Source organism: Phyllostomus hastatus, unplaced genomic scaffold, assembly GCF_019186645.2.
Source record: "Phyllostomus hastatus isolate PE091 unplaced genomic scaffold, TTU_PhHast_1.1 phas_scaffold_21, whole genome shotgun sequence".
Classification (NCBI taxonomy): domain Eukaryota; kingdom Metazoa; phylum Chordata; class Mammalia; order Chiroptera; family Phyllostomidae; genus Phyllostomus; species Phyllostomus hastatus.
The window spans coordinates 37122139-37194227 of record NW_025334017.1 but is presented as its reverse complement, the minus strand read 5'-3'; the positions used below and the strand labels follow the sequence as shown (position 1 = coordinate 37194227).

General features: G+C 42.1%; 1 protein-coding gene across 1 annotated transcript; it reads left to right on the top strand.

Moving 5' to 3' along the window:
• The first annotated feature begins 45397 nt into the window (after positions 1–45397).
• On the top strand, positions 45398–45717 carry LOC123833351 (NADH dehydrogenase [ubiquinone] 1 alpha subcomplex subunit 3-like). The gene has a single exon (XM_045861527.1). It carries the CDS (start codon positions 45407–45409, stop codon positions 45650–45652), a length of 246 nt encoding a protein of 81 aa, XP_045717483.1. The 5' UTR covers positions 45398–45406; the 3' UTR covers positions 45653–45717.
• Positions 45718–72089: the final 26372 nt, after the last annotated feature.

Genomic DNA, 72089 nt, shown 5'->3' with positions numbered 1-72089 from the left:
CTCCTTGAGTGATTTTTTTTAAACCTTCACCTGAGGATATGTTTATTGATTTGACAGAGAGGTGACGGGAGAGAGAGAGGAACATCAATGTGAGACAAATACCAATCATTGCTTCCTGTATGCCCCCCAGCCGAGAATGGAACCCAAAACCTAGATATGTGCCCTGACCGAGAATCAGCCCTGCAGTCTTTCCGTGCAAGGGACGATGCTCCAACCAATGGAGCCACCTGGCCAGGGCTCCTTGGGTGATTTTATATATTCCTTTGATTTCAATCATGTTTATGTTCCTAAGTATTTGCTTATAGCTCAGATATCTGTCCTAAGCATCAGACTTTTATATTTGATTTCATATAAGATACCTCTATTTGGATATCTGATAAAAATATCATATTTCATATTCCTAAAACTAAACTCATATTTTTACCCCCCACAAAATGCATTTTCATCTGTGTTTTGGATTTCAATGATTGCCATTCATCCATCTTTCAGTTGATTAAGCCATAACCCTCACAGTTGTCATTCCTGCCTTTTTCTCCTTTCTCTAGTGCTTACAATCAATTATGATGTCCTCATGGTTAGGTCTTCTAAATACTTTTTAAGTCTATTCATGATTTGTACTACCTCCATGGTTTAGAACGCAGTCATCTCTTGCTTGGGTTATTACAAAGGAATACCAACTGGACTTTCTGTATCCAATCTATTTTTCTCCAACTCATTCTTTACACTGATTTAAAATTATAATATGGTTATCTCATGCCCTTCCCTCTCCCTTATATTCCCAGCATTTTGTTCTTTGACCAGGGGTACAACAGGAGTTCATTAATATTTGATTAACAATTGAAAGAAAGGGAGGGAGGGAGGGAGGAAGAGAAGAAAAAATGGCAATTAGAGAAGTCATGTTTAAAAAATATTTTTAGAAAAGTAACCTATGTTGTTTCATCCTGAAAGTGCCAATAACAGAAAACAGTTGTTTCTGAAAAGCGTAAACATGAAGTTGGGCAAAGATAAACCACATGTATGGGATGCCCAACAGTAGGGAGCGAAAGAGGAAGGTGGGGCTGTTAAGACAGAGAAAACAAATCCATCCTCCATGAATTCCAGGCCCGCCCACTCACTCCCCTTTTCCCTGTGCGCCAGATCCCATTACCTACGGTGGTACTGAACATTTCAGCGCAGGCAGAAACCTTTCAAGTGTTGTTTTACCATAGGAAAAGGGTGATTATTACTCAAAAAAATCATGAAAATTAAAAAAAAATCCTAAACCTTAACTAATCCAATAATTTGATATAAAACTGCTTCTCTGGGCCTTTTATTTTTCTTTATTTTTAAAAGTTAGCTGGTAAACTGTGGCATTTCAGCTGCAAGAAATGTGCCTAGTTCACAGGAATCTTCAAAAACACTGAGATGAAGCTGGTTAATCGAGTGAGTTCACTGTTCACCAGGATGACATACCACCCAAAGCCTCTGGGTCCCGCCACGGAGGGAGGGCTGGCCGAACCAGCAGTGCAATGATGCAATGCTGCGTTGCCATGGGTGGAGAAACGTGGTTTGCAATTTCTTTTTTTCAAACATGTAAGCATGAAAGAACAAAAAGTAACTTGAGGTTTGATTGCAAAGCAATGCCCATTCTCTTTGAATGGCTTTCTTTCCCCGCTGCACTTCTTGTCCCCGCACAGAAAGAGGAGATGCGCAGTGACTCACAACTGCACAGCGACCACTCTTCCTTATCTGGAAATGCGACGCACGTCTCAGAGACACGTTTTCAGTTGAAAACTGACACGTTTTCAGTTTGATCCATTGAAAACCACACTGCTTAAAAATAGCATCTTTCTTCTTAAGATGCTATTTCCCCTTTGACTTTATGTGTCTCAAATTAAAAGGTTTTTTGTTTGTTTGTTTGTTTGTTTGTTTAGCAGTTATGCAATCAATGAACAAAAAGAATCATTTCAATTCTGGAAAAATCAGACCAACTTCCTCCAATCTTTTCTTTGCCTTTAAGTCCTTAGTTTTTTCTATCAAGTCTCTCTAAATATATATCAGGATATTTTCTAGATGAGCATGAAGTTTCTTTTAAAAATTACTTTCATTTTCCCGATTATAAACTCTCTGAAGATCATTCAAGAAATGCTCAAATAGGCCCTGGCTGGTGTCGCTCAGTGGACTGAGTGCCGGCCTGCGAACCAAAGGGTGGTTGGTTGGATTCCCAGTCAGGGCACAGGCCTGGGTTGCCAGCCAGGTCCCCAGTAGGGGGTGTGAGAGGCAACCACACACTGATGTTTCTTTCCCTCTCTTTCTCCCTTCCTTCCCCTCTCTCTAAAAAAAAATAAACTCTTTAAAAACAACAAAAAAAACCACTCAAATAAAAATGACTCATAATCCCATTAGCTAGAAATAACTTTATCCTGGGATATTTCCTTCACGTGTTTTAATATAGTTAAAATCATGAAGGTCTACATATCATGTTCACCCCTATTATATTACCTTAAATGACTTACATATTATAAAAATCTCTTCAAAAACATTTTTATTTCTAATTTTGGATTTGTAGGTAGTTTTCAATATTTGTACTCACAAATTTTGCAGTAATGAGTTTCTGTATATTTCTCAAGCACAGAGTCACAGGTGAGAAATTACTGCATCAAAAATATATATTATATATTTTAGGGCATTTGATTCCTATTTCTAAATAACCTTTAAAAAGATTATAAAAGTTTACTTTCTCATATGTAATATTTCAGAACAACCCCTCTCACTGCAATAGGAAGGACATCAGGCATTATTTGTTTTACCTTTCAAATTTCATGAGCAGAATAGATAGTTCTTATTATTTAATTTGGCATTTTTGCTTGCCAGGGTTATAGAAATTTTATGTGTGTACTACACACACATATTCATATTTCTCAATTCACCAACTTGCATATGTAGTGGGTGTGTCCCTTATATGGTAATTTTACTTATTTTTATGGGCTTGCCCCTAAGATATATATTTATTTCTTTTACTTTTTAAAGACTTTATTTGTTTGTTTTTAGAGAGCAGGAAAGGGAGAGAGAGAAACATCAAAGTGTGGTTGCCTCTTGCGTGTCCCCTACTGGAGACCGGGCCCCCAGTCATGTGCCCTAGACTGGGAATCGAACCATGACCTTTTGGTTCCTAGGCCTACACTCAGTCCATTGAGCTACACCGGCCAGGGCCTAAGATATACATTTCTATGAATGTAATCACATGTATGATGTGGTCCACCCAGGGTCTGAACTTAGGCTCACATATTTCAGAAAAACGCTTTACCAAGAATCAGATTTCCAGACACCACTCATAGAACCAAATCTATTTAGCCTTCTCTGCTCATAGGGAGGAGCAACATTGATTCTGAACGTGTCAGGAAACACTAACCCTGGATTTTATGGAGCCATTGAGAGGATAGACCGAGTTTGTTCAGTAATTTTCCCCCAAGGAGGTGGCAGCCAGTGCCAAGGGAGAGGATGAAATCAATCTCATAGCATAGATAAGGGAACTGGAGCATCTGAGAGACTTTATTTTATAACTGTATGTCCCCATGTTTATCACTAAGTATGAGATGAGAAGACATATGGACTGACTTGGAAATGATGTTTTAAGGAAGTATTAAGATAATTCATAGAATACATAATGGATAAATAAATACAAAGACATGAAAACTGGGATCACTCATGATTTGATAATGTTTTGGACAGAGCTACAGTTAAGAGTGTATATTGAGTAGGGCAGAGGAGAGTAATGGGGGGGAAATGGGGACAACTGAAATTGAACAATAAAAAAATTTTTAAAAAAGAGTGCACATTGAGGTGCCACTGAAGAAGCAAAAAGTGTTTTAAAATAGCAAAAGGCATGGTAACAGCAAATAAACAAAGCGCAACGACAAAACTCACCAGCTGTCAACACATCCTTCCAAAGACCCAATCATTCTAATTTAATACCAATACACAAGAAGGAATAATTATTAGCATTGCCACCTCCCATCAGTGCTAGTCTAACACTTCTTCCTTATGATTGTTACACCTCGTAATCCAGAGCTGGCACTGTCTAACCCACTTCCTGCCGCAGGAACCATGGTGGGCCCTCCTCTTCGAGAAAAAACTCTCACATTTCACCCCCTCTGCTTTAGGAGCAAGAGATTAAAACACAACAGGCACTCTTTTCAAAAACACTCTTTAGCTCTGTATTCTGAATTATTCTTTGACCTCCACCTTGACTTGCCAAACCATTCTCAATGATAAGTTGATAGCAGATGATAATCATGTAAATACCCATCATTTATTTTCATTCTATAACTATAATAACTACCAGTAATTAACATGTAATCTGCTGAGCAATATGGTAAATACTTTTCAAAAAGTATAAATATATTCTCATCACTTGTAAAGTAGATTCTACTACTATTAGAATTATTATTACTAGCTACCATTTTTTGCATGCCAATTTTGTTTTAGACACTGAGTTGAAAGTGTTATAATAAATATTTATAATCTCCTCAACAACTCTACATGAGAGGTATTCATATCACTTTATAAATAATGAAACAGACTCAAAGAGGTGAATTTAATTATCTATGAAGTACATACTACAATGGTTGACATCTAGAAAATGCACATTAATATTACCTATTTTATTATTAGCATATATGTTTTGTTACTAACATTTATTTTGATGTCATGGGACATGTTCCTTGGATGGAGATTAGGCTTGGGAAGGCATGCCATACACACACAAAATTAATTTTTGTAACTTCATGCTCCATTTTCCTAGTATTAGTATTAATATTAATAATATTAAATAATAAGAAATAATAGTAATAATCCCAATATTATTGTTATGTATATGCAATGTATTCAACATATTATATAGTAAATGCATTAATTCTATATTAATACTATATGTTGTAATAAAAATGACACTACTGTTAATACCATTATATGCTATAATAATTCTAATATTAATAATAATGAAGTATACTGTATGTTAAACTTTGGATTAAGATCTTGTTAGAATGTGCCTTATTTTAACCTTAAAAAATTCTGTGCAACAAATTTTTATGTTACTTCCTGACTTCCAGATGAAGAAATAAAGGACAAGAGAAACGCATTAGCTTGCCTAAAGCAGCACAGCTCCCATGAAGAGGGTCAGGATCCGAATTCAGGCCATCTGAGTTAGAAGCTCTAGTTCTTAATCATTGTGCTTCTGAGAACTAGGAGGAATCTTATAAATCATTTTTGCATTTAACTCCTTATTTTACATATGAAAAAATGGAGACGGAAATAAATTGCCCATAATACCCAGCATTTATGGGCAGAGCTGAAATTTGGTTGTAACAGTCTTACCATTTGCTTACAATGCACAGTCACGGTACACATTATCTTATGTAAAGTCTCAGTATGTGTGTAAGATAGGTTTCCATATCATCCCCTGTTTACCATAGAGGAAACCGAAATTCAGAGAGGTTAAGCGAGTTGTCCAACACAGCCCAGGAGAAGTGGGGCTTTGGACACGGGCAGCCCGGCTCTTGAACCTCCGCCCCTCACCACTGTTCCGCTCCGGGGTGAGCCATCGCTCAACCCAGCTCCTGCCCCAGGTCGCCACAGTGGCCTCCTTTTCTTCCCCGCGGGCAGCAGTATGCTGGAGCCATATCAGACCACGTGCACAAGCCAACTTAAAAATTTTCAGTACTGTGAGCCAGTGGTCACACTCAATATTAAACATTAAATTTTACACACTGCCAATAAAATAAATTATATAGAAAATAAAGGTAAATCTTTTTTGTACCTTTGTGACTCATTTTATTTGTAATGCTAGTAATATTAATGGTAAGATCATTAATAATAAAGTTAATAAATAATATGAATAATACAATACCATTAATATCATTACTGTTAATACTATATACTTTACTATATAATATGTCACGTTGTCTCATTTTCAAACCCTAATGATTTCACTATGTCTCACTGTTACCTAGGCTCTTGAGATTATGTCTAACGGGCAAAGGTTACAAATCACAGCATTTATTCCCACACACACCAATACCACTGCCGAGGGTCATCATCCTAAAATCTGAAATCACCTAGTTTTTTCTGAAATAATTTAGTCTATATCAGGAAATCTTAAGTTTATGTTATACTCATCCAAAAGATATGTTTAAAAAAAATTAACCACCTGGGTGACACTACCGACACCTTGTGAGTACCAACACTTCAAAGTAACATTTCCTAGAGAATTTCAGCTGGTGTTTAAGCTAAAAAGCCTTTTAAACATCTCCATGAAATCTCTCTGCCTCTCTACCTCCTGTAAACGACTTAGCATAAGACAAAGGGTGGAAGGAAGAGAACAGATTCTAAATTCCTATAATATACTACACAGTGGACCATCAGATCAACATTACTGTTTCCAGTGGTCGTTTCTACCCTTAAGATGGACAAAATACGAAAGGTGGTGCTAAACCCACAGGCCAGAGAAAATATTGAGTCAAATGTGAGCAGGACATAGCCTAAGAGATGCAAAGCAGTCCAGGCGATCCCAGACTGCCTGGCCTGGTTATGTGAAGCTTGGTAATCTCACCTCGTGGGTCAGCGGTTCAACCTGGCTGCCGCTGAGAGGGGATGAAAGCTGCTGGCAGCAAAAGGGGATTTAATGCTCCGAGTGAAATAGAACAGTTATCTCAGTTCAGTCCTGCACGGAGCCCTGTTTCTCCCATAACGGTTCACAGCCACGAACACCCTTGTTGACAGTGTCTGCAGAAAAGCCAAGATCATAGTATGCCCAGGGATTAAAATCACGTCTCACCTTGGTGGTCTCTCCAGCACAGAGCTGGAAAGGTAAGCGATCTTGTTCTGCCCCTTCGTCCCATTGGAGAACTTTAATTTCCAGCAATAGGTTTCTTTCTCAAGAATCCTGAAGTTAAAAGTTCAAAGGAGCACTAGAAGGAAATTAAAAAAAAAATACTTGTAAAGTCTTTTTTGCCCTGTCATTTCCCTTTTGATTTTAGATAAGAAAATGCAACAATTTCTGAGGCCACAGCTTTAAATCAAATTTTTTTTAGGGGACATTTTCAGTAGGGGAAATTTTTGAACAGCTGAATTCTGTTTGAATTTGTAGGAATTTTTTGAAACCACCGAATTGGAAAAACAATAAATTATAGTGTGGAATTTTAGAGGACCTTATACCAGGGAAAAAGTATAACTGAGCGAAGTGACCTCTCTAAGCTATTTGAAATATTTAGATATCTGGAAAGACCAGGTGGTGTCATAGAAACAGAGACCGGAACAAAACAAAACAAACAAAAACACAATAGTGTAAGGGGCTATGAGGCTTGACCTTAGTCCCACATCTACCATGTAAGAGCATCGTGACCTTCAGATAGAACTAGGACTTCTGTCTCAGACACCTTGGAAATAGCCCCCAGCAGATACCAAGATTGACTGTAGTTAAATTTTTGAAGAGTCAGAAGTTTTATGTGGATTTTTGAATGCCCAGAGGTCAGTGTCCCTGGCCCCCATGTTCAAGGGTCAACTGTATATGGTTTTCTTTGTTTGTATGTGGAGTTCCGTCCTTTGTGATCATTATAAGCTTTTAAGTAAGTGAACCCCACAGGTATTTTAAATATTGAAATTGTGAATCCTAGTGACTTGCAGGATCAAAAAACGAGCAGAACCTGTAGGAGATCGTTCTGCATGGCGTGGGCCCAGTCCCACTGGGAGATGCACAGGACCCACGCCCACAGATAGGTTCTCCTGTGGGGAATCAGGCCTGCAGTGTACCTAGGCCACTATGAGTCTTGCTTTTTGCTAAAACTCCCTCACCCTGAATTGAGGATATTTACTGCAAAGTAACTTCCTAAAATCCATGCTAAACCTTCCAAGGATGAGTGTAACCAGTTCAACCACTTTTGCCTTTTCATTTGCAAATATCCCTCTTCTGGGATGTGATTAGCGGCATTGGCTCCTTTGTTTTCTATAAAAGGTAACCACCTAAAGCGAAGCTGTGCATAGTAAATGAGGACCATCAGGTAATGCTCAGAGAAACCTAATAAAGGCCTATCAAGGTGGAGGCTGAGGCTTTTGCTCCCCTTGAGAGAAAAGCCATGCTGTCCCTTTTCGTCCACCAGACTCAGTAGTCCGTGTGAATGTCTCATTTCATCCATGATGATTCGGACACTGCGGGCTGGTGTCTGCCTCAGAACCAGTCAAGGAAACTACTTGAAATTTTTCTTTCTTTCCCGGGCATATTACATGTTATACTTGGCCAAGGTACGTAACATTTTAGACACTTCATCTCTATAGTGGGAAACTCAGTCTATAAGATATCTGAAGATACTTGGATCTAGATTTATATACTATTTGAGATTTTTACACAAATGCAGCAATGGTGTGGATTGCATGCTGTGGGAGGCTATCAGGTAAACTACCTCATGATTACCTCATGTCAGGAAGTTCCCTACCTGATACAGATTCTACAAAGTGTAAAACTGTAAGAATCAATGAGGGTTTAAGTCCTGTTTCTTGATGAAGTTTGCTTTTTTGCATATAAAAAGAATACACATTTTTCTTTTAATTTCAGACATTAGAATTTTTTAATTATAAAAGTAATACATGAATGAGGGAATATAAAGCACCTAAATTCAAATGATTATTCCCCACAGAAACAAGCCCACACTCCTGAGAGCCATTTCTAAGAATTTTCTATCATTTCATTGATTTTTTCCTTACTTATTTAAATACATATGTATATCAATAGAGTCATTTTTTTACAAATATGAAATTGCACTAAATATCTTATAATGCCCTATACTTATTATACTTGACATCCTTCTTATATGTATATGTGTATTGACTTTTAATCAGATATTTTTTAAAGATTTCATTTATTTATTTTTAGACAGAGGTGAAGGGAAGGAGAATGAGAGGGAGAGAAACATCAATGTGTGGTTGACTCTTATGTGCCCCCTACTGGGGACCTGACCCGCAACCCAGGCACGTGCCCTGACTGGGAATCAAACCAGTGACCCTTTGGTTTGCAGGCTGGCACTCAATCCACTCACTGAGCCACACCAGCCGGGGCATTGATTTCTATATACATTTGGTCTACCTCATTCTTTTGATAACTGCATAGTATTGTACAATTTGGGTGATCTAAATTTATTCTGTAATTTAGAAACACTAAATATTTCAACCATATTCTTACTTTGAACCTTGGGATAAAGGGAAGCTTAGGAAAGAAGATGAAAACACAAAGACATAAAGGGAAAAATAAAACACAAATGAAATTACAAAACAACAAAACAAAAAACTTTAAAATGGGAAAAGACAACTTAAATTTAAAGAACAATGACAGACTGGGAGAAAATATTTGCTATTCACACAAAAAAGAGATTAATACTCTTAATATATAAATAGTTCTTCATATTAATGGGAACAAGGTAGAACACAGTGAAAATTGACATTTGGGGAAAGAAAATAAAAGCAATGATAAAATAAAACTTTTGGCCTTTGAGATAGACGAAAGTGTAGAATCATGTTAAGGCCCAGTGCTCATAAGATTTCAAGGAAAACGACACCCTCATACATTGTTTATCAAGAGCAGTGATGAGTCTGGAAATATCTATAAATTTTGGAAAAGGAATCTGGCTATATTATTTTATTTATTTTTTAAAGATTTTATTCATTTTATTTTTAAAGAAGGGTTGGGAAGGGAGAAAGACAGGGAAAGAAACATCGATCTGTGGTTGCCTCTCATGGGACCTGGCCCACAACCCAGGCATGCGCCCTGACTGGGGATCCCTTTGGTTCTCTAGGCCTGTACTCAATCTCCTGAGCCACACCAGCCAGGGCTGGCTATATTTTAAACTGTAAATGTATATGTCATTTGATCTAGCATCCCACTTATAGGAACTCATTTTTCAGAAAATAGTCACAAGTATGTGATACTCTTTTTAGACAGGACTTTTGCTCATTATCTCCTGAATAAAATACATAAGCATCCAGAAAACTAGGGGTCAGTGTGGGTCAGTGTGGGTTCTGGAACATAAATATGCTTTCTTTTTGATACTCCTGCTTCTGTGTACCAGAAAGCCATAGGAGAAAAAAAAATGTCACCAAAGCAGAGCCTTTGCCCTGACCAGTGTGGCTCAGTCAGCTGGGCATCGACCTGCAAAGTGAAAGGTCACCAGTTTGATTCCCAGTCAGGGCACATTTGTGGGTTCCAGCCCCTGTAGGGAAGCGTACAAAAGGCAGCTGATCGATATTTCTCTCTCACATCAATGTTTCTCTCTTTCTCCATCCCCTCCCCTCTCTCTAAAAATAAATAAATAAAATAAATAAAATCTAAAAAAAAGAAGAAGAAGAAAGCAGAGCCTTTGCACTCTCCGCACAATTTCCATTGCCGCTAAGCAAAGACAAATGGAATTGGGAGGGAGTCAGACAGGAAGCTAAGGTTTTGCTATTCGACAAGGACTGGCGGAGCCAGGTATTGAAAACAGAACAAATGAGTAAAATAATGCCGCCCCCACCATTCTGCAACCGCACGGGGAAGGGAAGACGAGTGCGCACCTTAGACAAGGCACTGACAAAATGTTACAACGAGTTGGTGGACACGCAGTCACGGTGCAAGTATAACCCAATTTCAGGGTCAAAGCCTAAGCAGTCTAATCCTCAGTAAACTCTTTTGAGCTATATAACAGAAAGCCCATCTGAGTTTTGGCCTCACTCTGTATAACTAGAAAAGGAAAGTCACCATGATAAACTGCACAGCCGTTCAGGGATCCCATGTCTTAATTCAATCTACACTGAGCTGAAGGGAAAAAGCTAATTAAACACACAAACATGCCTCAGGAAACAAAATGCCTAATAATCATGGAACAGAGAAATAGCACTAAATGTATTGTACTATTTAAATGAAGTCGATTGAATATTTATTGAGCGACAGCTGTTTCCATACATTTTGGCTAGGCATCCAGAGAGAAAGATGAGCGATGTGGCTCATTTTGTCAACAGTGAATCAACATCCCTTATCATGAGAAAATCACATCAAACCGATTCATAGAGCAAATGTGCTCACATCTGACAAAGGAGACATGGGAAGCTGGGACTCAGAGTCATTAAGAAAAATTATTCCGGTAAATCTGCCCCCTGATTACCGTATTGCGTCTGAGTCAGCATGCCTGCCCCCTAGACACGAGGCAAGGCCCCTTTCTTTGTCAAAGGCCTGTTTTCTACACGTCTCCCCCATGTTTTACATATTTTACTGGTCACAGGGAATGGGAACAAAACATCTGCTCTTTATTGAGTGTTTACTAGGTGTCAGAGACTGTGCCAAGCATTTTATGTATGCGGCCTTCCCTAGTTTTCACAACAACCCTGTGCAGTTTGTATTTTCTGTGTTTTATGGATTAGAGAGACCTAGGAGCTCAAAACTAGTAAGGTGGTTAGCATCTTACCACGGTCACGTGGCGGAGATGGTCCTCAGGCACACGGGGATTTAGCCCTAAAACTTGTGTGCTTACACACATGGTTATTCTGCTGTGTGATGACAGAGGATTTGGAAATATGGATCACTATTATTTTTTTCCTTTTGCATATTTTTTTTAGGCTGCAATCCCCAATAGGATCACTATGATTTTACTGCCGTGCTCACTTTTCTGCTTCACAGAATCTTGGCTTTTATTTTCTTCCATGTGACCAGGTCTGTAGATGAGGGTTAATTTGCATGACTACGTAACATAGGTGTTAAAGTTAATATTCTCTATTGCTTTTGGCTCTCAGAAAAACCTAACGTTCAAAAATCATTTTAGAGGTGCTGGAAGGGAAAATGAAAGGGCAAACATTTAGAAGCTGGTAAATGCAGGTTCTCGGTTAAGGGGAGTCAGTTGCCTTTGTCTCTGTTTCTGCCGAAGAAAGATTAAAGGTACACAATGCTCAGGCTGGTTTTGATGTCCGTTAGATGGATTTCTCCTAAGAACCTTAGATAATCTCTGATATTTATATAGTGGCAATCACATCCCTAGCACTTAGGAATGGTCAGAGAGAGATTAGATAAAAGACCTTTAAGAGATTAGTGTAATATGACCCAGACTTTGATGCATCTGGTCTCTGTTGGCCTTTAAGTCAGGCCTCATATGCCATTTTCACAGTAAATCCAAGGGGCATGTTTAAGATTCTATACTATTATTCTCTTTTCTATTCAGCCGAATGTAATACTAATTTCTTGGTGACCGGATCCTCCTTGGCATGAAAGTTGTAAACACTCAGTTTTCTTCTCTTTTGTAGATTCAGTATCATAACATGAAGGCTCATTAATCATATACCAACCCATGATTGGTAGTGAGATGGAAGTCTATCTTAATCATGTTTTTAAAGGGGAAAAATGATTAATTAATCTCACCTCCTAGTCCTCACACTGCATCCACATTTTCCCAGAACACTCCATTTCTGCACAGCCCACTCTGGTTCTCTTCAAGACACAGACATCGAGGCCAAAGGGATGCTTGGTGATTGGCTGAAAGTGTGGGGATAAAAAGCAAGCCTTTCTATATCCCTTTGATTATTTTTACAGATTGCCCAATGCTCCTTTTTACAGACTGTTACATTTCTTAAAAGCCCCAGAGTGAATGCTTATACTAATCCCAGTGTATATCTAAGAATATTGGCCTCTTGGCCTAGTTTCTCTGTTGGAAATTGAATGCACATTGAGCCCTACCACGTTCCCTTCTTTCTCCCGCACTCCCTCGCACACCCAGTAACACACATACAGATTTTTTTTTTTGCAGTTAGAATATGTTAGCTAAGGTTCAAAGCATCCCATTAAAATACCCACACACATTTCTAAACCACTACCACCCTTCCAGGTGTCAAAAGGCATGTACTTCTTTCATAGGCTTTTCTTAAAGAAATATTATATACATATAGTATATATAGTATACTATACTATACATATATACTATATACATATAGTATATATATACATATATACATATATACTATATGTATATGTTGTATTCAAGTTGCGAGTGAAAGAAATCTTCGAACACTGAGATCAGTTTGATGTCAAATTTATTGGCCAAGTTTTACCTGCGCAGGGGCGAGCTTCCCAAATGAGACCGTAGTCTCGCGACTACGCAGAGCCGCCGAAATGGAAGTCGCGCCTGGCTTACAGACTACTGGGGGTTTTATAGAAGCTAGCAAGCAAGCGCGGGCTACAGAAGCAGATGTGGCTGTTAGCTATTGGCTTGTTTACACAAAGCAGAAACCTCTGATTGGTAGAGGTTGTTGTTGGCGGGCAGATCTTGGCGGGTAGTCTCTAGGGCAAAAAAATAACTCTCAACTAGGAGCGGTTAGTTGTTTATCTAATCTTTGCCCACCACATTCTGGTGCACTCTGTACTTTTCCATTTCCTTGTTTCCCTTAACCTTCCCTGTGGTTTATAGGCAATTTCGATGGATCCCACATTCCCTCCTTCTCTTCTTCATTCGTCAAACCCTTGACTCATGTTCTTCTTGCGGAAGGATTGTATAGGGCTGAGACAAAACCATGAGTTTCACTGTTTCAACTCTATCTTTAATAAAAGCTAGAAGCCTATTCAAAATTATTGGTCCTATAGTCAGAGCCAATAGAAGGAGAATTAGAGGTCCGGCTAAGGCTGATATCAGTGTGGTCAGCCAGGGTGAGGTCTTATACAGGGAAGAATACCAGGAGGATGACTCACTTTCTTGCTCTCTGTCTTTGAGTCGCTTGGTGAGCACCTTTATGCTTTCTCTGATTATTCCTGAGTGGTTGGCATAGAAACAACAATCTTCTCCTAGAGCTGCACATACCCCTCCTTGTTGTAAGAAAATCAGGTCTAGCCCCCTTCGATTCTGGAGCGCTACTTCTGCCAGGGAGTCTACTTGACGTTCCAAATATTCTACTTGCTCCTGGAGCAAGGAGAGGTCTTTAGAGAAAGTTTGTGATAATGTTCTAAGACTATTTTCTCCATGAATTAATGCTCCGGCCCCTACCGTGGCTGACCCTATGACTCCGATGGTGGCCACGATAGGAATCAACAATGGGACTCGCTTGACCCGGGAGGGGACTTGTATCAGAAAATCTGGGTTTCCTCCATATAGGTATACTTGGGGAATGATGTAAGCACTAACACAAAGCTCAGGGTTAATAGGTATTAGGCACTTAAAGATACCTTGAGTGCAGACAAACCATACTCCTTCTGGAGCTACTGTGATAGTCAAATTGCTAGGATCTGCCGGCAGATACACCTGGTTGAGGCAATAATCGCTGTAGTTCGAGGCCAGGGTATAGTTCGCTAGCAAGTAACAAGTGCCTCGCCCATGGAACTCAGCTAATGTAAGGGTACTTTCAAATTCACACTGTTGCAAGCCGCTTACCGGGCCGCTCGTGGGAAGGGGTTCTGCTCTGGGCAGTTCGCTGGTGATATTGACCCCTAAACCTACATAGAATGGGGGGTCGAGGGCTAAGGCAAAGCCAGCAAGACTCAGTTATGTTAGGCTGGGTGCTGTTAAAGTAAGGAAATACCTGCTCTAACAGGCTTAATGCTGACTCTCCCTTATGGTGCGGTTTCTTAGCATAGGGGTCTCGATCTCCCAGGGGAGGTCTTGAGTCATCTAATTGTGATAGTCCCTTGGTCTCACTCTGGCTGGTACTAACCTCTGCGGGTGCTGGGGCCGCTGAGGGGACCCCTCCTCCTGGGCTAGGGGCTGGCCTTGGTGGTCGTGGTGGTAATCTCCCTGCACCTCCCCTCAATAGCGGCCTCCCTGGCGGCAGCGTCAGCCAGACTGTTTCCTCTTACTATGGGAGATTCTCCTTTCTGATGGCCCCTACAATGGATAATGGCAACTTTCTTAGGTAACCAGATGGCCTCTAGGAGAGAGAGAATCTCCTCACGGTTTTTAACGTCCTTTCCTCCTGCGGTTAGGAGGCCTCTCTCTCTATAGATGGCTCCATGGACATGGGCTGTGGCAAAAGCATAGCGGCTGTCAGTGTAAATGTTGGCAACTTTTCCCTCAGCTATCTCTAGGGCCTTGGTCAGCCCTATCAGTTCCGCCCCTTTGCGCAGAGGTCCCAGCAGGCAGTGCCCTTTGCCACAGGACCTTATCTCCTGTGGTCACTGCTGCCCCTGCATACCGCTGTCCATCCTTGATAAAACTGCTCCCATCAGTAAAGAGGGTCAGGTCTACCTTTTCATACGCCTGATCCCTTAAGTCTGGGCGGGAGCCAGTTACTGTGTCGAGGACTTGCTTACAACTGTGGACCACAGTGGAGTCTGGTACTGGCAGCAGGGTGGCGGGGTTCAGGGCAGTAGTCTTGAGGAATTGTACCGCCGGAGGGTTCAGCAGCTGTGCCTGATACTGTGTCAGCCGCGCATTAGACAGCCACCGGTCCGGAGGGGACCGTAGGACCTGTTCGATGTAATGCTCTCCTATGACCTGGATGTCCTGCCCCAGGGTCAACTTGCCTGCTTCCTTAACTAGTAGGGACGTGGCTGCAATAGCCCTTAAGCAGGCCGGCCATCCTGACGCCACAGGATCCAGTTTCTTTGACAAGTAGGCTACAGGCCTTTTCCATGGGCCTAGAGTCTGACTCAGTACACCTAGGGCTGTACCCTCCTTCTCAGCGACATATAGTTGGAAGGGCTTGGTTAGATCAGGCAGGGCTAGGGCTGGAGCTGATACTAAGGCCTCCTTCAAGGCCAGGAAGGCTTGTCTTCCTTCCTCTGTCCATGTAAAGGAGTCCTCCCTACCTCTGGTTAGGTCATGCAGGGGTCTTGCTATGTTTGCAAAACCCAATATCCACAACCTGCAATAGCCTACAGCCCCCCAGGAATTCTCGTACTTGCCTTTTGGTGGTTGGTTCCGGGATCTGCAGGACCGTCTGGATCCGTTGGTCTGACAAGGCCCTCAGTCCTTTTCTCAAGTCATATCCCAGGTAACTCACGGTTTGGGTTGCAATTTGGGCCTTCTTGGCTGACACCCGGTAGCCCATCCTCTCGAGGTCCTGGAGCAGGTCCAGTGTGGCGGTTTCACACTCCTCTTGTGTCTGAGCCGCCACCAGGATGTCGTCCCACGTACTGGAGGAGGACTATCGCCGGGTGGGTCCTCCGAAACTCTTGGAGATCTTTACCCAGGGCCTCATTGAAAATGGTTGGTGAATTCTTGAACCCTTGGGGGCAACCGGGTCCAGGTAAACTGTCCTATTAGTCCATTGTCGGGGTCATTCCATTCGAAAGCAAATATTTCCTGACTCTGGGGGGGGCTAAGGGTATGCAGAAGAAGGCATCTTTCAAGTCCAAAACAGAATAGTGGGTATGTGTTGGGGGCAACGAGCTCAGGAGGGTATATGGGTTTGGCACAGTGGGGTGTATTGTTTCAACCCGGGTGTTTACTTCTCGTAGGTCCTGGACCGGTCGGTAGTCTTGGGTCCCAGGCTTTTGGACAGGGAGAAGGGGGGTGTTCCATGCCGACTGGCACTTTCTCAATATACCTGCTTCTAGTAGCCGTCGCAGGTGCCCCGCAATCCCCTGTCTGGCCTTTGCTGGGACGGGATACTGTCTAATTCGGACCGGCTGGGCTGCACTGGTCAGCTGAACCAGTACCGGCGGTTGGTGAGCAGCCAACCCGGGCGGGTTTGTCTCTGCCCATACCCCCTGGTACCTGCGTCCGCAGTTTCTCGAGGGCCTCATTCCCCTTCCTCACGCCATCCGGAAGCACCGCCAGCAGATATTCTTCGGATAGGGGAACCGTCACCTTCATGCGGGTCTCCTCCGATGTTCCTTCTGGCTCGAAGCTTATAGTGGCGTGGAGCTTCTGCAGCAAATCTCTCCCGAGCAACGGGAACGGACATTCTGGAATGACTAGGAAGGAGTGAGTGATGGTCCCTTGCCCCAGATCGGTGATTCTGGCCGCCGTCCAGGGGTATGCCTCACCCTTACCCGTTGCCCCTATAATTTTTTGTGGTGGCCTTCTGAATTTGCCCCTGTGGTTGTTTCAAGACAGAAAAGGTGGCTCCCGTGTCGACCAGGAAGTTTACTGGCTTCCCTTCGACATTTAAGGTGACCATGGGCTCCTGGGAGCCGACGAGTATGGAGCCCCGGCCCCGTCAGTCTAAGGTTTGAAGCAGCACTGCAGGGCTGGCCTCTTTGCCCTCAGCTTAGGACAATTTTTTCTTCCAGTGCCCTTTTTTCTTTGCAGAACGCACATTGGTCCTTGTCTACTCTGGGCCGCTGGCCTTTTCGGCTTTCTTTTCCTCTCTTCTTTCTGTGGGCCTGCCTGGGCCGCGATCAGGATTTTTGCTACTTCTTTTGCCCTTCCTACTTCTGGGTCGTCTCTGTTCACGTACACCTTCTGAGCAATTTCTACGAGCTTGCTAATATTCTCTCCTTCAAATCCTTCAATCTTTTGTAATTTCTTTCTAATATCAGGAGCTGCCTGGGTCACAAAGGCAATGTTCAGAAGCCGCCTGTTCTCAGGGGCCTGTGGGTCTAATGGGGTGTACACCCGGTAGGCTTCTATCAGCCTCTCTAGAAAACTAGCCGGGATTCTTCTCTCCCTTGAATTACCTCACTAACTTTACTAAAATTTGTTGGTTTCTTGGCTGCTGCCTTCAATCCCCTTAACAGAGCCCGGCGGTATTGGAGGAGCGCATCCCTTCCCCCACTCGTGTTGGGATCCCAATGCGGGGGTTGCTCAGGCAGTATATCCTGCACCTCCCTCCTCCCTACTGCGGTTTCTCCTTCCTCTCCCATAACTGCTTTGACAGCTTCCCTCATTATTCTATCTCTTTCTTCCGAGGTGAACAGAGTTTGCAATATTTGCTGACAATCATCCCACGTTGGCTGGTGGGTTCTAAATATGGTCTCTAGCAGGGAAATTAATCCCTGCGGCTTCTCAGAAAACGGGGGATTCTGCAGCTTCCAATTGTATAAATCACTAGTAGAGAAGGGGACATAAACCAGCCGCGGTGGTGCATGTAACGGGGCGTCCGGAGCTGGTGGCACCTCCCTAAGTGGCAAAATGGCGGCGCCACCTGGGTGTGGTGCTGAACCTAAAATGGCGGCGCTATCCGATTTTGGCGCCAAACCTGTGCCCCCATACTGTGCGCCACCGCGGGTATGAGGTGGACTCTGTACTCCCTCTCTCCCTCCGCCCGAGGAGTCTGGCAGGGGCTGGCGATACGGGGGAGGAGCGGAGGGAGCTAACAGCGGGTCTTCTGGTACTTCGGGCAGAACAGGATATAACTTCCTCCCTCCCCCGTTCCCCTGTCTCTGCTGAGGCCGGCACCCCTTCCCGATCTGGGAGTGAAGAGTCTGCCTGGGCGCCGTTGCCACACAGAGAGCCCTTTTCTTTCCCCGCCCATTAGATTGGCACCGGCGGATGTACCCAGGACGATCAGTGGCTATGTCTATCCACACATCTATGTAGACCATCTGATCTGGGTGGGGGGTCGCATACACCACCCGCCGAACCGCGAACAGGAGGGGCAACTCAAAAGTCCCCTCCGTGGGCCACCCCCACGTCGAAGGTCGGCCACTCAAGTTCACTGAAGGTTCGCAGGGTCTCTGGGTCGGGTGGAGGACCTCCGTAGCCCCGAGCGCGATTCTGAAAGTCAGAAAAGTTGTTTAGCAAACACTCCAGGGCCGTACTCGCGGTGGAGCCTCCTTGTCCCATCTTGAGCTGGTTTGGGGCTTGTAAGATTAAAGCAGTAATTACAAAGATAAACCACGCAACGAAGGCAAGACCAAAAAGAATCTGAACACAACAAGGGTCTCTCACTCTTAACTAACAATTCACTCTTTCCACTCACGCACAATCAGGCCGCGGCACACCTCTGTCTCTCCACACACAGACTTCGCTGGCGCGTTTAGTCGCGGCGCGAACCGAAATCAATTTACCAAATGCGACCTAGTCGCGGGAGCAAAAGCTCCGGTCCTCGAGAGCGTCCTCTCCTTGAGAACCCCGCGGGTGGACTACCGGCGACGTCTCGCCTACCACCTCGCGGCTCTAATGAGTCTAGACTCCCAAACCAAAGTCCGCGGCAAACTTACCCGGGTTTTACTTTCTCAGCCTCCGAAGGATTCTCTTTCGATCTCGCTGGGGCCTCCAAAAATGTTGTATTCAAGTTGCGAGTGAAAGAAATCTTCGAACACTGAGATCAGTTTGATGTCAAATTTATTGGCCAAGTTTTACCTGCGCAGGGGCGAGCTTCCCAAATGAGACCGTAGTCTCGCGGCTACGCAGAGCCGCCGAAATGGAAGTCGCGCCTGGCTTACAGACTACTGGGGTTTTATAGAAGCTAGCAAGCAAGCGCGGGCTACAGAAGCAGATGTGGCTGTTAGCTATTGGCTTGTTTACACAAAGCAGAAACCTCTGATTGGTAGAGGTTGTTGTTGGCGGGCAGATCTTGGCGGGTAGTCTCTAGGGCAAAAAAAATAACTCTCAACTAGGAGCGGTTAGTTGTTTATCTAATCTTTGCCCACCACATTCTGGTGCACTCTGTACTTTTCCATTTCCTTGTTTCCCTTAACCTTCCCTGTGGTTTATAGGCAATTTCGATGGATCCCACATATATAGTATACTATATATACTATATATACATATATAGATATATAGATATATAGATAGATATATATATCAGTTTATTAGACAGTGTGTGTGTGTGTGTGTGTGTGTGTGTGTGTGTGTGTATCGGTTTATTAGCCAGTTTCTCCTTTACAGTAATTTCTGTTTTATGTCCAGTTCATTATAATCTCAACTCATCTAGCACTTTCTATCTGAAACAATGTCTTTGATACATTTCTCTCTAGACATACAGACAGGCACAGAATCTTAGCATTTTCTTCTGAAAACTGAAAGCTGACGGGATACTAGAATTATCCATTTTTTTATTGTCTTAAAGTGCAATTCAGTGATTGACTTGAACTGCCTTTCTACTTCAAAGCTGTGTTAATTATGTACATGGGGTTTTCTAGCGTGGAGATGCAGAACAAGAAGGTAAACTAATTGTTTTGCCTTTAAATCAGCAGCTCTCTGAGTTGTCATCTGCAGGTATTAGTTCCATGTTGTCAGTGACGTTTACTCTGGTGTGTCCTTTCGAGAGTTCTTTATTTTAGGTTGATTTGGCAGTAAGTTGTCCTAGCAAAGTCCGTGTTGTTCAGAGGGCAGATAAGACATTCTTTTATTTGCTGAAAGAAAAAAATATACAGGCCCACAACATTGTACAGAACGTATCCCTGCTTCTAATACGATAAATAAAGCACTAAAGAAGTCCAGGAATGGATCACAGAGAAGAAAAAGAGGGTCAATATGGAAACATGACCGAGGATGGCCTCTCTACCAGGCAAAATGATGATACTGTGTTTATGTGCTTATTTATTCTGGAGAATAATTGATCTAGGAAACCGCTGGGTTAAGGATGGAAATCACACCATCACACAATCAGGTATTTTTGTTGTTTGTTGGAGGACCTTCACCAAACTGATTGGTCACTTTACTCACATTTTGTCTACTGACCTAGAGCGTAAGCTCCTGTAGGTCAGGAATTACAGTCATTTTTTCTGCACGTCCCTTTTAGGGGGTGCTCCGAAGATGCTGTCTGCCTCACAGACCTGTAAAAGGGCTCAGCCCAAATCTCTCCTAGTCAAGTCCCTAGGCACACTTCTGACTGGGGCAGAGGGCAAATTGGACATCAAAGAGTCGCCAAAGGCTTTTTTTCTGCAGTGGAAGGCTGAGGATGATTCTTTGATCTCTGCTTCCTCCCCTGACCCTCCCCCCACACAAACCTCCCAGGCCGGCTTCCAGCAGGCCCCACCCCGGGCCTGCCCTCCTCACCCTCCCTCACAGAAGACCCCTGACAGGCTGGTCTACATTAAGGAACAAAACGAAACGAGAGTGCAAACAATCGACCTTCTAATCCAGACAAGCTGCTATCATAGCCTTTGGCTTCCTTATCTGAATAGAGAAAACATTTGGGGAAACCTTTTAAATCTCAGTAAAAAAAAAAAAAATCAACAGCAATTTTTCTTTCTCTTCTTCTCTCTCTTTATTTAATGTGGAATCAAGATTCCTTTGCTAATGCTATTGTTGGCTCACCTGCTAAAGTACCGAGAGGAAATTTCTAGGGAACCGAATGTGAAGTTTATATCCATCTAGCTATGTAATTCTTGAAAAGCAAATTTTAAAAAATTCAAGTTTCAGTCTACTGTAACCGAATGTGTCCTGAAAATGCAGAATTTTTTAACTGTGCTGTGAAACTAGATGATTGTTTCTTTTGAGAACAAATTGATAGGGTGCTAGTCAAAAAGCACCTAAATGTTTAGATTCTCTTACGTACTCCAACACCACAGTAGGAATAATTAGAAACCAACTTCAATTCCATCAACAGAGGTGTGGTTCAGTATTGTCTTGAATGTACAAGATGTTTCAGAAGCTACTTTAATGGGACAGACTAGATAATCGCTGGCTTTGATGTTTTCCATTTGGAATGCCTGGAGGAAGGGAACTAAACCTCGTGACCTGCTGGGGACCCTGCTCTGTGTGGGAAGGTCATTCCGGTCGGTCTCGAATCAGCAGATGGCTTCCGCACTGGACTGATCCCCGAAGTCAAAGCTGGCAAATAGCATCACTCAGTTCTGTTCTGTTAAGTCATAGTTTCATAGCCTTGTCATGAATACACTCCCCAGAAGATCAGGCATTGATCAGCTTAATTTTAATTGAACCAACAGGCACTGAGAACTTTCTACCAAATTCTATGATCAGTATACTCACAAGTTTAAGGAATAATAGAACCAATTTGAAAAATTCATTTTAAGTTGCATTTACAATTGAAGTTTTCTCCTCTGGCTTTTTACATTATTATCTGAGAATTTAAAAGTTTGTCAAAGGTTTGTGTACGGCAACCAGTTCTTCCTCCTAAACTTAAGGAGAAACTGGAAAGTTTTGAATGGAGCTTCGAATACCTGGGCCTGATTTCTAAGCAGGTAGATGTTTTAAATCAAATTTTTTAAGTCAGATTTTTATAAGCAGATTTTTAAAAGCATTTACCAGCTTATCTCTGAATGAGTATAAAGCTTTTTCCTTTGTTTCTTCATAACTGTTCTTGTACTTTCCAGCCATTAAATGTAGATGTGCCCAAGTCCTACCCTCAGCCTTGAGACAGAGGAGACAGACCTGTTTTTCTGTCCACCCGCCCTCCATTTGCTTCACCGTGAAGCACATAAATTTGAGTATGTCTGTCCCTTATCTCCTTTTTTTCTCAAATATTCTTTCCATCAACCTAATGCCTAAAATGTTTGAAATGTCAACTTTTCCTGCCCTTACACCCCAAGTTCCATCACCATGATCTGTTTTCTCATAACACATAAAATTCCAATTTACTAAATGATTAATTGAATTATTGTTTATTGTTCCGATTCTGTCAACTTTCTACCTATTATAGAATGTAAGCTCAAAAAGAACAGGGGTTTGGTCTGTTTTGTATCTGCTGTTTAGCGAGTATCTTAGAAAAATTCCCGGGACACAGTAGTCCCTCAAAAATATTATTTGAACACACGAACAAATCGACTCCAACTCCTGAACCAGCTGTTTCAGGCAAGTGTCTTATTTTCTCATTCGGTTCGAAGTTTGAGTTCCGTATCTGATTCCTGTTTTCACCAGTTTCCCGGTGGCCGATGGGTCAACAACGGTTGACCATGCTGCATTAATGATGACTCACATCCTACCTTCCTCTTCCATTCCCAGTGGCAGGAGCCTAGCTGAAATTTCCAGTTTTTCCTTGACTGATTAAACACAATAGCTTCCTCACTGGCTTTCTTTCCTCTGATCTTTCCCTTTTATGAACTCAGTTGACACAACTGCCGCCTTCCTAAAGCATAGCTTTGACTACATGATGGGAGTTGATTGATTCCTTCATCAAGTATTTATCTTGTTTAAATCTTGTTATTTTTTTTAAGTGGTCTTGGACAAGCTTCTTAACCTTTCCGGGCCTCACATGTCTTCGTGCAGATAATGGAATGATACTGCTTACATTACAGAATAGATGTTATGATTTGAGTAGATGAGACATGTAACTATTTCACACAGTGTCTGAAACCCAATAGACACTTCATGAATAGCAGTTGTGGTCATCACTGTTATCACTATTACCAGTTAATTAATGTCTAGATAAACTGGCATGAAGAAGAGATTAATCCCTGAAGCCACAAATTCTATCTTTACTGAAAACCAGTGAACTTGCTGTATGCTATTTATAAAGTTTCCTGAGACATGTATTTGTATAATTCCCCCTTATTTTTTTCAATAAATCCATGAAGTTTTAAATTTATTTTGTAATGAGAATAAAAGCAAAAATTGAAAAAAGAAGAAATTTGTCATCTGTGTCTGATCTTAATTTAAAAATCATGTTGTCAAACTGAAAATTTCATTTCCAGCCATTTTTTTTCTTATAAAAAAGGTGCAGTAAATCTGTCTGAAAAGTGAAACTTTTTAAATGAGCATTTCCAGAAACATCCTAAAGGTCATTATTGCTTTAGAACTTTTTTGTTATGTTGACTGAGAACCTTTGAGATGGAACTTAGAGACTTTTTAATGCCCAGATCTTATGTAGAATAATAGTAGCATCTTAGCTTCTAGAATGCCACATTGTTGGTTTTCCACTGTTGCACTGAATGAAGGCTAAGAGGATGTCTACGTGCTTGTAGGTCTGAAGCAGACCAAACAGGCTATGGAAGAAAGAAACTGGTGTGTTTGATTTTCAAATCTTGGCTCACTCAAAACGCAGTGATAAATATGCTCTGTTCGAAAATTCTGAAGTTCACTCTCACACCCACAGCTGCTTCATCACAGAAAGTACGAGAAATGATTGCAGGCCTGGAAAACCAGAGAGACCAGTTCAAACATCACCCGGTAAGAAGCCCGCGACTCCCAACTTTTAGACAATAAGACCTAGAAAGTGATAGGCAAACAGGGATATCTCAGTTGACAAGGTATCTTGAGATACCCTAAGGTATCTCAATTGACAAGTGTAAATGTTAGCGTGGCTTGAAATACATATTTTTTATAACTCAGGTCATATTTCCATTCACGTTACTTCATTGGTCACAAACTTTCAGTCTCCCATTAAGTGCTAATTTTATAATTCTTCCATAACTCTCCTCCAAGAAATGACTTGGATTCTTTTACATATCAGATAACTAGGTAAAATGTTACCAGAATACCTCTACAGTTATAAATTGCAGTTACAAGAAGATCTTGAATGGAAATCCATCTCTATTGCCTACCAGGTATATTATCAGGATCAATTTATTTGCCTTCCTTGGGTTCTATGATCCTTATTTGTTGGTCAGCCATCCGGTCTATAACATTACCAGGCAGTGTTAGGGTGTGTGTTCAATTGTTGGGAACCGCCCTGACTGGTATCAGAAAACTGAAACCCCCGCCTAGGCTAGGCTAAGGGAACGCCCTTGGAACCGTGAGCCGGCAAGGAGACAAAAGGCTTATCTCCCTGGCAGTAATGCTGTTTTTGCTGCTGAACCCCCAAAAAAGCTTGGTCGGTTAGCCAAAGACGGGTAAGATTCCCCACGGGGGGAACAACCCAAGCCAGGCACGATCACTTTTGGGAGGCCCCCCAAAAGAAGGACTTGGGGGGGCTGCAGCAAAAGGGGGTGATGGACCCTCACTCCTCGGCTTTGACAAAGTCTGAGTTCTCAGCGTCCGGAAGAAAATCTCCTTATCTCTCGGTGGCTTTAGTTCCCGCGCTCCACCTAAGCCTGAAACAATGACGGGGTAGTACAGCTCGGTACTGGGAAGTGCGGATTTCCCGGGGTGATCAGGCCTAAGAAAGAACATGTAAATTACTGTGAAACCTTCTTTGTCCAAGAATGCTCTTAGTTGAATGAGGAGGGTCTTAGGAGGAAGCTAGTTTGTTCCTCAGCCTTACAGCTCTTTGACCCCCAACTCAATAGACCGGCAGAGTTCTTTGTTTTATATGTTCCTTACTTCCCTAATGAGTATTGTACGTTACCTGAGTTATTATGCAAAATGAGCCTAATAAAAGCAGGTATGGACGGTAAATCGGCGCGCTCCCCCACTAGGGGGGTGGCCATTCTGTCCCTACTTCCCCACAGAAACTGGTTTGTCTCTGTGCATGTGTGTTTTTTCTCGCGTATTGTCGAGCCATCCACAGTGTGCCGTGGTCACTGCTAGCCGGTGACCCACGCGCAACATTCAATGAGCAATCTAAGAGTATAAGATTTTAGGCAAAAGAGGGAATTCTGGTATCTAGTGCATTCTGGGAAGATTTCACAAGGAGCGAATGATAATGAGTTGGGCTTGGGGAGATATAAATATAACTGGTCATCGTTAATGAGAAGGCATGGCTTTCCTATCAGGACTGATAGGAAAGTTACATTTATACAGTCCTAAAATTATTTTGGCCCTTTGAAGGCAACCACCAGGCTGATGTGGCCCCTGGTGAAAATGAGTTTTGACACCCCTGCTTCAAAGGAAATCATTTCATTAAAGTCCCTTATTCTGTTTACTACTGGGACCGTGAAAGTACACTGGATATGTGTTAATTCCATTGTCACTGTTCTAACAACAATGGAAGGCACCAGGACATGGATGTAACATGATAGGAGCCATGTTTTAGGAGCTGTAAGGCTGGTATGATATACTCTAAGGAGGAGAAAAGAGGGAGACCAAAAATGGTTTTAATATAAAAACTAAAATTCTGGCTAATCATTTCCAAGAGTTCTGACTCTTGGAAAGGTGTTATAATATTGTGATTTATAAGGAATATGTATATATGTGGTCATTCAGATGACCAAAATGTACATCTCATATATATTTGGCCTTCACCCATGGTTTCTGGCTCACAGCCCCTAAAACACTTAGAATGTCCTGAGCAGCAATGCAATGGTGCCATCTTTGGCTATAGTATTTTGATGCCATGCTCCTCAGTTCCTGAAAACACTTCAGAGCCACCAAGGCAAAATGGGTGTTTGTTATGAATAACAAGTCCCTTTTCACCAAAACTGGGTTTATGTAAAGGAGGTCACTTTAAAAAAAATTTTTTTTAAAAATATTTTATTCATTTATTTTTAGGCAGAGGGGAAGGGAGGAAGAAAGAGAGGGAGAGAAACATCAATGTGTTGTTGCCTTTCACATGTCCCCCTACTGGGGACCTGGCCTGCAACCCAAACATGTGCCCCGACTGGGAATCGAACTGGCGATCCTTTGGCTCACAGGCTGGCACCCAATCCACTGAGGCACATCAGTCAGTCAGGGCAGGAGGTGACTTTTGGAAGGCACCTAAGGATAGGGGTTGGTGACAAGCATAACCAACCTTGAATAGAAGAAGGTCAGAACTTTCAGTCCTGCGCACTGATTTCCAGGGATGGAGAAGGGCTACAGGGGGACTCCATCACTGACGGCCAGTGAGTTCACCAATCATCCCTGTGCAATGAAACCTCCATAAAGCAGGGTATGGCGGGGGTGGGGGGGTGTAGTTCATAAAGCTTCCAGGTTGGGGAACCAGAACTCTTCCATGTGCTGCCAGGCCAGGTCCCAAACTCCACAGGGACAGAAGTTCCTTTGTTCTGGACCTCACCCTAAGTATTTCTTCATCTGGCTGTTGATTTGTATCTTTTAATATCCTTTGGAATAAACTGGTAATGGAATGAATCAAACCCAAGGAGACGGTTGTGGAAACCTCTGATTTGTAGCCGGTCAGTCAGAAGTACAGGTCACAACCTGGGCATGTGACTGGCCTCTGAGGTGCAGGGCAGTCTTGTGGGACTGTGGGATCGGATGCCACTTCCAGGCAGGTGGTGTCAGACTGCAGCTCAACCCTTAGACACCTTGACGGTGTCCGAAAATTGCCTACCGGCGTGGGGAAGCCTGACAAACACAGACGCACACATACACACTCTGGAACTGGGTTCAGGAACCCAAAGTAGATGAAAATCACAAAAATGTAGACTAAGTGATGAGTCATCTTACTTCTTCATGACAGATCATCGTTACCAAATATGGCAAGCGAAGAGAAGGAAGAACCAGCAATGAATTCAAAGATGAGCTATAGGTATTAAGCATCTTTTACCTAGTGTTTGATTTTTATTCAGATATTTACCAATTAAATAAAAACTAAAGAGTTCTCAACTACTCATTAGAATTTCAATTTGTGCCAGAAGTGAGAAGGTCATAATTTTCACTGACTTTCATTACTTGAGTGGGTCCCAGAGAGAAAGAAAAGAACTGAAAAAGTAAGAACAGTCTGGTAAACTAAGAGAATATCCAGTTATCATGAGGCTAACTAATAATCTGAGGTGTGATTCCAAGACCTAGCATCTAAATACCTAGTAAATTCTCATTGTCATATTAGCAGTTTTAAGAAGTATGTTGTCTATTTACATAGGTACTTAAACCTTCAAAATGATCCTAGAATTTGTATTTTTTTCAAAACTGTTAAAATGAAGAAATTAAGGATATGAAAGTTAAGGCATATATGTGTATACATGTGTGTGGTCTGTTATTTCATAATATATGGATATATATTCCTATTTTTTTCTGGTTATAAAAGCTCTGCTGAAAGCAGAATATTATTTAAAACCACAGAAAAGCATAAAGAAGAAAAATTAAAATTAGCCATTACCCCACTAAGAAGAGTTTGGTAAATTTGTCTCTGTTTTTGTATCTAGAGAAATATATAACCTCCATTATATATATGTGTGTGTATATATATATTTTTGCATAGTGTATATACGCATATTTTTATATTTTACATATATATGTATATTCATAGTTAAAATACTGTAATAAAAATTTTGAAGTCCTTCCCTTACTATTAGTTCTCATAATACCCCAAGTTAGTCTTTCTATGTTTTATCTATACATTTTATTCCATGCCAGGCACTGGCTTAGGAACTGACTTGGTGTTGAAGCACACAAGTCCAGAAATGGCAGCTCTAAGCACTGGAAGTGTACTTATGATCGTAAACCCTGTGTTCTTTCTTGTAGGTCATGGCTACTCTCGGTCACACGTCCTGCATTCCCACTTCTCAAAATGGAACAGCCATCATGCCAGTATTTTAAACCGAGGATGTTTCTACATTATTGACAATTTGGTAATGGTTATTGCCTCCCCTCCCCACCCCCCATACTCACACCGCACTAAATATCTGCCTGTCACTGATTACCATCCTTGGAGGATTTTTATCACCTTCTTCGGCAGCTTGCTATGATATACTTAGCCCTTGCCTAGAGCCCCGAGCCTATCTACAAAACAGTTCCAAGAAAGAGAGAAGAGAGGTGCATCTGTGGTCCTTCTAACTATTTGCTTATGGCTGACCCTCCCAGGGTTCATATCCAACGGCTGAGTCCAAAAATGTCTGGGGTGATTGAATGTGAGACCGGGGACCAGCTCGTGCCTGCTGCCTTCATTTCAACCACTGATCATTTTCTCCTCTGTGACATGCAGAATCTGGTTCCTCAGAAGACATTTTTGTAGAAATACACGGTAATACAGGTACGCTTTCTCGTGCAATTACAATGACATATTTCCAATCCATGCCGCAGACAAAGCAGCCGCCCTGCTGATCAGGCTGGACAGGAGTGGGGGATCAGGGGAAAGGAGGCTTAAATAAAGACAGACGAATAAAAGATGGAACCCTGGGCAGCTGTGTCACGTCAACGCCAATTCTTTCAGATGAGATAAGACATTTAAAGTGCAGCACCTGGAACATAATAAGCACACGGTGAGAGCCACCTGTAAATTCTCACTAACTGATAGCTATTTCTACAAATGCGATTTTATTTTTGTTAATATCAACACAGCAAGACTTTAGGTAAAATATAAAATATTGAAAAAAATAAATGTTCACAATCACACCACCTGAAACTTAAAAATAATTACCACTTGTTCATATCCCCTTTTATTATTTCTTTTATACAATATGCACTTACTTTTGCATGAGCTATAAAATATACATGCCCTGGCTGGTGTGGCTCAGTGGATTGAGCACTGGCCTGTGACTAAAGGGTTGCCGGTTCGATTCCTAGTCAGGGCACATGCCTGGATTGTGGGCCAGGTCCCCAGTAGGGGGCACATGAGAGGCAACCATGCATTGATGTTTCTCTCCCTCTCTTTCTCCCTCACTTCCTCTCTCTAAATAAATAAATACAAATCTAAAAAAATATATACATGTGCCATGTTCTCCTCTTAATATATATTTTAAGTTACAAATATTGACTGTGGGGAACAGGTGACTGGGTCACATAATGACATATCTTAAGGTCCAAAATACACCCTAAAGGACCACAGAAGGAGATGCTCTGGGCTGAGAATTCAATAGTGCTGCTGTTTATTTGTTTAACTTCCCCACAAGAACATCAGGTTAGAGGTGTGTGTTTAAGACTAAGAATACCTCCCCACATTCTAAAAGGAACCTTGCCCATTTGCCCTTCTTCACGTCTCAGAGTCAAAGGAAGAGTAAAGAGTCCTTTCACCTGGGCTGAGCTGTGGTCATAGTTGAAATTATAAAGAATGATTATAAAGGAAGGAATAAGCTCTGAAATGCAGTGTCATAGCCTTAGTTTTGAACCTTATTTTAGACAAATTCTTAGCATACTTTTTTCCCAGCAAATATCCTTAGCAACCCTTGTGAGCGTATGTAAATGAAACTTGACCAAGGTTAGAAATAGGATGAATTTAGCTTTAATTATCAAATGACTAGAGTCTTTGGCTTTTAATATCTCTGGCATGTTTCTCAACAGTATTCCATAGTGGAATGGCTTAGTTCTGATCGATGTTCTTCCTCTCGTGTGCTGTGGGACTTTGGGCAAGTTGCTTCAGTTCATTGTGCTTAAGTTTTCTGATCTGTAAAATGGGATAATAATATTCCCTTGTTCATAGGAATGGTATAGATTCACTAAAGTAGCACATGTGCTATAAATACTTTATATATTATATATGTATATGTACATATGTAAAGAGAGAATACATCTGTGTACAGATGTTTATAAAACTTTAATACTGTGTGATATAAGATCAGCCCTATATCCATATTAGTATATGTCACTTTTATAATTATTGCCCCTTCACTTGTAATGTCCTCTCATTAATCCTTTTATCTTGTGACCATAAAATAATTCTAACTAATTGAATTAGATTAGTGATTGGTTTGGGGAATACCATTGTGGCCCAATACTGGTCAATGAAAACCAAGGGGAAGCTTTCTTTGTGATCAGAAAGAGCCACTTATTCATCTTGTTAACATGATGCTACCTTCCCCTTCCAGAACCTCACATCTAGTAGTCAGTGCTCAAATGACCCAAACCTGCTCTGTGAAGACTTGACCAGTCCCCACCAATAACTTCCTGCTCTGTGCCCTCTAAGTCCTGTTCATGTTTGAACAGTAGGACACCAAAGTGGACGAAGGGCTGGCTCTACAATCAGATTGTCTGAGTTAAATATGGACTCAGCCGATTTTCTGTTTCTGTTGCATCTCAGTCTCCTATTCTGTAAAATGGGGAGATCCATAATAGCTATCTTTTAGGACTCATGTGAGGATTAAATGAGTCAATTATTATAAAATATATCAAATGGTGCTTGGCATAGTAAAAATTTATTAAATTTGTGATATAACAATTCTAGTGGGTTGGCCAAAAAGTTCATTTGGATTTTTTCTGTAAGATGGTCCTAGTAATGCTTAGTTGTCTTTAACTTCACTTGAAATAATTTTTATTAGATTGCATTGTGACAGCTGTCATAGCAGCATACACTTAAAAAACTAATCAAAATTGGTGAATTTTTTTGTAGCCATTTTAATATTGAAGATGGAAGAAAATATACATTTTTGACATATTATTATTTATTATTTCAAGTAAGGTAAAAAGGCAACTGAAATGCATGAAAAGATTTGTGCAGTGTATAGAGAAGGTGCTGTGACTGATCAAACATGTCAAAAGTGGTTTGTGAAGTTTTGTGCTGGAGATGTCTCACTGGATGTTGCTCCACAGTCTGGTAGACCAGTTGAAGTTGATAGCAAACAAATTGAGACATTGAGAACAATCAATGTTATACCACGTGGGAGACAGCCAACATACTCAAAATATCCAAATCAATCGTTATTGGTGAAAATGAAAAATATATCTTTTATTTTATAGAAAAAAACCATACAGACTTTTTGGCCAACCCAATATTATTACAATGGTATTGTTTTAATGCAACAAATTATTTACACATTTTTTTCACTCACTAGATTGTGAAGGTAACTTAAATTGGGATTCTCCATTGGCTAGCAGAGTACCTGGCACACAGTAGGTGCTCTGCAAATGTTTTCTTAAGTGAAGCATAAAAGAAGGAAGGGAGGGAGGAAGGAAGGAAGGAAGGAAGGAAGGAAGGAAGGCAGGCAACGAGTGAGAAAGGGGGAAAGGAAAAAAAGGAGGAAAGGAAAAGTATTTTTTGAGTGTGGGGTGGTGTTTTTTTGTTTGTTTGTTTGTTTGTTTTTTGGTTGGGGAAAAATTTATCAACCTATAAAGTTAATCTAGTTACCTGTTTCTTCCCACTGTCTAGAATTCTGTCCTGAGTCTCCCAAAGCCACTCACCAAATAGGCTTAACTATGAAGGGCCATCGTTTCTGTATTTGCACAGATGATGCTTTCAGCAGGACAGTACCATCGAGACACAGTGACGTCTATATCAGGGGTGTGCAAAGCCTAGGGACATAGCGAGCAACTGAGGCCTCTGACAACATCTCCACTGTGTGGCCACACCGCCTGGCTGGAGCCTCAGAGGAACTGATTATATCGTAGGGACTGGTCTTCCCCAGACCGCAGAACTCCCCCTGCCTCCTCAGGCCACACAAAACGATCATATTCATGAAGGCCACACAATCTTCCTTGTTTGTGAATTGGAGAGCTCACCCCACATCTGGATGCTTAAGCACTCACTGTCTGGGCCCTTAGATGCTTCATAATAGAAACTTGAGGATCAGCCAGACTTCTGGATGGAAAGCAGTTATCAGAAAATCTCGACACATTGAAACAACAAGAATGGACTGAGCTTGGTAGATTACAGTAAGTGAGTTTTTGAGATTATTCAAAATTATTTGGGAAGAGCTGGTCAGATTCTGGAGCCAGGGCCTCATTCAGGGGTACCAGCAAGCCTATATGAATTCTACGATTTAGGTTAAACAAGTCAATCCTTTGTGGTTTTGACACTGGTAGAAATGTCAGCTTCTTTATTATGCAAAGCATCATTTCTTTGCGCAAATCGGGACAGAAACAATTACATCTTCAAAGAAGCAACTTAGTTTTGTAGAGTATCGGCAGTAGCTTTACCACCTTGTATTGTTCTAGCTGCATCTTTTTTTCCCTACGATTCTGGCACTGCCTGACTAATTCCAACCATTTCTGGTGAAAACCAGGTCCCTCTTCTGATCCCCAGTGTAAGCCCAATGACTTCGTTATTCTCTTTCATATCAGTCTATTCTGTTCCTACAATGTACTTAACACCATTGCAATTTGTCACCTGGGTGTGTGTTTAAAGTTTCTCTCCCAGGATTTCTCTAAGGACTCCTCTGCCTATAAAGAGTACCTGAAAGGCTTACTAAAGTGCAGACTCCTGGACGTCATCCCAGAAATTCGGGATCATGGTTATGAGAGGTGGGCTCCAGGTATTTATTATTGACACTGAAGTGGTTCGAGAGCCATGTTACTGAAGTTCATGTTTTCTGAGGGCAGGGGTCATGGCAGTTCTACTGGGCTCTGGTCTTCCAGCATCGAACTTAGTGCCCGGCACATAACAGTCTATGATACTTTTTTTTTGATAAATTAAAATAAAAATTGGGGCATCAAAAACAGTTACTACTAACTCCTATTCTTATGGAGAAATTGAAAGACAAAGAGTTTAAGCATCCTTCGTAATTATTTAATCACGAAAACAGAGAAGTTGTGTTTGATTATCCTTTATCATTTATAAAAGGCCTTAGAACATTTCCAGTAACTCCTGTGTGTTAGCCAAAAAGTGGATATAGTGGAAAAGAAATAGATTTTGCGAACTTTTAGACCTGACTGGCTCTGTGCTTCTGCCAATTTACTTCAACTTTCTGAATTCCAGTTTCTTCATCTATAAAACAATAGCAATTTTACAGTGTGACGGCGAGCACAGAATCGCATAAGAAGATATAAACATAGACCTTGCATCAGGCTTGGCTTCAAAGACAGTCAGCGAATGCTAGCCCTTTCTTGTCTGCTTCCCTGGTTCAAGCAAATTGTTTTAAAAACCACTGGGGAACATTTTGGCAAGCAGTCAGCAACCCCCTGCCCTTTGTCATTATTCTTAGTAATGTTTAGGGAGCATGGCAGTTCTTAATTGGAATTTAAAAGGATAATGAGCACAGCCCTGAACTTGAATTGGCAGAATGTATTTTCTTGATCATGGCCATGTTCGGACCACGCATGGCTTAGGACCAATCCCTGTGCAAGAGATCTGAGCTGGAACCCGAGGCTGGGGCTGGGAAGATTCAACCACAGAGACAGTTGTTCAGTGGGGAAAATGACCTCTGGTTAAATAGTGATGATGTATACTTGAACACCATACGATGATTCATTAAAAAAAAAAAAAAAGAGCAACTAACAGGCATGTTTAAGACTACTAGAAACCACTATTCTATCTATATTTTAACAGTGCCGAAAACATGGATAATATCCAGCCATGGCAAAGAAATAGAGAAGAGTAAGACTCCCCCCGCCCCCTTCCCACCCCAACCCTGCCCTTGCTTAATTCCTTGGAGAAGACATTCTAATTGTTTTAACTCTTTTACCGGGTGGGCCGGGGTGGGGGCAGTGAGATGAGACTTGAAAGGCTTAAGAAAGCTTTGGCCACTCCCTCCTTTCCAGCTGTGTTAACAAACTTCTGTGAAACAGATGGGCCACGGGCTCAAACACTCAGAACTGCAAACTCTCTTAATCAATTGACACTTCCCAGTGCTAGGAAATCCATACTAACATTAACCCTCCCAGGGCTGCTCCAGGAACGCCTGGGCTTTGTTATATCTTTCTCACTTTCACTTCAACTGTTTACAAGGAACTCATTTCAATAGCCCTATCCTTTCTCTGCAAAACTTTCTCTTTTCTTTGTACATACTGATAGCAAAGTCAGTTATAGAACTTTTCTTAAACTATTGGTCCCTGTCACATTGGAAACATGATTTCTGCATCACCATGTACTTCGGATGTTAAATAGTTCACTACAGATACTAAATAACAAGAAGCTATAATGCTCACTTGTTACAGGAGACAAGTCCTTTTGTTCTGTACTGGTAATAACAATACAGAATGTTAGTATGGGCTTCATAGTTTTCAAAGCACTTCCACCCACACTAGTGTCTCTGAATATGTAGGCATTAGATAATAATTTTTGTGAAAATTCAAAAACAAATGGTTGTCAGTGATAGTTCAATGTACAGGCCTCCTGGTTGGTTCATTGAGTGGCATGTCTGATCTAACTTAGCCTTGGCTCACGGTGGGGGTGAGGGATGGGGTCTGGGTAGCAGTTTTGCATGTTTTTGCTTATGGTCTAGCTGTTACATTACACTCCTTGGGAGAGGTTGCAGTGCGCCTCAAACTGGGGTGACAAATAGGATGACCAACTAAGTAGAGTGTCATGGTCGGTCCGGGATTATCCTGGTTTTAAACCTGAAAAACCCAGCATCCTAAGAACCTCCTTCATCCCAAGCAAAATGACTGTTCACATGAGTATAATGAATAAATTCATTTAGGTTTGTGTTTGGTAAGTATGTTAAAAGTTGTCTTTGACTATCCTGTTGGGAAATACTAGTTAGTCTTCATAAGTATTCCTGTCTTATATCCCTACTGAGATTGTAATAGGCAAAATGAGAAACTGGGACATAAATGTTAGGACATTAACAAGTGATGCCTCCAATAGGTGCAGAGCTTCTGATCAGGTGGAAAATTACTGGGGTTAAGAGTTGCCAAGATGAATACTGCTTTGCCCTCATTAAGAAGGATTCTACATGGAAGGGGATTTCACCGTGCAGGTTCCGATAGCTTTTACCCAGTGTGGATGCTAATTTTCTGGTACCTTTTCCTGGTCCTGGTTCTCTATGCTTAGCATCTTTACCCAGTATTAATGATAATAAAAATAGTTATCCCCTATTATTAGAGCTTTATGTTAATAGATATTCAACAAACTATGTCTCTTATCCCTGTGGCATACCTAGAAAGTAAATGTTATTCATCCTATTTTATAGGTGAGAAAACTCAGAGATGGTATTTGAGCTCTGGTCCAATGGCATTCACACGGAAAAGGATCTAAACTCAATTCTGTGGTTACTTATAATAAACACAGATAATGTGACTCAACAAAACAACAACAAAAATCTTTGTATTATAGAACTGACTCTTGTCTTCCAACCACAACTCTACCTGTCAGACTTGACGAGACTTGTCAGCTGAGAAGGTGCAAGAACTCATTTTCAGCTATGTAGCTTTAAATGGTTTAGAACTGGTCACACTATCTGAGGGACAGAAACAATTAGTTTACAAAAATCTTTCAAAAGGGATTCCAATTTTCTTAGGAGTTGTTGGAAGGCCCTCCCTACTGACGCCCACCAGCTGACTCAACCATAACACTTTGTGTTGTAATAGTGCAGGCTAGTCTGTGGGGTGACAGGCTCCCCTCTGTCAGTACTGAACCTACAAGCTTCCTTACAATTCGCTAATTCTCAGTCCTAGTTCTGCCTGAAAACAATCAGAGGACATTTATAAACAAAAATGCAAACAAGTTCTTAGGCCCCATCCCAGACCTACCAGACCTATTGATTTTAGAAGTGGCAGCTATTTTTTTTTTCCAAAAGAATTACAGGTCATTCTGATGCACAGTTAAAACTGAGGACGGCCCTGGCCGGTGTGGAGCATCATCTCGTAACTGGAAGAAAGGTTGAGGGTTCGATCCCCAGCAGGGCACATTCCTAGGTTGCGGGTTTGATCACTGTTCAGTCGTGAATGAGAGGCAACCAACTGATGTTTTTCTCTCTCCCCCTACCTCTCTCCCTAGAAAAGTAGCGAAAAAATGTCCTCAGGTGAGGATTAAAAAAACTTAAAACAAGTAAACACTGAGAACTGATGCAGGTTTCATGCATCACATGGTTTCTCGTTGGAAGAAAGAACTTGCCGTCCATGATATGTTTAGTTGACGGAGTTGAGATGCTGCCTCCAGGCTATTTGGGCCAACTTTCGGGACGTTAACATAAACGGAGGGCCTCATGTAGTTCCTGTCATTCTTTTCTTTGCATTCCTCTTCACCACCTTAAAATACTGTGGATGCTCTGTTATAATCAAAAGGTGTTAGCTTATTCTTCAATTAGGATGTAATAACTTCCTTCTCCTTTAGCAAAGAGAGCAGGGACATCCTGCCCAGTGAATGGAAGGACAGCGGGAGGGGAGAATATGCCAGAGCCAGCGATTCTGAGGCCTTGCTCAGCTGTGAGGGCCAGAGCCCAACCGACAGGGAGAGTTGACGAACGTTCCAGATTTGACCTAGAGGCCCTGAGTGGGCAGGCAGGGAGACCCCCATTTAAATACTATGCCTTTCCTTGTATGCTGCCTTAAAACACAACAGCAGAGTCTCAGCAGAGAAAGCCTACTTTAGGATTTAAATTAAGAACAGGAGCTTTAACTTAACTCTTGAGTGGAAGCAGAAATTCAGCTAAATTGTCATCGCGTTCTAACTACGGGCTGGCAGAATGTCTTTTGATGCTATGTGGGCATGGGCACTAAATCAACCAAAGCGGTGCAGAGATAACCTGCCCGAAGGCATCACACAATAAAATAATGTTAAAGGGAAATAATGGGAATAATAATGATATTAATACTTAATATCCCCCCATGTCCTTACCATGGTAGACCTTATTTCAAATGTTTTACATGCATTATATCAGTTTTTCTAACTCCAATATGGAAGGAATGTTATTATCACATATACAGACGAGACTTCTGAGGCTTAGAGAGTTCAAGGCACTTATCTAAGGTTGCACAACAGGGAAGAGTCAGAGATAAATTCAAAGACAGAGCTGACTCACTTTAAAAGTTTATAACTTTATTTCTTTTGCTGGATTCCAAAAGGCCATGTTTTATTAATTAGGGCTATCAGAGAAAGAGCTCAAAAATATACTGCAATGCTAACAAAAAAGTTTTATAATAGCATAAAATAGGGGTTTGAGAGCCCATCCAAGAAACAGTGATTACGGAGTTAGCAGAAAGATCTTGCATCGGCCATGCTGAAAGACCCGGAAGAGTATTTATACCTGAAGTCTTGTGTGTTACTTAATCCTTGGTTATTTTTCTATTTGTCTGTTTTTCTAATGGGTTCCTACAACAAACAACCATCTTCGTCCTAGCCTTTATTTTTTTCTCCGAGTGATACGATAGCCTCTCAATTTGAAGGGAAGTATGTTTTTCAAGTCAGATTTTTTATGTCTGTGTGAGATTCCCTGAATCGCCTCGGTCCTCTAATAAACAGAATTAATAGTATTGGGATGAGCTTCTAACAAATTCCAAACAATGTGCTCTTCTATGCTATAACTCTTCACTGACAGCTTACCAAGACGGTGCATTTAATGGTTCCATAAATTTGTGTCATGGTAAACAAATGACTAATAAATGTCTGGATGCTCAATGAAAACATTGAAATGAACATACTGCAGAAATAAATAAATTACCATTAAAAGCTTAACACTGGCTCCATACATGGCAACCCACAGACGGGGAAACATGGTGGTTTGGGAAAATGTACAAGTGGACACATTATTAATGGCTCTGCTTTTTAAAATGGGTGTTTATTCAGCAACATAAATAAGACCTAAATCCAAAGAGGAAGTCTCTCAGCTCCTGGCAATAGCTCTCATAATCTTATCATAATCAAATAATAGATCCGCAGAGTTGCAGTGAATTTCTACAAGTGGGCTACGCTGTCCCTTTAATTCCTCCACATTGTAGTTTTTAAAAATGTTCTTTATATCTCCAGGGAAGCCAATTCGAGATCTACCCTGATAATAAGTTGCACTGCCCTAGAAGTTTAGTAAAAATTATGAATTGAATAATAAAATGTCCCTCCCCCTTGCCTTCATTTAATTGGCTAAATCATCATCATTCTTTCTGGAATCCCCTTTATCCCCATGATATGCCCAGAATTCCAGGTCAGTATCTCATCCATGCTCAACAGAAAATTTTGGGTAGTGTCTTAACTGATGTTCTCCCTTCTCAAATCCTTCTTTTCATTAATTCTTCCCTTTGTTAGCCTTCCTAGGTAAGTCCCTAGTCCCATTCATCCCTTGCTTAGAAATATTCCATTACTGAGGCCAGATTAAAATCCTAAAGCCTTAGCCTAAAATTAAATGCCTTCAACAACAACTCTATTTTATGTGGAAGTTAGGAGTCATCAGGTTGCAAGTGGTAACTTAAGTCATAGTGGCTTAAAACAAAGATAAGATGAAGAAGGAAAAGGAGAAGAAGAAGGAGGAGGAGGAGGACAAGGGAGAGAAAGGAGGGAGGGAAGAAGGAAGGAAGGGAGGGAGGGACGGAGGGAGGAAAGGAGAGAAAAGGAAAGGAAAGGAAGGGGTTAGTTTGTTCACTTCAGCACTGGCCTCAGCCACAGCCGGGTCCACGTGCTTCAGTGATGTCACTGGATGGCTCCTGCTCCTTCCTTTGGCTTCGCTTCCTCTGCGCTGGCTTTGTTCTCAGGAAGGCTGTCCAAAAGAAGGGGGAAAAAAAAAATAGCTGCCAACACCTCTGGCCTCAGGCCCCATCTTAATATATAACAACTTCAGGGGAAGTAGTGCCTCTTTTAAAACCATGCCAACGAAAGGCCGAGGCTGGTAGCCTCTCCCTGAGGCGACCACTGTGACCGGGAGGAAGAAGAGAAGGACTCTGGGCGGTGGGGCCTAAGTCACTTGCCCATTTGGAGACCAGGACTGGATCAGCTCCACTGCCTTCAGGAGAGCTGAGAGTGGAAGACGGATGGCTCCCCAGAGAAATACTGTTGACATTGTGAAATGAAAGAGATACAGATTTTGGTTAAGATAAAAGCAAGAGACATCCATTGCATCTTTCAATCCTTTCCCTCATACTTACCTCATACTCACTACGAGGGACCAAGCCGAACAAAAGTAGCCATTGCTCCCTCTAGTATTCTGCCCATTTTTTTTCCCTTTATTACATTTCCTCAGAAACCCTACCGATTCCTCAATTCTTTTTTTTCCTTTTATTTTGTTTTTATTTATTTATTTTTAATTTTATTTAAATTGTTGTTGCAGTACAATTTGCTATCTTTTACTCCCATCCCAACCCACCCACCTAGCCCTCCCCTCCTCCCTCCCATTTCTACCCACCCCTAGTTTTTATCCATGTGTCCTTATACTCGTTCCTGTAAACCCTTCCCCTTTCCCCTGAAATTCCCCTGAAATCCCTCGATTCCTCAATTCTTAATCAAGGTTAAAAGCAAAAAAAAAACAAAAACAAAATAGAAAGAAAGAAAGAAAGAAAGAAAAAAGAGAAGAAAAAGAAAGCTAACATGACTTTATTCTAATAGAATTGCCAGCCTGACGAACTACAAGGTGCCCAGTGAAGTCTGATTTTCAGATAAACAATCTGAAATTTGAAGTGTAAACATATACCAACTATTGCATGGGATATACTTATGCTGAAAAAGAATTTGTTGTTTATCTGAAGTTTAAACTTAACTGGGTGTCCCGTATTTTTATTTACAAAAATCTTAGTATCCTAATCACTAGGAAATTGCACAAATTATTCTAAATACGTTTGACCACGGCACTTTCTTTTTCTGACAAATCATCCTACAGCAGAGTTGCACACAGTTCGCTTCAGGAGCAGCCGCTGTAACTCCTGTTTCAATAACCCAGTGAACACCCAGCTCTCTGTTCCACGTACACTCCTCGCACTCCGTGTGTGGTTTTCTTAGCCACTGCCTCGTGGAGTGAAATTATTTTCATTGAAAAAAAGAGCTAGAAGAAGAAAGAAGGATACATTGGGCTTTCAAAAGATAATGCCCCCAAAGCAGAAATTAAATACTTAATGAGCAATACAAATAAAAGCTGGGATTTATTTTATATATTTGTCCATGACGTGCTAAGGATGACTAAGGCTGGTAAAAAAAAATATTTCCAAGATGCAGGGACAATTATACTCTTAAAATATAATACCTACTGAGGGATGAAAATATTTCTATCTCTTGGTCTTACACAACACTGAGAGCAGAGACCCTCCAGCTGCCTCTTAGCCCACAGCGTGCTGTGTCAAAAAGATGCACCACAGGTTATTGGCGCTTGCACTTTAAATCATCATGCAAATGAAAAGTGTGTTATGTGTATGTGTGTGCGTGTGGAAAAGCCTATAACAAATGTCTTTCCAACATTATCACAAAGAAAGAGATTCGTTTTAAAAGACACTCCTACATGAGGTTTTCCTTTCCTGCATATTTTTCTCCGTGTTATCAAAGCCACCTAATGTCACATCTGGAAACAGAAATGTCTGGAAGAAATGGCATTTGTCGTAGAGGGCACGGCGCAGAAACCTGAGAGACACATGCCTCTGTCCGACGGAAACAGGACAGTTACCAAAGCAAAGAAACCAGACGCCCTGGTGCTCTTTTAGATAATTTATTAAGTGCCAAAGTTTTTATCCAATAAATAATAAAATAGACGTTTAATCCATTTAAGCACAGAGTTTAAATGCAAAAGGAAGAATATGACATAATTAGATTAGAAGGAAAACTATGCTTCTCGCAGTCTTAATCCCCTACTTTAGTCAGTAAACCATCATTGATAGGTATTGGGGACATCTCTATGTTCTTGCGCGGTTTCCAAGCCCTTGGACCCTAAGAAGAGAGTGAGTGCAATGTACACGTTTATCTATGCATTGACGTATGCACACGTGGCTGGGTCCCCCATGGGATGGGGACCTAGAAATTGGTCATGGGTAGAAGCACTCGTGGTGAGAACTATGAATTATAACTCTGTTCCTTCGTCTTCTCCATTTGCCTTTCTAGGCTCTGCATTCTACTGCTCATCACCTGCTTCTGGCATTGTTCTTCAATTGACTGCTTTGAGTCCTTCTGACTCGGTTGTTATCATTGGAGTCCTTTCTATGTAATTACAGATGTGGACACCTGGTAAGCAAGGCTTCTATGGGCCATTACTTTCCTTTGGGAAGACATATTCTAATTCATTCATATTTTAATGTTCCTCTACTATTCTAGAATACTAGGTGATTCATCCTTTCATTAATACCATTTGGAAGAAGAAGTAATATAAAAAAGGAAAATCTTGTGTAAGATAGACAATTACATTTTTGCCAAGAGCTTTCAAAACTGGAGAGGTAAGAGACTACTCTTCCAAGAGTCATAAAACAGGAGGAAGTCTTCTGCCCTTCATTAATTTTTTGCTTTGTGCAAATTGTCGTAACAGACAACAAGGCCCTGGAGGGCAGGAAATTATGGCCACAGTGATCAGCATGAGAACAGTTCGTGGTGCAAAGCAGGCACTCAATAAAATTTGCTATGTAAGTGAATGAGTGAATGAATGGATGGCATAAAACTTAAAATAGCTTCTTATGACAAAGGAGAGTTAAAGAAATTGATTCTGTAAAGGAATAGGTAGTTCTAACATATTCAAGTAATTATAGTCTAGGTTGTGATTCAGCAATGATTTTTTACTTAAACTCTTGCATTGTTCCCAACTCTCAGTTCATCTACTTTTAAGTAATATTTTCTTTTTCTAAAATTAAACTTATTAGGATGGCATGAGTTAATAACACTTTGTGTTTCAAGCACACGATTCTACAATGCATCATCTGGAAATCGCCTTGTGTGCTCATCCCCCAGAGCCTCGTCTCTCTCCACCGCCACATATTCACCCCCTTTACCCTTCCCGTCCTCTTCACAACCCCCTTCCTCCCTAGTAGCCACCATTCCGTATCTACGTCTGGAAGTGTGTTTGTTTGCTTGGTGCTTGCTGCTTGACATCCATAAGGGTCCTCAGTGAATCATCAGATAAAGAAGATGTGGTACCCGTAGACATACACTGAAATACTACTCAGCCATAAGAAAGGATGAAATACTGCCATTTGTGACAATATTGATGGGTCTTGAGGGTATAATGCCAAGCGAAGTAAGTCAGGCAGGAAAGGACAAGAAATGTATGATTTCACTAACTGACATTTCTAAAAGAGAAAACACAAAGCTATACATTTATTTTTCTTTAAGATTTTATTTTATTTATTTTTAGAGAGGGAAGGGAGGGAGAGAGAGAGAGAGAGAGAGAGAGAGAGAGAGAGAGAGAGAGAGAGAGAGAGGGAGGGAGAGAGACATCAATGTGCGGTTGCTGGGGGTCATGGCCTGCAATCCAGGCACATACCCTGACTAGGAATCGAACCTGTGACACTTTGGTTCGCAGCCTGCGCTCAATCCACTGAGCTGTGCCATCCAGGGCAAAGCTATACATTCTTGAACATCGTTTTAGTATCTTCTACCAATTGTGTTGCCTTGCATTTTTTTCTGTATTACTTAAAGCAAACAACTACTAAAAGTACCACTCCAGTTCAAATATAACTTTGTAAGTTACCATAATTATTATCTTTATTCTTTTATAATCTTTTAAAAGTTTTTGTAAGTGTGTTTATGTATGCATTGATATGTGTGTACATTTTTGTTATTTCTAGGACTATTCCAATGAGTGGTAATGAATGAGGAAATTAGCGCGCATTGTTATTGGTTGTTACTTTGGCCGGTCCAAGTCAAGCTTCTCCCTGGTCACCGAATATCAGTTTTAACATCACCAGTTTTGATTCAAAACAATCAGTGAGGTAGTCCTTTATTTGAAGGGCTCCATTGTATAAATATCAGCTATAATGCTATCAGGGGTTACTCTCAGAGACAACTTTTTATACCCTGTGGAAATAAGTAACTTTTATTAATGTAAGCAGACCTTAAATCTATTTCTAAACCATTAAAAATAGCTTCTACTATTTCAGCGAGCCATCTATTTTCATTTGTGGGAAAAGAATTCTGGTAAATGTCAAGATTTATTTGGGCGAATCCAAGTGCAACTCTGAGTTTCAGAGAAAGCAGTTTTCTAAGTGCCCACAGCATTCTGGTCTATTTGGTAATGAAGTCTGTGTTTTAAACACCAGTAGGCATTTATAAATTAGATATTTATGTACTTATTGTATATTAGCATAGATTATTAATTAGTAATGACATATACTATCTATCAGGGTTTTTGTTGTTGTTGTTTTACTTTAAGACATGTTTGCATGGACACCCAATCACGTAAAGCTGAAAGCGATGAACTGTCTACCAGGGGTGTCCAACCTGTGGCCTGCGGGCTGCATGTGGCTCAGGGTGGCTATGAATGCGGCCCGACATAAAATCATAAGTTTACTTAAAACATGATGAGATTTGTTTTTTGATTACATGTTGCAATGTATGTCATGTATGGCCCAAGACAACTCGTCTTCCAGTGTGGCCCAGAGACACCAAAAGGTGGGACAGCCCTGGTAGACCCATGACTTCACATTTCTTTTTAGTGAAAGAAACACTCCTTAAAAGAATCGAATTCTTAAAAGCTCTAAATGTGTCTAATGGAGGCAAATAAAAGTGAAGCAGCAAAAACAAACAAACAAACAAAACCAGAACTGGAATCAGTTTATGCTGTTTAGAATAAGCACCATAAATAAAGGAGTCCCACAGAATTGGATTACATTGCTACTTTCCCATTGATAGGTGGTGGCAATGGCTAAATCATTTACCTCTATAAGATTAAATTTATTTACCTGTAAAATAGAAATACAGATGGCTGTCGCACAGCAACTGTGAACATGGAATTGGAGAATAAATACGAAGTGTCTGACTTTAGGACACACAACTTATCCTGCCACTAGAATTACTTAATGGATGTGATTTTTAGAATGCCCATTTTACCAAAATTTATAATACTATTAAACAGAGTTTTGACCTGGCAATTCAGTCCTAGTTATATACTCAAAATAATAGAAAATATATTCCTACACAGACATGTATATAAGTGTTCAAATATTATTTATAATAGTCAAAAAGAGTAAAAAATGCAATGACCAAGTGTCCACCAACTCATAAATGGATAAATAAATGTGGTATATTCCTACAATAAAGTATTAGGCAGCAAAGAAAGAACAAGGAATGAAGTACTGACATATACCACAACATGGCTGAACCTTGAAACCATTATGCTGAGCCAAAGAGACCAGACACAGCCCTGGCTGGTGTAGCTCAGTGGATTGAGCGTGGGCCTGCAAACCAAACGGTCGCCAGTTCGATTCCCAGTCAGGTCACATGCCTGAGTTGTGGGCCAGGTCCTTAGTGGGGGACACGTGAGGGGCAACCACACATTGATGTTTCTCTCCCTCTCTTTCTCCTTCCCTTCCACTCTAAATAAATAAATAAATACAATTCTTTAAAAAGAAAGACCAGACACAAAAGACCCCAGATTGCATGATTCCATTTATACAAAATATCCAGAATATGCAAATCCACAGAGACAGAAAGCAGCTGGCAGTTGCCAGGCATTATGGGGACAGAAAAATGGGCAGTGACTGCTAAAGGGACCAGGGTTTCTCTGGAGGTTGACGAAATGTTCTGAAAGTAGACAGTGGTGCTGGTTGCACCGCTATAGGAATATGCTAAAAACCAATGAACTGGATGTTTCCAAAGAGGGAGTTATATGGTATGTGAGTTATATCTCCATGAAGCAGTTATTAAAATTTAAAATGTTCAGTATCACACCTTATCCAGAGAACCATATATGGCTTCCTCCAGCAAATAATCATTTTTTAAAATTCGCATTCAAAAGAACAAGTCAGCAAAGTCAATAACCATGCAACAACAGTTTTTAAAATTTCCTAAAAGAAAATCTTTTCATCAATAAACAAATTATAGTTATTAGTCAGTTTTCTTTTCAAAGATACATTCAGCAAAGCCATACATAGGTCATCTCTGACATTACACCGCTGTCTAAATGCCCAGCAAACACAGAAATAATCTTCTTTGGGAACCTAAAGGGCACTTCTTTCACCTTTGCATTAAAGTGTTCCCAGTACAAAGACGAGGAAACCTGTAGCTCCTAAACCACCTTTGCCATCCCCAAATGTCATGTCGCCTCTCCTTTGTCCGAGGATCTGTCCTGGGCGAAGACCGGGGGGACCCTGCAAGCATCCGCAAGCACCTGCATCCGCCCGCGCCACTGGAGCTTGTTGCCCGTGGGGGAAAGACTGTGCTCATTAAGGTAGCCGCTGCCGCCGAGACCAAGATGGCTGGGAGACTCGCCGCCTTCCTCAAGAATGCCTGGGCCAAGGAGCCGGTGCCGGTCGCATCCTTCACCACTGGGGGCCTCGCTATAATTCTGCCCATCTTCAGCCCCTATGCCATCATGATCAACGAGGCCACACCCTACAGCTACCCAGTGCCCGTCCGAGATGCTGGGAACATGCACGATGTGCCCAGCCACCCCCAGGACCCCCAGGGCCCAAGCCTGGAGTGGCTGAAGAAACTGTGAACACCTCCGCTGACCGGAAGGACATCCCCTCCCCTGTGGTCCCCAATAAAAATGTGAAAACCGAAAAAAAAAAAAAACTTTGCTCATTAAAATGCGGAAGAGCAGACTGTACCACCTCCTACTCCTCAGTCATCTCCACAATATGCTGTCAGGGGGTTGTCTCTGTTTTACACTGCGAGCTGAAAGCTCAGAGAGGGACATTAGCTGGCCAGCAATGCTGAGTTAGGGACCTTCAGAGGCAACTGTCAGGCGCACAACACAGTGTGAGGAATAGAGTCTCACCACGGTGCTGCCTCTATGGACTGCCCTTAATGGTGTAGCTGATGAGAGAGAATCCTTAAAAAGTAATGGTCACATGGATGGAATTGAGAGTCAGACAACTTCGGTTTGAGACCATCTTCGCCACTTTCTAATTGGGTACTTCCAGTGCCTCAGTTTCACCATGAGTGAAATGGGCCTGATGATGCACTTCTCTGATAGGGTTATTAGCAGGTTGAAATTAGATTCATTTGTTCAACAAATATTTGCTGAACACCTACTATATGCAGGCTCTATTTCAAATACTGGGGATATGGTAGTGCCCTCCAAAGGCTAAGATTTCCACCCTCATTTTTTTTTTTCAGATTAAGGGTAGGAGACATACCATAAATAAAATACACACAGCATATAGTATGCTCAATGTCAGTAAGTACTAGAAATGTAGAAAATTTAAGTAGGAAGGGGTAGGTAAAGCATGCTGAATATGTCAGCCTATTTAATAAGCTGAACAGGATAACTGTCAGAGTGAGAGCAGATGAAAATTAGCAAGCACTGTAACTAAGGACAGAAATGATTACTTCAAATTTGCCATAGATGTCTTACCCAGAGACTCCTGATGCTCCTGATTCCAGAAAGAAACAAACAACCAACAAATAAAAACAAAAACCTTGTGCAGAGGGTTAACTATGAGAGATCAGTTGGATTGGCCTTTGCCTTTTGACTGGATTCAGAGAAGTCCTTTCCAGGAGTGGGCACAGAGCGATTCCTCATAAATCTGGCCCCAGGGTGCTCAGAAATGATGAGTGCTCCATCTCCATAGCTGACCTTGTGTACAAGAAAAGAAAGACGGAACATTCCCAGGGTGCACAGCTCAGCCCTCCTGCAAGGGGTCCCACTGACTCTGTGAGTGTCAGGACACTGAATGGGGTGCAGGTACTGCTTGCCTAACTCCTGACACTTGCCTTGTGATGCTGTGTTTGGATGCCACTTGGCTGGAAAAGGATCATCCCAGGATTGCTCTGCAAGGCAAGGTGCGAGGCAGCTTTCTTCTTCCTTGCAGGCATTGGGAGGGAGAAAGGAGGAGGAGGGCTGAGGCTTGAAAGAGCAAACAGGATTTCTTGCGTGTTGGTTCTGAAACTTGGAGGCGCACTGGAATAACCTGGAAAGCTTCAAAAACACAAGGAGGCCTGGGGCTCCTCCCCAGCAATCCTGATTTAATGGGTCTTGGGTGTGGCTGGGACACAGAGATGTTTCAGAGCTCCCTAGCCGATTCTGGTGTGTAGCCAAGATTGAAAATCACAATCTAGAATAAAGATGAAAGCAAATGAACACCTGCGGCAGAAGACAGCTTGCACTTTGTTTAAGGGTCAAAGATTTAGGCGGCAAGTAATGCCCAGTAAAGGAAAGGAATGAATGAAGATGGGAAAGAAATTCCTGCAAAAACCATACAAGAAAAACTCAGATGGGTAATAGAATCCTGACATGCATGGAAATGTGATTATATTCATGTAAATCTTGCTGTATGTATTTTTAAAAAACCACAGTGACTGGTTTACATGTGCATTACTGCTCTAATAAATGATCCTTCTCTTGAAGAAAAAGCAGTATTGAATGCAGTATTCCTTTCACACATTTAACCATCCGTGGTGGATAAAATTACTCCCCTCAAGATGTCTGTGGCCTAATCTCTTAACCCTGCAAGGATGTTACCTTGCAGGACAGAAGACAGAAAGATGATCTAGAGACTAGAGTCCAATCAGAAAAGATGTGATGACAGCAGCCAAGGCTACAGTGATACTCTTTGAAGATGAAGGAAGGACCACCAGCGAAGAAATGCTGGCAGCTCCTAGAAGCTGAAGATGCCAACACATGGGTTCTCTGGTGAAGCCTTGAGGAGGGACACAGCCCTCTGGCACCTTGGCATTAGTCCTGCCAGCCTCCTATTAGGCTCCTGACCTCCCAACCTGTAAGATAACAGGTTTGTGTTGTTTCAAGCCACTAAGTTGGGGGGGCATTTCTTAGAGCAGGAACAGGAAATGAATACCCCGCATTTTCAGAACCACTAGCTCATTAGACCACAGTGCTACCCACCCCCACCTCCTACAAGCATCCATTTTCGTTGTAGCTATTAGCTGAATTGCAGTCCTAATGCTCAGGAGGAAATAGACAATGAGGTGCTAACTTAGCCAGGCAACCCTTATAAAATGCTGGCAAAAGTCCCAAAATCCCAGCCCTTGTAGAGGAGTCCAGGACTTGGACGCAGTGCAGCTAAGGATAACATGCACCTGGAGACAAATGCCATTACAGTGAACTCACCAGGCACGCCAATCTCCTGCAGGTAGTCAGAAGGTACCAGAACGGGTCTGGTAGAAGCTCTCAAACTCAGCTGCTCCGTGGAATCCCCGAGGAGCTTTTGAAATATCCTGGTGCCTAAGCCACTCTCTAGACGAATCAACTCCATCTCTGGGAGTAGGACCCAGGGATCTGTTTTCCTCCCCAGCGGTGGATCATTAAGGCACATATGAAGCACCTGTTAAAATACCCAAGCCCCTGCATGTCTAACGAGAGCACCCAGGTTATGCCAATGATAATATCGTTGATGAGCAAGGTGTTATAATGTCCTTTCTTTTTTCTTTCTCTGTGAGACCTTTCTCTGTTAACCAGCAATCTAGGAAGAACTGAAATAGGAGGTTTCAAGATTATTGTGTGAGGGTGGAAAGGTGCATATTGCCTTATTTGGCTCTGCACTTCTCTTGGTCTGTTTTGCTTATTTCTTAATCTTACAGGCATTACTTCATAGCCACCAGATAGCTTATTTTAGCTAAAAGGCAAGAAACTACCAAGAGTCCTTTTTTTTAAATTTCCTCTTAGGCGATGTGGGGCATAGAGCTTTGAAGAATCTCCAACTTAATTCTTCTGTTGGTTGGTTCTCTATCCCTCAGAGTATCAGAGAGAGTTTTATGAATGAAGCGAAACTCATTCGTTGCAGTCCAAACACCCATACACGGTTTGGGAAACTAAAAGCTCATCCAAATGTTTGCTGGGGCTGGGGAAGCTGCTGCCTGAGTTCCTGGGTTCCTGACATCAAAAAGTATTAGTCTACGGGAAAACACAGTAATGATCTCTGTTGCCAGCAGAACACACGTGTGTGGCTCCCAGGTGTCTACTGAAGGCCTTGTGAATCTCAGGAACCTCAGAAGAGCTTCCCTGTTAACGTCAGCTGCCTACAGCAGCAAAGCCCCTGTGCCTCTCTGGTCGGCTCCCTTCCCATGCATCTCTCTGCAGCTGGAGCCAGTAATAACAGCTTCTTTTCATCCATCCACCTTCTAGATCTCACAAGAACACCCCTCAACTGGCAAACTCGTAACAGAGGGAAGGGATCTAGGAAATGCAGCCCTGGACTTTTTTCCCCTTGGGATATAGAGCACACTAGGGGCAGGTGTGCCAGCATCCGGCGGACCACAAAAGCCTGCCACATTCAGCTCTTCAGTCCGATTCAGCAACTGTTCACTTAGATCCTACACAGGACTAGATTTTGTGCAAAAACAGAAGATGAAGATGAGATGCTGCTGCTTCTCCAATCTTTCTGAGTCTAATGAAGGAGTCACACAACACACGCACAACCATGCCAGCCAGACGTAGAGTCCAAGAGTCCCCTCCTGTTATACACAAGTGCAAATGCTTTAAGACGCCATACATGTCAAAAAAAATGCATCCAGCATTATGCAGGATGCCTGATGTCATTCAGACTTCGATAATCTGAGATGTCATGGAAGACCATGTATTTGTCAGTCCTTCTACTGACATTGTCCTACTTCTTCAGGAGTACAGGAAAAGGAGTTCATCGGAAGTACTCAAACAGAAAACTGAACACAAACAGAAAGCATTTACCGGTAGGTCGGGCAACGGTGTGGGTCCTCAGCTTCGATCCAGAATTTTGTCTTCGCCGTCATTATTGAACCACATGCTGTTAGTGTTCAAAGCACCTTTAAAGAGCAGGAATCGCACAACAGCAGACTCGTGTGTGTGGGGATTTCTTTTACTCAATGTGTGTGTATTGAACACTTGTAATAATGACAGCAATCACTATTTAGGGTATTGCCTGTGACCTACATGACTTCATTTTATACCTCACAAAAACTCTAAGAATTCCCTTTACACCTAATTACTATATCTTTTTAAACACTGAGCTCTGATACTTCCACTTTTTGACAAACCCTGGGGTGCAAAGGACAATTTCTGGGTGCTCAGGCACGAAGGAAGCACAGAGTGTTCCCTGAGTTAACAAACAAATGTATTTAAAGTATGTGATTATTTTAATATAATTCTTTTGTCATTCACTTCAGGCACAGTAGTAAAAACTACTTTAAAATCAGTTCATTTGAAAAGCCTGTAAGAGCTCCTTTGGTTTCAACAACACCTAAAAATAGATTTGCATACTATCAGTCATAGGCAGCAACTACATTTTAAAATTGCACAGGCTGCCAATAAATCCTTGAATTTGGAAGTCCTTAAAATAACTCTGCAGGTTATACATTTGGGAAATCACAGCAAATGAATTGGTTGTGAAATTAGCATGACAAGAGGGAATTTGTGCCAAGTGGCCTGTCTTGTCAAATACTCTTGGTTGCTCTAGAAATATCCACAGGGTGTCTGTTACCCAATCATGCATCTTTAATGCGTCCATCCTCTAGAACATAACCACTGTGATTTAGATGATTATTGGTTCTTGAACTCTCCGTGTAGACGAATCCTTGAATTATATACACGATTCTTCTGGATGCATCTGTAGTTACCAGGATTTGCCCCCACTTGACTTGGCTGAACCCTTTTGGGAAACATATGTGGAGCAGCTATTGGCACAGCGTCTGTTTCCATGGCTCCCATTGCGAACGGGCACTAACATGGGAGGTGGAAGCCCTTGCGGGAATCTAAGAAGTGGCGGGGTTCATCGACACTTGCCTACGGGTTTTTATCTTAGTCTTTGTTTCTTTTTGCTATAACTTAAAAGGTGTGTCTCTGGAAAACCAAGGCTATCAGTTAAGGAGCAAAAAATATATCACACCAATCTGATATGCTCTCTTGATGTGTCTTCACAAATTTGTGCACGTGGAGAGCTTTGGATTAAGTGAATGCTGTCAATTTTATGGGTGTGAAGTGTTCTTATGCTCCTCTCCCTCTTGCTGGGGAAGCACATTTCACTCTTTAGCAAATCACAGTGTCCTGTATTTGTTTGCCTAGCACTCACTTACACTATATAGGTTAGACAGGTATTCATCAGGGTCGTTTGACCTAAGCTAGACTGTGGAAACTCCAAAGTTTCACTCACTTTAATGAAACAAAAGCTTATTTCTCACTCACCTTAAGTCAGACTCTGATTAGTAGAAGCTCTCTTCCACCTGGTGACTCAGGGATCCAAGTTTGCTCAATCAGTGATGTTGCTGAGAACCCAAACCTGAGCATTCCCTTTAGCCGTGGAGAACGGAACCACACCTCACTGTCTACATTAACATGACTTTGAGACTTCATTCTTTTCATTAGCATTTCTTTACTCTTCCACTACTATCCTGGCAAAGCAAAAGGTTTGTTCATTATAGGAACTTGCCTAAAACCCTTCAACTACACGATGGAAAGCATCAACAGACCGTGCCTTAAGAATCTTTGAATGCTTTGCCTCCAAACCCTCATCTTGGTGTTTCCACTCATCCTGAACTATGGGGTTGTGAGTGTAAGGTGGTCTTTTTTTATAAGGGTAACCAGTAAACTAACCTCTGCTTTATCTTATCAACAGGTATGTAGGTGATAGGTGGGAGTCAGCTTTTCAAGAAACCATCACAATACATTGTCTCTGTGATGGGAAAAGAAAGAAACCAAGAAGGCAAACTGGCCCTTTTAGGGCTTTGGGCTGAAAACGATATATCCTAGGTGGGGCAAAAGTAGGGTCACAGTTGCTTGTATGGAAAATAATGCCATCATTAATAAATAATTATACAAGAATGAACTCTGTTTCACATACTCACCACTGTAACTCTCCTGTTGCCCCACCCTGTAGCTATCGTTCTGTTGCATTTGCCAGAATTCAGTCCTATGGTAACCTTCCTACAAAGGACGCTAGAAATCATGATCTTCCCTGTATTCGAGGGGGCCGAGTGGTGTAGGCAGCACATAGCACCGCTTCTGTCACAGTGTGATGATAATAGCTCTTAGATATAGTAGATAATAATAGCTATGTAATATTTAATATTAAAAGCTAACATTATAAGACATAAGGTGCCAGGCACTGGTCTAACTCCTTTATATATTCTAATTCACTTAATTCTCATAACAATTCTGTAAGGTAGGAATTTTATTGTCCTCTATTTTTCAGAAGAATAAATAATAACACAGAGAGATTAAGTGACTTTCTCAAGATTACACAGCCAATAACTGGTGTATGTCACAAAATTATATGCAAAAGAATACAGATGAGTCCATGCTGCCTCATGTAATGCAGGGAAAATTCAAGTGTGCATTTCTCATGCATGGTGTTAACAACAACAAGAACAACAAACAAAAAACTATTCATAAATTGTATTAATAAGGGCATTTAACGTATCTCTTCACTCCAAGTTTTATGCAAGCTGTATTGAATTTTCTCTTAAGCAAATTTTAAGGCACCAACATTAAATTCACACACATTCCTTCACGATTTAACTTAGACTATTTTTACTTCATAAAAAGATAAATAAATAAAAGAGAATGGGGCCATGATTTAGCATTTCTCGAAATACCCAGCTCATTCCTAGTCCTGGGCAAAATTTATCACTGTTCTGTTTACCTTTATGATAATGAAAGGGTAGTTTCCTTTCAGCCAGCTGAACGTGACCTACCTTAGGAGTAGATACTCAAACAGCATCTCTTTGAGATAAGCGTGAACATACTGCCATTTAGGAAGTTCTTCAAATGTATTGAAAAGTCAATCTTTCCATTTAAAAGGCTCAGGGAGGAAGAACTGCCGTGGGAATGTTATTACCTTTCTCCATAACGGAGAATTCTGGAATTTAGTATTTCAAGGGGACTCCTGTGAGATGATGAGTGGTTCTCTAGATTGAAGTTTATGGCAGAGCCTCCATGCAGTGAGAATGTTTTTATTTGCCCCGACTGACTGGGAACTGAAGCTGCAAAATGCAATAACAGATGTGAGGAGCCACATGAGAGCATCTCTGGGCTTCCCAGAGTGAACGTGTCTCCACGATGAGTCTGCCTGCGAGTTAACGCAAGACCCGTTGTCCGGGAGTTAAGGAAGCTTAAGATGCTATTAAAAATGAGTGCACCATGAAGGATTCATTGGAAACATATAGTGCATTTAATTAAAAATTCCCAGTTATCTAAGCCTCCCACTTACACAGTAAAAAAATGGTTTTTGGAAGTTACAACAACTCAGCCAATAACTATGTAGAAGTTGGAAAAGTAAATGAAGTCCAAATGCTATTAGGAAAGAAGAGAGGATTTAATGCTTTTTTTTTTTTTTATATGCTGGGACATTTGCAGGTGAACAATAGAGGTAAGTTTCGATGCAAATAGCAAATTGGTGATCAAGATGTATGGGAGAGGCTGAGCGGACTCCATGTCCCTTGAGTCTATGTTTTATCTAACAGCTTTTAGAAACACATAGCTCCCAGACTGGTTACACTCAAGGGGTGTCTAAGGACTTGCAAAGCGTCAGAGCTTTCTAAAACTTGGGCATTCTGATCCATATTTGGAGGCAAGGATACCAGCGTTGTAGTGAACTTTGTAACTGGACTCAGAAACAAGATTTCATGAATGAGCACTTTCATGCTTGGTTTCCTGTTTTCTTCATTGTAACAGTGTTTTGATTTTCATGGTCTACAGACGAGCCACACTCTGTAAACACCGTATCATTGACCATTTGGTAGTATTTTTTTTTTCCTGTTGGCTATTGGTGTTATCTTCGGGGCCAATCAATGTTTGTATAAGATTTCTAGTCAAACAGGAAGACTGTATTTGTTTTCTTCTCAGAAACGAAACGGCACACATTTGGTACCTATCTGGAGTCACTGCAGTGCAAGTCAGAGGGTTTCCTAACGTGGAACTTTCACAGTCCCACAAAGAAGGGACACACGTGACGTCGGCATCTGTCTTCCTCATGCATGGCTCTCAGCAATGTCCTTAGGTTAGGCTCCCGTAGCCCGAGAGAGACCAGCAGTCCACATTTTCCTGACACGGGGACACTGTGACGGCTAGTCATCGTCACCAAACCCACTAAGGCACTAAATCACGTCTCATTGCCCAGTCTGTAAAATAACACAAATAACCAGATGCAAAACTAGTGCATTGTTATCAAAAGAGAGGCCTAACCACAAACAATGTTTCTTCTGATAACAAAACATTTTTGTTGATGCCGTTTTGTTGGGGGCTTGTAATAGCCACAGCAGAGCAGTGGCCCCCAAACTTTCGTGTTCACTACAATCACCGGGAGGACTCATTAAGCCATAGATGGCCCTGTCCCGCCCTCAGAATTTCTGAAGTAGCAAATCTGGGGGAAATCTTGAAAATCTGCATTTACTGAAGAAGTATCATAGCCTGAAATTTCTTTCCTGTTTACTCGAGGTTCAGAACTACGGGTGATGCTGACAAAAATGCTGAATATACTCTTCGGAGTCACAAAATCCAGTGAGTCCTTTGTTGATTGCATTGTTTCTCCTTACACCATAACATGTAGTTTACAATAACCAAATATGTTACTCTGGGACTAGAGATGAAGACGAGGAAAGCAAGATAAGTTTATAGGGGAAAAGGGTGATATCACTTTAATTTTAGTAAAACATCATAAAAATCAAGATTCCAGGGATGCTGATGGAACCAGACACTGGGCCACTGCTTTAGTATCAACACTACAGTCTCCCAGATCCCTTCTTCAAGGCCAGTGCGCCTGGCCCTCACCCCCAGGTGGTAATACTGCTTATGACAATTCCCTGGTGCTGTGATACTGTTGGGAATTGCTCTCAACTTCTGTGAATCACCTCTTTTAAGTTTATAACCCTTCCCCGGCTTTGGCATGAAGCAAATGACTCTCTTGAAGGACAGACACAAAGGCGTTGCCAACTGGCCTCCACTTGAAATCATCTACAGGGTCATCACCACTGCAGAGCTCACCAGAGGGTCAGCGGAGGTCTCTGTTCCAACGGCACTGGGAGCCAGTCTCCCACCCCGCTCCCTCTTTGCCACATCCCCCCAATTTTTACATTACTCACTTCTTTAAAAGTATATATCTCCCAAGACCAGTCCCCAGTAAACTTTTGGACAGACTCCTTGTCTCAGAGTCTGTTTCAGTGGAATCCGTGATAAGAAAGTGTCTCCATTGTCTCCATGGTCTCCGCCCCTCAGACAACTAATCTCAAACCAGCAGCCTCAGCCACTCATCCCAGGAAGGCTCCCCAAATCAAAGGAGATCCAAGTTTTCCAGGGGGTGTCTGGGACTGAAGGGAAGTTGTTATTAGCCAAATGACTCACATGCAGAATCACAAAACAGGAACCATTTGGGGAAAGGTCGCTCCCCTTGGCTCTAAGTGCAGAGGGTGTTTCCAGCTCAGTAGACACCCTATGGCCCCCTGGGAAGCAGCCAACAGTGACCAACATCATCTCAGTTGCATCACCAATGGCTGCATGACCATGGCCCACAATCCAGAGACCCCCCTTCCCTTCTTAGTCCTGGGGCCCCGAAGTTCCCAGGGATACATCCCTTTGGGAAATCTCAGCCCCAGGCGGCAATGCCCCATGAGCCAGACACCCACATTATCAATGGAAGTTTCAAGGAAAACCCAGAAACTCTTTACAGGAAGGCCATTCGGTACACCCTTCCCCAAACCTGAGCAGCAGATTATTTAACATTCTTCCTCCTTCCTAATAACTTACACATGAAGTTTTACTGCCCTAAAGATGTTAAAATGGTATTGGTTTGTGCAATGATTTAAATATTCTGATGTGTACTGTAATAAAACATATTGCAGCTCATTGAAAGACATAACTTGGGAGATGAAGCTAAAACTAAAGGCTGAATGTTGCATGCTTTTATTTATTTTTTATTCAGATTTTTTTTTGTCCTAGGATATAGTGAGGGTCAATACTCCTGCACTTTAAATGTATCTCCCAGGAATCCTCAAGGTGCTTCCCCCATCTCATTATTCCACCCACCCACCCATTTACCTATATTTTCATTGAGTGAGCACATATTTATTGAGGGTCTGTTCCGTGCTACGTGTTGGCATGTCCACAAAGGGTACATCTGTGAACCAGCTGACTTGGCTTTTGACCTCAAGGAAGTAGGTCTAAAACCCTCACCTCCTCCAACCTATGAGGAGGCTCTTCCTTCATTTCACATGAGAAGGGGGCCGGGTGGAGAGGAAGGATCTAACTGTGAGTTAGGAATTTGCATAATTGTTATAGTAACCTCAGTGTTCTTCAGATCAAGTCCAGTTCTCTGGGGGTTAAATTCCCTTGATTGCCATCACCTCAAAGGCAGGGTCGTCTTCACTCATCCTTGTATCCAAGGAGGGGCTCACACCTAACAGGTACCTAGGAAGTGATAAGCGCAACTACAGAAATCAAGGCAGAGACGGTAAGGTAACTTGCCACGGGTCACACAGCCCCATTCTCTGATTACTTTACATCCATGTCTAGAGATGCTCTTAATGGCTTAGCGCTGTCTCCTACACACTGGACTGCCGACACGCCCTCAGTTACAGCAGTGACATTGACATTGTTAGCTTCAATTCCATCAGACTCCGTGTACAGGAATATGTTTTAGTACATCCAATTATTTTAATGATCATTACAGCACTGCGAACACTTACCTTTGAACCCCCCATAAGGAATAGAATGTCTTTTTCTCAGTTCTTCTTTGCCCCAAATTATGTGGGCTTTCTCCATGTCTCATCACTGTGAGAGCCTGCTAGCCTGACACAGACAGGCTCTGGAGTTATCCGCGTTTGAAGATTCAGCTGCACTTGGAAAGGGAGCAAGTTAGGGAAAAGGGGGAGGGGGAAAAAAAGAGGGTTTTTTCCTTTCCATAGAGCAGCAGGGACCTTTACAATGCAGCACAGTGTGCGAACAGAGCTACGTGCTGTGATACCATTCAGCAATAATGGATGGCTTGTGCTGCCCAGACTTAACAGGCCAGTGAGCAACATCAGGCTGCAGATGGGATGCTGTGAGACTGCCATGCATTAAAAAAGGATGAAAAATAAAATTGTCTATGGCTATTGTCGACATATTTATCCCTTGTTTAGGGATTCCCATGGCAACAAAAAGCTGTGACCCGCTAGCGGAGGTGGGAAGCCTGCACTGTAGCAGGGTCAACTTCCTGCCCAGGAACCGAACCTTCTCCGCAGGCAATCACGCCCTCTAGTGATGACACGGTGAGTGGCAGGGCTTTTCACAGTTTCCTTTGGCATCCAGCGCTCACCGCCATATGTTACGGCTCTTAACTCGAAAAGCATAATATTATTCTATTAAATTAGCATGACTTATTCTTGGGGAGACTTCTAAAACTTCCTTGTTTTGGGTCTTTTAATTTTTGCTTTCCAAGGTTTTGTTTTGTTTCTGTATTTTTAAAGCAAATCGAGTAAATAACCAAGTTGCTGGCTTGAGCCAAACTCCGTGACCTGCCCGATGTATCCCGCATTCGGGAAAGATAAAGAAGGAAAACAACTGACGGGAGAGGGGTAGTTCGGATCTCAGAGGCCGCTGTTCCTGCTTTACTGGAGGAGAGGTTGGCGCGTAGTTATAATCGTAGGGGTGTCCTAGGCTATTATCTCTCTGCCATGTCCCCTGCAACCTCCCTCTCTCCGCTGTCATGTGTGACAGTGTTCATGCTTAGTCGTCGTATCCAGACCACCCAGAAAGTTCGCCATGATTCGGGAGCATGAATCTTGACCCAAAATGTGCTTATTAAAGGGGTCGAGTTGGATTAGAATGATTCAATGGTTAACCATCCCACCCCCCAGCTCCTCAGTAGCCCAGCAGATTCCATTGGAAGACGCTGCCCTTTCAAGGATTTACAGCTCAACTTGTACCCTCTCGTCTTCTCCCTGCTCTGAAACTTGATAGCCCTTGCTTTTTCATGTATGCTTTCTCTCAGCCTCCTGAACCGCCTTGTGCTATCACTATTTCACGTATGTTCACTTGCCACGTGTTTCAAGTCTGAGTCCCTTGGGAATAAAGACCTTGTTTTGAACGTGTAAATTCTTCCTTTAGTTTTCATTGTCCGGTTGACTGGACTGTTTTGCACACGGCTCGGTGAGGTAACATTTGCAAAGAGAGACGTCAGCCAATATGGAGTCCATGTTCCCGGTATGATTCAGACGCCTGCAAGGTCAGTCCAGAAGGACATACTCCACTGAGGCACTCAGGGACTGAGCAAGAAAGAAGAGGAAGGGACTTTGTCTTCGCCGACACGGCAGTGTCGAGGCATAGTAAGAAAGAATCCATTCATCACAGGTTCCTACTGCACCCTGAAGTCATAGATACTCTTTTCCCTTTACGAATAGGAAAAATGAACCTCTGAAAGGTTAAGTAATGAGCTGGATGTCATGACATCACCAGCTGATGCCAGCAGATTTCAAGTAAAAGTCTGTTGGATCTCACAGTTCTCAAACTTTCACAGAAGAAGAGCTACTTTTATATTTCTGGTCTTTCAGATCCTCAGGGAAGAAATAGAGGAAGTTTTCAGAGAGGAAGTTACGTTTGAGAAGGGATAAAGGCTGCTATATTCTGCACTTTAGTGGAAATTAACTCTAATAAAGAGGCATAGGAGGATGGCAGACAGGCAGTAGATGTCCAGGCAAGGTCTGAAGACCAACTATGGTCTATGTATTGTGGAATCATGGTCAATGACGAAGTTTGCATTATGTGTTTCCAAAAACACGGGTCTGATGAGCTTTTCCACTAAGAGAAGAAACTGGGATCAAAAACATTTAAGAAGTCCTGCAGGTGAACTTTCAGAATGGGCTCTGAGAATTTACGTCATTTACTAATTAAGGAGAAAAAATAAAAACTGTTTAACTTTGCTAAGCCTCATGTTTTCCAAGCACAAATAATCATGGCTTCTGTGTGTTTGTTAATACCCTGCCAAACTGTGTCTGTGAAACTAAATGTGGTCACACTGATCTTGAGGCGAGTGCATGAAAGTTCAAGACAAGCAAGGAACACCTTAAGAAGCTGGACTTGGAAGCTGTGGACCCAACAATAAGGAAGTGATATAAAGGAAATTATATATAATAACCACCATAGAATTGGATATATTGAAACCATTTGCATAAGAATGTTGTTTTGCTTTATGAAAGTGTAATCAGGAGAAGGTACACGGGAAAGCATTATTTGGTTTTATTGACTATACTCTATTTAGTTTTAAGTGAGGGAAGCATTTTTCTTCTATTTGTTCTCAGAGAACATTTCAAAAAATTCAACTTTGGTAATCCCCTCTGTGCATGGATTCAGAAAAGTTCCCATGATGGGACCATCCCTGCGTCTCCCTCTGTCTCCTGTCTCTTCTGCTTCTTTACACTCTCCGCCTCTCAGCCCTGATCGCAAAACGCAGTGCTGTTCTCTATCCAGAAGAATGGCTTAGCTTTTTGTAATGATCTTATTGGTTGTTTTTTTTTAAAGGGCCAGTCCTTCTTTCCATTCTCTCTATATTTTTCACTGCCTTTGACATTTCCAGCAAGATTTCTCATTTTGATGGTGGTAAAAAACTTTGATAAACTTTTTGTGAGATTAGAAGAGACTTGCATCTTGCCCCTCTTCGTTACTGGACAGGAGGCCTTGGGGAGGCAACTTGGCATCTTTCAGTTTCGGGGCCTTGGTCTGTCAAATGGCTTGGCTAATACTTGCCTTATAAAGAAACTTTCCAAAATACATTATTCACATGTTAATGTTCCTTTTACATGTGTATAAAATAGAAAGTAGAGTATAGCAGAGGGAATAAATACAGTCAATAATGTGCTAATGATTACATAGAGTGTCAGATGGGTATGAGATTCATTGGGATGATCACTTAGTAAGTTACGTAATGTCTAACCACTGGGGTGTACACCTGAAACTAATACAATATTGTATGTCAACTGTAATTGAATAATAAGAAATGATTTAAAACACTGAAAAAATAAAATACAACATCTCAAGCATAGTGCCTGGTGCCTAATAAGTGCCCAGTAACTCTTCATTCTCTCCTTAGAACAGAGTAAGATTGTTTGGCATACTAAATTCTTTTGCTTTTTTTGTACCCACCCAGTCAAAAAAGGGTACCAAAAAAAAGAGGAAGATCTATTGAATGATGCAGAGGGCTTCAGCAAACCCAACAAAAGTGATCAAACTAAATGTACATATGTGTTAGTCATCAGGCAGGCACGCCCCCTGCCCCGGCATCTCACAGCATCAGCTCAGGACAGCGGTGGACGATGTTACATGAAGCGCTCTGGCCTGCGGTGCCTCTGTTCTTTGACTGAAGTGTCCTGAGATTCACCAAGACATAAGCCCAGGCCAGTATCTATATGATATTCCCTCACTTTCCTCCAGTCCACCCTGATAAGACAGTAAAGCTGGAGAAATGACTTTGGTGGCTTTTACGGGGAGATTTCCATTTACAGGCGGAGAGGAAATTCACGGCAGTAGGTAAACATGTCTTCTGGCAGAGGCAAACGGTTAATTCCAAAACAGAATCCAATATTTCATATCATCATTTGTTCTTCAAGAAAATGTAAGTACTCTGCACTCTTTTCAAAGACTGTGGGGATTTTTGACTCACATGGGGATTGCCAGAGTTTAGAGTGCTGAGTAGGGCAACTATGTCACAAGAATAAGCATCACAAAATCTGGGGACATGGGATTCTTGCCTCTCACTAACAAAGGCTATTGGATTGAAGGCTGTAAGCAGTGCAATCAGAATGAGAGAAGCACGGTATAAGATGAGGTGATTATTATCAATCAATGAATCTTCTTTCCCCCTTAACCTCCTCAACCCATGACCTGCCCTCCCCTTCCCCCATACCCCCCTCCCCTGACCCCAATGCTTTCTCGTCATGGTCCAGAAAGCATATTTAACAAGGACACGGAGGCAGTGATCCAGTTAACTTCACCAAAGTTTCCCTGTTCCTATGGTTTAATCCCTGCTCAGCCATTCTCTTTCCAGCTGACCTCTGGCTTTTTTGGAAAGGGGATTATAGTGCTTATGTATTAAAAAACTGTTAATTCCTCTTTAAAAGATCTTGGAAACTATAGAGGAAGATAAGTACTAGGCCATCATAGGCTTGATCCTAATTTTTGCCCAGACAGGTCGACATTTATGAACAATTTGGTGTAAGTCTGTAATTAGAGAAATGTAAAAATATTATGTCAGGTTTTGTTTTACCTGCTTATCTACTCATTCCATATTTATCAAACATCTACTACATGCGAAGGTACTACTGTCAGATTTGGTGATAAAAAGATGAATTTACAGCAACCCAGCCGTCAGGTTACTCAGGGTCTGTAAGAGCCCTCAGGCGGTGGACAAATAATTCCGATTTCCTGTGCCAGGGGAGCGTGTAGGGAAGCTGTCAAGGTACAGAACCTACAGAAATGACCTGGGGCAAGGAGGGAGGGCAAAGGCAGTATCAGAAGAACCGAGATTTAGAGAACAAAGAAGAATTTATGAGCGAGAGGCTCTGAGATCAAAGCAGTGGGTGCGGAATGGGGATGCCGTTGGGCCTTCGAGAGTAGGGAAGGGAACATTTGCAGAACCTGCCGTGGGAAGAAGGCAGGGCGGGAACCCTGGATGTTCTCGGGAGAGCGGCAGATCGTGAACTAGCAGAAAGACAGGCAGGTGGGTGAGAGACCACAAGGGATCTTCTAAGTTGGCCTTTGGGGGATGAACCGCTGACCAGAGGCCAGTGGAGAGAAAGGAGACTGTGCAGATGGATGTGTAATGGGAAACCCTCAGTCTCCCCCTTCCAGCCAGAGAAAAACCCAGCTCTTCCCTTTGTCTTCCTTTCCTCCAGGTCTCCTTGACTACTCACACAAAACACTTCACTTCTGGTCCCCAAATGTGTGGAGGTTGTTTCCCACACCACCAGGCAATTCTCTAAAACCAATACGGTGTCCAAGAATTCAAGTCGATTCGGACACTATCTACCCAGAGACAACATCAGATTCCACAGGTGAAGGGTTCTGTTCTCCAAGACTCACCGCCCCCACCCCCACCGATTCAGATGCCAGTTGGCATTTTAGTTGCCACCTGTGCTTCTGACCAATCACTTGTGGATCAGAGGTTCCAACAAGCTCCTCCTTGAGTTTGATCAGTTTGCTCCAGCAGCTCACAGAACTCAGAGAACCATTTATTTCTTGGATTACCAGTTACACAGAACTTCTTAGCCAATTGTCTCTACGTAGTCTGTCCTTTCAGGAGAAACAACTGTGGGGTTATTACTGGTTATCCGGCTCTGTAATAGTGAAGTTGATGATTTTCTTACTAAATAAAATGGTTAGGTTAGAAAGTTTGGTAAAAAAAAATTAAAGATGCTTTCCTCCCTCTCAATCATTTTACTACTTTGAAAAAAAGTGAAGTTCACATCTAAAAGCAAAGGATTTGAAATAACTATACCCAAAGGTCTAGTGGTATGAATGGAAGATGAAACAGGAAAAAAAGCTCATGCTTGTACTTAGAGTTAGTCAGATTCTTATTTGGAGGGTGGGAGGAGAACAGAGCCCGTGAAAGCTCATCGCTTTACCAATAAAATTCTCTGTCCAATCCCAGGAGATGCAATCATTTGTTAAGTTAGCCCTAGGAAACTCATACAACACCATAGCAAATGACCTCACGTTTATCAGTTTAGAGCAACACAATGTACTATCTCATAGTCCTCTGGGTCAGAAACCTGCCATCAGTTCAGGGAGGCTCAGCTAGTCCCACAGCTCTAAGTCTCACGAGGCTGAACTGGAGGCGTTGGCAAGCCTGGGCTTCTTTCTGGATGCTCCAGAAGAGACTACACTTCCAAGCAAATCCAAGTTCTTGGCAGAATTCTGTTCATTGTGCCATGGAGCTAAGGTCGCTGTCCCAACCTGGAGCTTCTCGCACACAGCTCCTTCAGGCTGGCATTCCTTGTCACGTTGCCCCCTCCATATTCCAACCAACAAGGCACCTTTGGTCCTTCCCACTTTGGAATCTTCCGACCTTCCCTTCAGCCACATCTTCTCTGCTTCCGGACAGGGTAAATTCTTGGCTGCAGAGAGCTTGTGGGATTAGATTGTGCATACCCAAATACACCAAGTAAACCTCCCTACTTCAAGGGCCATAATCTTTTTTTTTTCAGTTTTTAAAAAATATTTATTTATTATTTTTTTAATTTTATTTTAATCATTGTTCAAATACAGTTTTCTCCCTTTTACTCCTAATCCACCACCCCTCCCAACCCTCTCCACTTCCCTCCCATTACCACCCTCCCCCTAGTTTTAATCACACCTGAAAAGTCCCTTTTCCATGTAGGTTAACAAATCCACAGGTTCCAAGGATTCGGGTGTGGATATTTTTAGAGGGGGGAGAACATTTTGCCTACCACAGGGGTTCAGATTTTATTATTTTCATTTGAAAGTTCTATATAAACATATGTGTTACTTAGGGTACAGATTTAGCTACCACAACAAAGGGACCCCAAAATGCAATGCCCTAAGTAAGATGTAAGTTTTTTTTTCTAATTCACCAGAGTCCAGAAGGCTAGCAGACAAAGCTAGAGGATAACCATATTCTAACTGAACCTCATTTTTCTCTTCTCTCCTGAGGATTCATTTTTGCCTGCATGGCCGAAGCTGGGTTTCCGCCATAATTGTCCACATTTCTGAAGGGGAGAGCACACAATTTCCTCTTAAGTACAAAACACAAAAGTTGTTAAAGCCCTGGCTGGTGTAGCTCAGTGGATTGAGTCGGGGCTGGGAACCAAAGTGTCGCAGGTTCGATTCCCAGTCAGGGCACATGCCTGAGTTGCAGGCCATAACCCCCAGCAACCGCACATTGATGTTTCTCTGTCTCTCTCTATCTCCCTCCCTTCCCTCCCTAAAATTAAATAAATAAAATCTTAAAAAAAGATTTATTGACAAGGAGACAATATATTATGAAAAGTAAATATTAAAAAAAAAAGTTGCAGCCATCTCTCCCACTCACTGGCAAGGATGGAGGACATGGGCACACCCACTGCAAGGGAGACTGGGAAATGAAGTCTTAAACCAGAATGCCATGAACCTGTTAAAATCTGTAACTACAGAAGAGAAAAATTTGTTTTGGAGATTCCTAGAAATCTTCTATAACATGGAATGTAACCTAAACTTTGAGAAAATGAAAAGGAAAAACAGAAATGTCTGGAAAGCTATATTTTGATCAAAAGTATTGTAGCAGAGATAGGGGGACTACGTTCAAGACGCAACAAATGGCATGTGTGACTGGAGCAGAGGGGTCAAGAGCAGACATCAACCAACAGGCAGGTTTGGAGAGAAACAGGGTCTCCTCTGAGGACCCGGGTCAAGAGTGTTGCTTATTATGTTATTCCCAGGATTCAGCAATGTGCCTGGCATAGAGTAAGTGTATGCTTACTGCATTTTTACTGAATTTGCCCACTGCAGGGAAATGCAGCTTCCACACCTGCTAACATAACTGAGGTCGTCCCTGCTAACATGTAGTGGAGGCAGGGCGGAGCGTACTGCTGTTCTGAGCCCATAGTCTAGCCAGGGGTGAGCAGACGATAATTAACTGACAGTATAAACACATTCATAATCACAAACTCTGTGAAAAGCGCCATGAAGTGAAAGAAGAGGGGGCTATAAGAAGTGCAAAAGGGCCCTCATCTAGTCTGGAGAATGTGGAGGCCATCCTTCGGAGAGGAGACTTTGAGCTGAAACATAAACAATGGAAAGGTGTCGAGTGGGTGATGGCTGGGCAGGTGCCGGTGAGAAAAGGTGGTCCCCGAGGCCAGCACAGCAGTCCATCATCTCCTGCAGTTTGTGGATCATGGTCTGGGGAGTTTTAGTTTATGTGTTTTCTACTCTCCCTACTAGAAAGTAAATACTATGATGATCCATAACAAGTACTTTAAAATGGTAGTTTTATGGCACAGACGAAAGATTCTAAGAGCATTGTCGATGACATCACACAGTGTCTTCTTTATGTACACCCCTAGGAGAAAGTTCTCTGAGTTTCTCGTTCTCAGCGCCAAGGTCAGATGTGTTCCTTTTGGGCAACCGAAGTGCTTTGTGCTGTTTTGTTTTTTAACTTACAAATCCTCTAAGGTGGGTTGGCTTCATGTGACTTGTACAGTTCTATAAGGGCCCGTCCTCAAAAAGGTCCCTTGCTTGGGGTTTAGTGTTTTTCAGTAGCTGCTCTGAAATTCTTAGTGCTTTTATTTTTAAGGTTGTATTTTGTATGTAAAGTACCTTGGGATGATGGAGCGAGCACCAGGCTCGGAGCTCAGGGCCATGGGCAGCTCCTCCTCCCGCCATCCTCCTGCCTCCCTGGGATGATGAGCTCCCGCCTTCCCACTGTCCCCGCCTGACCTCTGCCTCTCCAGCCTCACTCAGATGCTGCTGATGCCCCCTCGCCCTCAGCACCCTCAGCACCCCAGGCACCGCCCGGCTTCTCTGTGCCAGGACAGGGAGCGCTTTGCACAGGCATGGGCCGTGAGGAGGGTCAAGGCTGGGCAGTGCAGCCCCTGTGGTGTCTCAGGATGGGGTGTAGCAGTGGTGGCCTCTGTCCTGGGCTTGCAGCACCATTTGTTTGGTGGGGCAAGCCTCTTGCTCATCCCCAACCCAGGTAGCGACCACATTGAGGCAAAGAATTTTCAATCTTTCTGGGGTTGGCTATTCTTGTTGGGTTGAGGTAGCGGCCTGTGGGTAGGGCAGACAGACATCCTCGCCCCCAGAGAGGGCACGGTATGCAGGTCTAGTGGGTGCAGGAAGGAGAGCTCAGCAGCAGGTGGGCCTTCTGAGCCGTGCAGGTCACGCGCGCCAGGTGCCTGCTGAGAGAGTGTGCTCTCCTGGCCAGTGTCCCCGTGCCCGAGGGAGCGAGCCGTTAAATAACAAGTAAAAACCACCATAACAGGTCTAGAGTGAGAGCGTGAAAAAAAAAGAACAAGTTTCATGTTTTATTACACTTAATGGCATTTTTCCTGCATTTGAATAAGGGCCCCCACATTTTCATTTTGCACGGGGGCCAACAAATTATGGAGCTGGCCCTGCCTATAAATCACATACTAAATCATATTTTGCTCATTACACTGGCTGCTAGGAAAAACAGAACAAACCTTACAACCAACTTTAGCACAATATCAAAGAATTGATGACATATATTTTGAGTAGTGAAATAACCTTCCACTCATCTTGTTTCTTATTTTTCTTGATTTTATTGACCTTCATCTTTTTACATACCCAAAGGGGGGAAAACTTATTTTTTAATTATCTTCAAGAACCTTAACCCTTCTTATGTACTTGTCTAGGGTAGAGAAATAGTTACTGATTAAATAACAGGCTAATTCTGTACATAACACACTCCTCTGAAACTCAATAAAAGCTTGTTTGATATGACTTGTAATCATTTCTTCCTGTAGGAATTTCCCATCATTGCAGTTGGTACTGTTTAAACACTTCCTGTCTGTCTGGTCACTCTCATCAGACTTGGAAGATATATAACTTCTTCACTGGCTACGAATGGACTCTTTTCCTGTCCCATGCTTTATCCCAGCATCTCATAGAGAATATGGTTAACAATGGCCAATGTACAAATACTGCCTTCTTGGAATTGGTTGCCTACTTATTTTATGTGCATAAAAATGGCTGCTAAGGTGCTCTGTCATTTAAAAAAAATGTGTGAGGATCTTTCCTGCTCACTATGGAGATTGGTTTCTGACCCCACAGTCTGTCAAAGGATACTACCTTTGACATTGGGTCTGCTCACTAGGATAATTCATCAACAGTATTTTTGTTTTATCAATCAGCCATGATAAGCCAGGTTTTTCCTAGGCATTGGAAAAATGGTGATGCACGTGTTGGAAGCTATCCCTAACCACAAGCGGTTTTAGCTCTAGCAGGGGCGAAAGACCACAGACGAGTAAACGAACAATGAACCATTGCAGATCATGATACGTCATGAAGGAAAATACAGGAATACATACTACAGGCAAAAGCTGGGGGAGTCTGAGGGTCTCGTTTCACATAAGCCGGAACTTGAAGGAGTCTAGGGGGAGCCAGTCACCCAAGGCGCTGGGAGCAGAGAGCCTAGAAGAGAAAAAGGTGAAGAAGAGGTAGGAGAGAACATGGCTGAGGCGTAGCAAGGAAAGCTGAGGACAGTCCTTGATGCCCTTGCAGAGTTTGCCAGAAGTAGCCCAAACCACCTCCCTGCTGTGCCCTCCCTCCATCATTAGCATCATGAAAAGGCTTCCTCTGGTAGTTGCTACACTCCAACCTTCTCATAGGACAAAGTCACCAATAATAGAAGAAATCTTTATGAAAGACACCAAGAAAACAACACTGGCCAGGTGGGCAGGGAGCAAGGGAGCCAGGAAAAGGACCTCAATAAGCAATGATCTCCAATTGGCCTAAGAGAGAGAAAAAGGACAAGGCAGAACCAATTAATGCTGACAAGGGACCAAAAAAAGTGTGGATGCTTTACTTAGCTGCTTCTTGATGAGCCCAGTGATGACTGAAGGCAATATTCACCTCTGACAAGCAACAGTCTGGTCCCTGTCTGAACTTCGATATTAAAAGTTCAATTTCTTATCTCTAGTCACTCAGAAATGCCTAGAAAGGAGGGAGCCAGAACAGTTGAGTCTAAAGCATCCTTAGTCAAACTTATGAGACTCAAAGGGCTTCTTTTTACTCTCCAGCCCCCAGCTCCTGCACTACAGGCTCTCTCTTCTGACAGCCCTAACTAGGATCCCAACCGTCCCGTCTTTAACGCTCGTACAAGGGCAGTCATGGCTATGAAATGTGGTTATTATTTTAAAAGGTGTTCTGAACCTCTCAGGCACTGAACAAATGGTAGGTATATGATGATGATGATGATGATGATGATGATGGTGATGATGATGGTTACATAATTCTACCCCTTCATCCAAGGGGTGGTTTCCTAGAAAAAGCAAACCTGATTTTTACTGGCAGGAATGATTTGTCGGGCCACGTCCTGTGAGGAAGAATGTTCGCTGCAGGAAGCAAAGGTTTCCATGGACTGCAGTAGGTGGTTAGCTTTGTGATTGAACTAACATCATCACATCCTTGCCTTAATTTAACCCCATTAAAGAGAAGAAAACCATGTGAGATCCTTTAGTTGGTGTGTGTGTGTGTGTGTGTGTGTGTGTGTGCGTGCGCGCACGTGCGTGCGGGGACGGGGGCAGCACAGGGGTGTGTGTGGAATAAGGCTCCCTTGAACGTCCTTTTTAACTCGGTGGAGCACTCCAGGAACTCAAACCACTCCAGGTTTCAAGGGTCTCAAGAACCCAGCCATGGTTTCACATTAAGCAAAGTTTTGAATGATTCTGAGAGGAGGAAAGGAGCGGGGAGGGGTATATTTTGGGGTCAGATAAATCAAAGCACATTTGGCCAGACACTGCCCCCCTTCATTTCCAAGCACATGTGAATTTCCAAGGAAATTGAATCCATGTGTTCCTGATTCATTTACATTTAACTCTTCAAAACGCTTTGTAAGCCCTCCAAGAAGCCTTCAGTATACAGAGACAGGAGGCTGGGCTTTGTTAGTGAGGCAGGCACCTAACAAGCTGAATGAATGGGACAAGGTTTTAAAGACAGAACTGAGGAAGGTCAAGTGGTTTGCAAATTCGACCCAACATATTCCCCTTAACTTCTGGGACCCAGCCACTGACTTTTGCATAGTGTCCACGAAAACAAATGTCCCTGTCCCTGGAACCCATTGAGCAGAGTGACGCTGGTTCCGACACCCTCTTCCTCAAGAACCTAAAGCCTCTTCAGTGGTTCAGACGGAAAAGCTCACATCCGATAGGAGCTGCGTGCTTCCCAACGTTAGTTTTCTTTTCCCGTGCTCTAGTCGCTTCCTCTTCTGAAGTGGAAAGGCGGCTGCTGCCACCCCGGGATCTTTGATAAGAATTGACGAGACCCAGGGGAGTGTGGGAAGAGTCTCTGACTTCAGCAGCTTGGCAGAAGTTCCGCAGAGACTTTCTGATCTTCTTCCACATGCTGAAAATCCCTAGAAGTCCTTTGACGGAGAGGAGGTTCACAAGGGCAGCCTTCCTGTCCTCATTTCTATTGGGGGAAAAAAAAATCACACTCACACAAAAAAGAACGAGGTGAGCCACCACATTATATCCTCAGAAAAAAGCAGACATAATCAAAATGTTCTTTTCTCTGAGGGGTAGGTAACAACTGGAGATCAGTCACTTCTCCCTTCCCACACATCTGAAGTGCAGTCATCAGGAGACACACCCCATCTTTAAATTGCACAAATGTTTTGGCAAAAACCTAGGCTTCCTTTATTATGTGGTCATAGCTCAGATGCCTCACTCACAAACAAGAAAATTTTCCACCAAAGAAATGGCTTGAGCTCACATGTGACTATTGGGTTCCACCTCTCCCCTGGGTAGCTTCCCTACCTGCAGTCAGTTCTGCAGTAACTGAGGTTGTCTCGCTAATTCCAAGATTGTTGTTAGTAGGTCAAATCCCGTTATAAGCTCTGAGCAGTTGTACATTTGCTTGTGTGATTATGTCAGTGATGCCCAAGGTCTCCGCTAGCATTTTGTCTTCTTATTGTAGCGCTTGGACCTGCCACCATGGAGCTGCTCAAGATGAGATACTGAATGGATTTAATGAGATCTTGCTACATGCCAGACAGGGGGCATTCAATTCCATGCCAGGCTCACACTAAACCTAGGAAGTCTAAGCTCTTAGGATCCCCATGTTTACAGAATGAGATGGAAGCTTAGGAACACTAAGCAGCCTGCTAATGCCATGAAGTGAGTAAGAGGAGGAACCAAGTTCAAGAATAAGCTTGTCTCACTCTATGAACTTCTGGTCTTGTAAGGTTCACTCAGGGTAGGCTTGGTAAATGCTGGTTTCAAAAACAAGCATTTCAATTTGTACCACGGAAGTCCCTAATCAATATCTGTAAGAAGTCACTTCACTAATTGACAAAACAGTCCTCTTGGCCCTGCCAGGGTTGTCCAACCTTCTGGAATTTCTGGGCCACATTGGAAGAAGAAGAGTTGTCTTGGGCCATAAATTAAATACAGTATGACACATAATCACAAAAAAAATCTCATAGTGTTTTAAGTAAATTTACAATTTTGTGTTGGGCCGCATTCATAACCATCCTCGGCCGCATGCGGCCTGTGGGCCATGGCTTGGACACCCCTGTCTCGAGTACATATTCCCTGAACTCCCCACTGGAGATAGCCTAAAATGCATACTTATTTTTTGAGTGTAGGGATATATGCTATTTAATGCATATACTCATTCACTATATGTCCTATTGTCTAAATTTTGATCGAAGGTTCTAAACTCTGAAAAATGGAAATAAACAATGACTATAAAATATGAAATTCCCCACCTTACAGACACAACTTTCTTTCCTTTGGTTTTAGCGTGCTTTTCCATGTCTGGTGAAATGGTCCCTTGAAGACCACAGACACATAAATTCCCTGCAATAACTTCATTGTCAGTTTATGTAAGGGCAGTGAAATGATATAGGAGCAAACCTAGAACTTTAGAAATACTACCTAAAAGACTTGGTCGTCCTCGGTAAATATCATGATTTGAAGCATTTCATCTTCAAGTTAATCACATATATGTTTGTGAAATTATTGTAAACTGTGAAGCACTGTGAAAACATTACAGTCATTTAAGAAGCAAAGGATCACACCGCTGGTGATCTCTGCCACGTGAGTTCTGCTTTCGTGGCATTGGGTCTCTCCATCCTCTGGGACTCTGAACATGGTAGACTGTCCCAGGATGGCTCTCTCCCTGAAACCCATTTAGGAACAGAGACAGGACCACCCTCAGGCAGCACTCTAAGAACTGAGCAAAGAATTACAATCTCTAAAGGGATTTAAGAACACCATGGCATGATCAAAATGTCAAAATAAATTTAAAAGCAGAGAATTAGATTTGAAAACACCTTTAAAGCTTTTTTAAGAATGATTGTTACCTCTCAGTAGAGATCTTTCACAGTCTGCTGCGAAAATGCCGATAGAGGTACTTCTCAAACTTCAATGTGTTCATGAGTCAGCATGAGGTCGTGTTAAAATGAAGATTCCAGGATACTAGCTTTCAGCTGGGGCCTGAGGTTCTGCATTTTATCAAACTCTCAATTGATGGTGATGACACTAGGCCACCCTTGGAATGGCAAGACTCTCAACAGGTGTGTCCATCCGGCAGCCCAAGGACCACGTGCGACCCAGGATGGCTATCAATGTGGCCCAACACAAAACTGTAACTTTACTTAAAACCTTTGTTTTGCTCATTGGCTTTTATTAGTGTTTGTGTATTTAATGTGTGGCCCAAGACCACTCTTCTTCTTCCAGTGTGGCGCAGAGATGCCAAAAGTTTGGACACCCTGCTAGAGAGTGATCTAATTTGGCTCTTAGACGTGAGAATTAGGGATCAGACTCTGAATTTTAGACTGCATGGTTTGGAATTCCACCTCTGTCACTTACTGTGTAATCTTGGTCAATGTGCATTATTTCTCTTTGCCTATTCTGCATCTTAGAATGAAGAAAATACTAGTATAATATTATACTATACTAATATTATATAATACTATATTATACTAATATTATAGTATATTAGTACTATACTAGTACTATAGTATATTAGTATAGTATACTATACTAGTACTATGCTAATTAGTATATAATATATTAGTGTATACTATACTAATTACTACAATATCATACTATCCATAATATTATATTATACTAATATTTTCTTCATTCTCACTTTACTATGAAGTAAAAAGCCCATTACTTCATATGTAGGCTTTTAAAACCAATTATATAACATATTTATGAAAATGTGGTTGGCATTGTATGTTGTACATGCTGAACATATAATAAATGTTAGCTATTGTTATTATTCTCAATTGTGTCCACAGAGAATGTTGCTTCTCCATATAATTCTTTCTTCCACATTTAAAAGATAGGTA

Bases quoted from the DNA above. Each gene is read 5' to 3' on its own strand.
- LOC123833351 (XM_045861527.1), top strand. From the start codon at position 45,407: ATGGCTGGGAGACTCGCCGCCTTCCTCAAGAATGCCTGGGCCAAGGAG.